Source organism: Cajanus cajan, chromosome 4, assembly GCF_000230855.2.
Source record: "Cajanus cajan strain Asha chromosome 4, NIPB_CcT2T_4, whole genome shotgun sequence".
Classification (NCBI taxonomy): Eukaryota; Viridiplantae; Streptophyta; class Magnoliopsida; order Fabales; family Fabaceae; genus Cajanus; species Cajanus cajan.
The window spans coordinates 75,348,462-75,420,550 of NC_138520.1; the positions used below are offsets into that span (position 1 = coordinate 75,348,462).

At 31.1% G+C, this 72,089-nt stretch overlaps 6 protein-coding genes across 9 annotated transcripts in view; 1 reads left to right on the forward strand and 5 right to left on the reverse strand.

The window, feature by feature from the left end:
- The window catches only part of LOC109802167 (uncharacterized), an 11,226-nt gene extending 2,249 nt beyond the window's left edge, over positions 1 to 8,977 (reverse strand). For 2 of the 3 annotated variants that reach the window (XM_020363402.3, XM_083073082.1), the window contains exons 1-12: positions 8,628 to 8,853; positions 8,404 to 8,523; positions 8,226 to 8,286; positions 5,708 to 7,211; positions 5,560 to 5,591; positions 5,070 to 5,202; positions 4,028 to 4,125; positions 3,331 to 3,375; positions 2,300 to 2,405; positions 1,950 to 2,076; positions 886 to 1,001; positions 81 to 157 (exon numbers count right to left, since the gene is read on the reverse strand). In XM_020363402.3, coding sequence (XP_020218991.1) covers positions 81 to 157; positions 886 to 1,001; positions 1,950 to 2,076; positions 2,300 to 2,405; positions 3,331 to 3,375; positions 4,028 to 4,125; positions 5,070 to 5,202; positions 5,560 to 5,591; positions 5,708 to 7,211; positions 8,226 to 8,286; positions 8,404 to 8,516 — 2,412 coding nt within the window. In that variant the 5' untranslated portion in view covers positions 8,517 to 8,523; positions 8,628 to 8,853. The other variant, XM_020363401.3, reaches the window with a different exon arrangement.
- A 6,597-nt stretch (positions 8,978 to 15,574) lies between these two features.
- On the reverse strand, positions 15,575 to 16,252 carry LOC109802168 (histone H3.2). The gene has a single exon (XM_020363403.3). It carries the CDS (start codon positions 16,170 to 16,172, stop codon positions 15,762 to 15,764), a length of 411 nt encoding a protein of 136 aa, XP_020218992.1. The 5' UTR covers positions 16,173 to 16,252; the 3' UTR covers positions 15,575 to 15,761.
- A 4,524-nt stretch (positions 16,253 to 20,776) lies between these two features.
- On the forward strand, positions 20,777 to 29,110 carry RIK (RS2-interacting KH protein). 2 transcript variants are annotated; one of them, XM_020363593.3, is made up of 12 exons: positions 20,784 to 21,137; positions 21,411 to 21,633; positions 21,972 to 22,073; positions 22,164 to 22,198; positions 22,280 to 22,355; positions 22,846 to 22,977; positions 23,072 to 23,149; positions 23,781 to 23,874; positions 23,953 to 24,070; positions 25,234 to 25,897; positions 28,174 to 28,402; positions 28,581 to 29,110. In XM_020363593.3, exons 1-12 carry the CDS (start codon positions 21,058 to 21,060, stop codon positions 28,700 to 28,702), a joined length of 1,953 nt encoding a protein of 650 aa, XP_020219182.1. In that variant the 5' UTR covers positions 20,784 to 21,057; the 3' UTR covers positions 28,703 to 29,110. The 2 variants fall into 2 exon arrangements, with proteins under 2 accessions (XP_029128065.1, XP_020219182.1); XM_029272232.2 differs by lacking the exons at positions 28,174 to 28,402; positions 28,581 to 29,110 and adding an exon at positions 26,975 to 27,539 and having other exon boundaries at positions 20,777 to 21,137.
- A 1,385-nt stretch (positions 29,111 to 30,495) lies between these two features.
- LOC109802144 (uncharacterized) lies at positions 30,496 to 33,987 on the reverse strand. The gene is made up of 5 exons (XM_020363376.3): positions 33,841 to 33,987; positions 32,817 to 32,961; positions 32,665 to 32,733; positions 31,906 to 32,012; positions 30,496 to 31,192 (listed from the first exon to the last, which is right to left on the reverse strand). The coding sequence occupies exons 2-5, from the start codon at positions 32,950 to 32,952 to the stop codon at positions 30,728 to 30,730; spliced, it is 777 nt and encodes a 258-aa protein (XP_020218965.1). The 5' UTR covers positions 32,953 to 32,961; positions 33,841 to 33,987; the 3' UTR covers positions 30,496 to 30,727.
- Positions 33,988 to 40,898: 6,911 nt separating this feature from the next.
- On the reverse strand, positions 40,899 to 43,745 carry EXO70E1 (exocyst subunit exo70 family protein E1). Its single transcript, XM_020364239.3, has 2 exons — positions 43,431 to 43,745; positions 40,899 to 43,268 (listed from the first exon to the last, which is right to left on the reverse strand). The coding sequence occupies exon 2, from the start codon at positions 43,120 to 43,122 to the stop codon at positions 41,074 to 41,076; it is 2,049 nt and encodes a 682-aa protein (XP_020219828.1). The 5' UTR covers positions 43,123 to 43,268; positions 43,431 to 43,745; the 3' UTR covers positions 40,899 to 41,073.
- A 3,970-nt stretch (positions 43,746 to 47,715) lies between these two features.
- On the reverse strand, positions 47,716 to 54,508 carry SCPL25 (serine carboxypeptidase-like 25). The gene is made up of 8 exons (XM_020363405.3): positions 54,128 to 54,508; positions 52,059 to 52,262; positions 51,202 to 51,377; positions 50,434 to 50,715; positions 49,819 to 49,949; positions 49,597 to 49,692; positions 49,116 to 49,221; positions 47,716 to 48,108 (listed from the first exon to the last, which is right to left on the reverse strand). The coding sequence occupies exons 1-8, from the start codon at positions 54,372 to 54,374 to the stop codon at positions 47,965 to 47,967; spliced, it is 1,386 nt and encodes a 461-aa protein (XP_020218994.2). The 5' UTR covers positions 54,375 to 54,508; the 3' UTR covers positions 47,716 to 47,964.
- Positions 54,509 to 72,089: the final 17,581 nt, after the last annotated feature.

Genomic DNA, 72,089 nt, shown 5'->3' on the forward strand with positions numbered 1-72,089 from the left:
AATTATATTTTTCACAATAGAAAGTTTCTGGATCTGAAACTAACAACAAACTTCATCAACTGTTTAAGAATACAGAGTACCTTTGTTGTGATATCAAACGCAGACGAAGTGCCACCAGTTGCATTAATCCAATTAATTATCCGCTGCCGATGAGCATCTAATTGTTATAACATCATAAATAGCTTGTAAGACAATAATATAAAAATTGGATAGATTGGAAATATTTCATGTTGTTGCAATATGACCAAGAGATAATAAATATGTAGAGAATATCACATGATTGGTGGGAACACATGTGGTACTGTAGGATTTCTTGAAAGTAAAAATAAAATAATGTCCAATCCCTTTAGATGTCACTAACTAGGAGATAAATTGATAACAAATAAATAGCCATTAGTCCAATTCTGCTTCCAAGAACTAGCCATATGCAATGTAGTTTCCCAAGTAATAAGCAATGTAAGAAAATCATGGGTGTATATTTCTAGTATTTGGAAATCTGCATGCACAAAATATAATTTTATCAACAGAGCTGAAATATATGGAAAGATCCAAGCAATATCATACCTTAGATTATCCCTTTTTCCTTATTACCTCTTAAATTAGTTACTATATCTCCTTATCTTATCATGATTGGTTTCACAAATTAGTTAGGATTATGATTAGTATAAATAAGTGTTAGTACTTTAGGTTTTATGAACACATCAACATAGCAATGCATTGTAATACAAAATTAATATCAATTCAGTGTTTCATTCTCTTTTATCTCTCTTCCTCCACTATATTAAACCTCATAATTTCAACAAACACAATTAAAACTCAATTTTCCTCAATATACAATAAGGATAGACTAATATCAAATGAGTCTACAAGCAGTGAACAAATAACCTTGGTTGTAACACAAACTTCCGTGCTCATAGGCCAAGCTGTCCCAATATTCTCCAATGGCAAATGCGGGATTTGATGCTTCAATATATTCTTTTACATATGTACCAGAGAAGCCTCTGCAAGCAGCAAATAAGGAGTTATCAAATTTAACATTAGAATAAGTTAGTTATGAAACAAAAAGAACCAGACTATCTTTCAAGTTACATGTGATAAAAGCTAAAGATGTATAGCATAAAGCAAACACAGACTACTGAAACATTTTAGATGTTAGGCTCTGAACATAGTATCCATAAGTATCTTATTATTCATTCATGAGACCATTGATATGACATAAGAAGGTAGGGCTTTCCTATTAACAATTTTATTATTTAGTTACACTAGTTTCGGTGTGCAACCTAAAATTAAAACAATTTTCTTGTAAGAAAGTTCCGTTAAAGACAAATACATCATAGAAATGAGTTCTTTTTTACTATGAAGAGCATACTGCTGACAATATTACAAACTCTATTTTAGAATTTAGCATTTTCCAATGGCTAGTTGTTGTCAAAGAAACACTTTACCTCAAATCTTAAGCTATTAAGCAAGGACCAAAGAATGGTTTTAACACTAACAAGAAACCTCCACATGATAAAACCATCCATTGGGCTTGAAATGTGATTCACCTATATACTGAAACTATAGGCTAACTTAATCTGTTAATCTGAAAATTTAGTAAGAGCAACAAGGATTGAATTCTAGACCATTTGGTTATTTCTTTGGTCTCCCACTGCAGTGCTGCAGTGACTACAGAGGAATGGACCCTTATAACTGCATTATATTAGCAAAATAAAATTTGTTTTCATCAAGCAATATACACAAAACATGGACTTGTCACATACATCACAAGATGGAGAAGGTTATGCCAATTGTTTAACGGATTGCATTTACATAGGAATTTCTTCTAATTTTTTTGGTCAATAACTCTCCGGAATATATAAAGTGATAAAAGAGAAACTTAGTAAAACTTAATGAGTAAAGAAATTTCCACAAAACCTCAATACACTTGAGCAGACAAAAAAAACTACCTAACAAAGTCAAGACGCCATCCATCATAACCTATATCACTGCGAAGCCAGTTCAACCACCCCTTGATATCTTTCCTTACAAAGTCCTGAGAATGATCAATATTGGGTGCAGCATGGAAGATATCACCTACATATAGCATCAAAAAAAGTCTAGATAAGTAAAAACTCCTGATTATCAATGTAGTAGCTGGTAAAGCATTGTATTTCTGTAGTCTTATATTGTGGAAGTATCTGGTAAAGTATTGTGTAGTCTTATATTGTGGAAAAGGTGCGATATTTTTGTCTTTCATCTCAAGGTAATAAGACAAGATTGAACTTGTGCATCATCTGTGTAGGATATTTAAATATACCACTTGAAGGATTTCCTCGCCCCTCAAAATTTGGATCATCACATACAATTGCTTCAGGTCCCCATGCAAGCTGGCCACCAAAAATGTTCCAAACACCATTTGGACTCTGAAACAGGTAAAAGTTGTTAATCTCTATAACGGACACGCATTATGAACAGTGCCTTTAAAGAGATTGCCCCCCAACTGGAGTTTCACATGCTATTGTTAGATATAAAAATTAAATAATACGACTCAGATCAAAACAATCAATGGGGAACTTGCATGTCCAGACAAAATTCCCATATAATTAACAAGTTTCTGCACATTTCAGAATAAAGTGAATGAAGAGACTAGCGTTTTCAGAAAATTCTCTTGCCATAGATTAGGTGTTAATATTGGTTTATTAGCAATGAAATAGTGAATGAATTTGTAAGTCAATGCATAGAGCTGAGTTAGACAGATAGATGACTAACAAGTAGCATCATATTCCCCAAAGTCAAAAATCAACTTTTCTAAAAGTTTAAGCTATTAAATGGAATACAAGGAATAGTTTTATATTTCTTAACACACCTTACATAAGAGTGGCAACTTAGAGTGTGGAGACTGGACAATTCACAGATAACATTGTGCTGAACTTTAATTTATTTATGAAGAAAGGAGGAAGCAAGGGAAGGTCACTTGATCAGATTATATTGTGGGGCTTATAGTATCTCAAAAATGACAAAAGAAGTACTGAGCTAAAATCATAAGCTGTAAAGCAAGGAATTAAGAATCCCTTTCATGTCTCCAACTCACTCATCATGCATCATGAAATGAAGAAAAAAAAAACTTAAAACTCTCATCCTATAACTAAACAAAACTTCATACCATAACCTTTCATTATAAAAGTAGAGAAAACTAGGGTAATACTTTAGACCTGAAACTCTGGTCTTAAACTCTTCAAACAACCATAATATCCTCGAAATGTAAAAACTTTTAATCAATGGCCCAAAAAATATTTATAACCTTTTAGAGCAAATATAAACAAGATGTCAGGCTAAACAATAAATTACCTGTTTCTGTGCACATCGATGATTAAGTACAACATCTCCCAAGGCCTATTAACAAAGGAAAAGTCTTTAAAAAAATAAGAATATGAAAATTTAGACACATGAGAAGAAATTTTTATTATGTGTGAGAGTCATGCTGGTAGCAGATATGAGATATGTATAACCATTAGTCCGATAGAAACAATTTAACTATATAAATTCATTTGTGCAACAGGGAATCCCTCACAATTTGAAATGAAAGTCGGTGAAATCATCAAAATATTTCCTTACAGAATTCAGCAATAATTGATTTTATGATTGCATTTACCTTGTGTCATTTAATAGGTACTTAACTGTTTCCTTTAAGACTTAAACCAACGCTATGTCATTTAAAAATATACACAATCTTAAGAACTTAACTGAGATCTCAAATGACTTAACATTCTTCCTATCACCTAAAAATTTAAAATAATGAGTTTAGTTAATGCCAGTGACCAATCAGTTTCCTTGTCTGTGATTCAAACAGCATAATTTAATAGAGAAGATATTAGTTGTTCATAAAAGAAATGTAGATTTGATTCAAATTTAAAGGGGGAGGAAACTTGAAGTAATCACTTTTGAACACCGAAAACCCATAAAATAAATGTAAGATTTGAACAGATTAGTTGCCTACAATACATATTCTGGTATTCAACTTTTTAAAATTAGTAGCACAACCTACCAGCAGATCTTGAGAATGCATTTCCTCTATACAGTATTTAAGCTCTTCCACAGAACCATAGGACGAATTCAAGTTGTAAAGATCAGAAGGCATATAACCTGCATATAATTTAAACTGTTCATGACTGCATTATCTGTCACAGTTGATCATACTATCACATAAAATAAATTTGTTTGGAAATAAATTTAAAAAATATTCTGTTAAAGGATAAAAATTGAAAAAGCCATGTTATAAAGCTTGCAGAAAACCATTTATCCTTTAAATTAGATGTGTGTAATTAGATGCTATAATCTTACATTTAGTGTGCATTTATTTATAGAAGTTATCCAAAGTACAAAACTGTCTGTTCCATGGAAAGAATGGAGCCATGAAATATGCTTATCTTAGGCTGAGTATATTATTTTTGTTGTTTTTTTTTAACACTTTCACATAAAAAAAAAGAAAATACAAATTATAAATTCTTTAGACAGCTCATAAGTGCAATGACATTATCAATCAGTTCAATGGTGCTAGTGAATATAAGGTAGCCAAATAATGCTTTACTTGGAAGAAATCAACAAGATATATCATACATGTTGACTACATGAAATAATATAAAGAATTAGATGAGCTTGCAATATATCAAAGCTATCAAACAATTTGAAGCTATGGGTAGAGATAACATTCATTATTTATTATACAAATAAAGTTAAAATGTTGTACATAGTTCAGTTGAAAACAACCATTCAAAGTAGAAGAAGATTTACTGATATGGTTATATAGTTGTAGTTTACTTTGAAGGCAAGCTAACAGCTGATGACAGTAGCACCATCAGCAGCATCTTAAACTAATCTGGACCTGAGATAAATACACTATCTGTATGCATATGATCAGACAATCATATTATGCAGATTGTTCGGTCTAATATAAATAGATCTACAACCCAAAAAAAAAGGAAAAAATTAATTATGGCATTCTATTATGATCACAGGATGCCCCTTCAAGTCCCCTGGAATATGCAGTCAATAACATTGCCAGAGAATACAGAAGAAAGCAAGTGAACCTTGAGGAGAAACAGATTGTGTTGGTGGTGGCAGCCACACTGCTGTCACCCCACAGTGAGATAAATCAGCTGCTTTAGCTGCTAATTCCAGATACCATCGTCTTCTCCAGCTCTCCCAGTTAAAGCCTTGAAACTTGAGTAAAATGAAAATTAATTAAAAACGATTTCTTTTTACTTCTTCCCCTTTTACTAGCCACCGGAAGAGGTAAATGCATGCAACAGAAAATGCACATGAAGAGTTGATAAAGGACAGCAGACAGAATAATCCAAATAAAACAATGCATGTGATATAATGAAATGAAAGGTAATTTAGTCAAACCAATGACAAAATTGGCATATAGTGTACAATTACTAAATGCTTTAGTGTTTCTACACATAGAGTATTGCATAATACTACAAATCTTTTTAGACACAAAAGAAAAATACATGCAAAAATAAGCTAAAAGAGGGATCGCTTAAATTGGAAAAACCACCAGACTAGCATACTAACCACAATCTCACGTCCTGTTCCTGTTCCTGGCTCTGCATTGAAGTTATGTTAAATTTCAAATGATAGAAGTGGACCACGTAAACAAATTAAATTTTCCAGAAGCAATTTTATATTTAATTTCAAGAAATGCTAGAGACAGCACATTGACCTAATTTTGTTTGTTCTGGAGCTCTTTGCCACTGTATAGTCTTCCGTTGAAGACCACGCTCCAATGCCTTCCGCTTTCTCTCAATAGTTTCTCTTTCATAAACATGCTCAATTAAAGCATCCCCTTCCTTTGGCTTTTCTCGAGCAATGGACCATACTTCGTCCGCTGTAGGCAACTCCAAGGATCTGAATTTTGATGTCAATGCTTCAGCTACATCAATCTTTTTTGGTGGAAATTTGGGGGAGACAGCATTAATCCTTCTTGCCATCCACTGAGGTATCTCTCTACGAGGACCATCACTCAGCAGTTTCCATTTTTGAGAATCAACATCTGTCAAAAGGTCTATCCGTCCCCCATTAACGACGTAGATAGAATCTTCACCCCCTTCATCTTGTAGCCTTTCCTTCAATAGCAATGACTCAGCCATTTCAGCTCTCTGTCTCCACATCTTCAAAGAATCTTCCGATGCCTTTAATGATCTCTGTAGTGCTTCACATCTTCTTAGGTAGGCATAATCTTTACAATGGGCCACTTCTTTGGCAGCTTCAACAGTAGCCTTGATGTTCTTCAAATCAGCCTTAAAAGCCTTGGAAATAGTCTTCGTCCTTTCTGCTACATCTTTCTTCACTTTCTCCAACATTGACTTCATCTCCTCCTCCTGCTTGAGAATGTTTTTCCTGCTTGATTCCTGAAAATCAAATAAAGCTTTCTCTGCATCATTAGCTCTTTGTTCAAATGTCTGTATCTGTTGTCTGGTGCTCTCCAATTCTAACTTCAGTTTATCAGCCTCATTTCTCGCAATCATCAACTGAGATTCTATATCACTTATTATTCCCTGTAACTTGATATTCTCCCCCTGGACAGCGGCAATTTCAGTAAATGGAGATGTACCATCTATAAATGTTTCCATGGACTTCTTTGCAAGTTCCCCTGCTTCCTCTGCCACAACTAGAGCCCTCTCTATAGCATAACTTGATTTTTCCACTATGGATGATATTGTACCCTCGGTTGCATCCTTAATTTGCTTTTCAATCAGATGAGCAGCTTCAGCAGCTGTGGTTTCGGCAGATGAAATTCTGAGTTGAGCATCCTCTAGTATATGAGAAGTTGCCTGCTGGAAAGCAACCTCTGCTAATTTTTCAACCTGCACAGCGAGATCAACAGCATCTTGTTTGGCAAGGACCAGCTTAGATTCCAAAGTGAATTTCTCTTCCACTGAGTCCTCCAGCTTTTGCTGGAAAAGAGATTTGGCAGCCTCTAGTTCTGCTATAGCCACTTCCTTGTCATGTAAAATGGTAGTGATATATTCCTGTTTTTTAGCTTCAGAACGAGCAAGTTCCTCAAGCAATTGATCCCTCTCTTTCTCAATAATCTCCTGTCTGTGTTGTGCCTCTGAAAGAGCTTTTTTGGTTATCACTAATTCATGCTCTATTCCTATGACTTCATTTCTTCCATGATCGTCTTGATCAACAACTACATCCGTGAATGTGTCATCTGAATCATTCTGTCACAGAAATAGAATAAATATAGATCATCCCCCACTATCCAAAGGCATAACCCTTCATCATTAATGCCTACTTGATAGAATATCATTAAAAGATATGTGAAACTTGGTCACCTTTCTGCAAAATGAATGACCAGCCTCCAAAACATGTATTTCATAAAGAACTAGATCTAAGTGTAAAAGTGGAGATATATATAACTTATTAGCATTGTCTTAATATTGGTTATTATTTATAACTTGTTAGCATTGTCTTAATTAACACTCTGAATGATTGTTGTTCCTTCATGATAAATGTTAAATTCTTTTCTGGAATTCTACCAAATAATATCCCAAAGGCTTTGTTAAAACTATACAGCAGAAAAGCAAAATGCAATCCTATTTTTTATTTATTTATTGAATTGTAGGAAATTATCTAGTTAATTTCGAATTAACAGAACTATACACAGCATATAATTTTGATTTGAACAATGATAGGTCCTGTCATACGAATTGAATCACTTGGAATCTTGGATTGATGTTTAGTTAATTGATTTGATTTCTTTTCCATTATTGTTCTTTATTCTTAATTGCATTATAAACACAACCTCACGCCACCAATTGCTCCTAAGTCCTAATTATAATTGAAAACATTGAATTTGTGTCCATGGAAGAATGACCTAGTTTTGCACCTTATACTACATTTAAATTAGATAACCTAGCTTTTATTTCAGCTCAAGAGCAACGCTCACATCAAAATTTGGCACCATTGCCGAGCACACAAATAGTTTTTTAACTATATTAGGATAGAATTACTCACTTTTAACATCACTAAAATTTATTTTTTCTACATTCTGTTTCTTGTTTCTACTGTTTTCCGCATACTGCATGAAATTATTAGTTCTACATTCTGTTTATAACTTTATTAGTAAATCTTCTCCACATTTTTAAACACCAACAGAGTTTTCTATCTTAGTTTAAGGAGAAGGTCCATAAATCCTAACTTCCTAAGCAATATACACAAGGAAAACTCCCTACCGTGTGTGAAAAAACTAGCTGTGCAGATTTGGAGATCCTCTTGTCAGCAAAGAAATAGCTTCTGCAAAGGAAAAAAAAAAACAAAAAAAAACAAAAAACATTCACTGCAATATTTGTACATAAAGTGGATAAGTAACTGAAAAAAACCACAGATCACAATTCACTTCTGCAATCACACCTCTTTGTAATTGATCTAGTAGAAGTTATTCTACAGATCAAAGGGTGCCTGGGAAGAACGGAACAGCGTGGAAGTAGCCCAAATGCTGCATCAGGCAACAGAGCAGCTCCCATTTTATTTCTGCACATTATATTATACAAACAATTCATACAAATACAACATTAAGTAACAGAAAGGTGTATCAGTAAATTAACAATAACAGCACAAGTCACAACACAACATACTCTATTCCTTTCCTTCTGTTATCTTCTTATCTCCCTAACCTCACATCTAGAGCCATCACCAACAGTTATCTGAAAATAAAAACCATAGGATAATTAGTTTATGACAATAAAGATTACAAGTGAATCGAGCTGAAAACTTGGAAAATCGAGAAATGCGATTTCAGAATAAAGATAAGTTGAAGAGAGTGAATTAGTCATTAGTATATGTGTAGTTGGGAATGTGACGCATAGGGAAGAGATGGGACCTGTGAAGCAATGGCGCGGACAACGAGAGGGAATAGCGAAAAGTGTGTCAAGGAAAAAGTTAAGACTCACGTTCCCATAGTCAATGTTTAATCGCCTACCGTTATTATTTATTTTCAACAGCAATGATTATAATAATTTATAATAAAGAGATTTAAACCATATCCACCTAATTTTTATTAAATATTATACTACTTAATAACTTTATATTAAATATAAATTTTATAAATTATATATACAAAATTTATATTAATCCAAGATGATTTGATACTTTATTCTTATAAAATAAAATTAATATAACATATATTTCAAAATATAATAAAATATAAACACTTTAAGTATCTTTAAGTTGTTCAATTTTAACAAAACTTGATATAAACATATAAAGTGATATGAAGTTGTAATTCTACGATTAGATTTACAAAAATCGTATTTAATATAAAGTTATTCAGTGATGTAATATTTAGTAAAAGTTACATCATGTCGCTTAAACCCTCCTCATTTATAATTATCTCTCAAATTTAGGATAAAGTTATTTTTAAGTCTTTTAAATTTAAAATAATTAATTTTAGTTTTTATAATTTTTAAAAATTTTATTTTAACCTCTTAAATCATCAATAATATATTTGAAATAATAGATTGAGTCATTATGCAGTATCAACTTGAGATTAATGTAATATTTTCACTAATAGAGATATTAGTACTCAGTATTTAACATATTACCTAACAATATTTGAATATAAGAATCAAAATAATTTTTCTTGAAATAACATAAATTAAAAAGATAAATTTTAAATTTAAGAGATTAAAAACAAATTTAATTAAAATTTTAAAATATATTTAAACTTAACATACATATATATATATAATAAATTATGCTCAACGCAGAATTTTATTTTTAAATAATGTGTCAGATTTGATTATTGTGAATAGAATAATTGTAGTAGAATTACCAATTTTATTAAAGTAGTGAATGAAATTTTTCTATAAAACTAATTGATAATTCATAGAATTTTTATACAAATGACAAATGTTTTTTTTAATATAATTATTTGTTAAAAATTCAGAGTCAAAATTACTTGTTAAAAAATATTTTTAGAGTGGTCTTGCGTGTTCAACTCAGCCGTAGTATAAGAGAGATGATTCGCCTTGGTGGATCCAAGAATGATGAAAAACATCATGAGTTGATATTAGTTTTTATTTCTTTATCCCTCTTTCAATTTACGTGCATTGTTCTCATTTCCATCATAAAGGGTGTTCCTTAAAGCTGGTTCTAGCTGTTAATGCTTTTTTGTTTCCTTGTTTCTCAAATCTTGAAAAAGTCTTTTTTTCTTTATCTTTTTCTTATTTTTTTTTCGTGTTTCTTGCTCAAACTTGACCCCACCACCACCACGAGGCACCCAAATTGTTGCATCAATTGCATTGCCTCATAAAGATGATTGGAACAAAGAGTAGCATTTAGTACAGTTGAGTTATACTTTATTATGAACCAAAAGAAAAATCTCTTACATAAAAAGAGTTTGCAAATAAAGTAACATGAATTTTGTTCATAAATGTTCAAGAATCACATGTCCATAGATCCTACCCATGACTCATGGATTATGCCTGTGGCTTACCTATAAAAGGAGCAACTTTATTAGAAATGTAACTACTAATCCAAAGCAATTCAAAAATCCAATGTTGACACAATGAGAGGTTCAGATAGATTTGCTGCAATGGAGTACCCAATGTCCGTCTCAGTTATCACTCTCTTTTATTTAGTTCATAAAGTAATAAGATGGCTAACTTATTTTCTTTCCTATTTAATTAGCTGAATTTGTTTTTTTTTTATAAGTGTTGAATTTGGTTCTTTTATTATTAAGAATTTAACTTAATTCTTTAATTTTTAAAAACGATGAAATATTGTTCTAATTAAATCTAATCATATTAATTTCTACTAATATACATGACAAAGTAGTGTAGTTTTCTTATTATGATAGGTGTAAAAATATAGTGCTATTAGTCTTGGTTAGACAGAAATAATCATATTTATCATTTTTTAAAATTAAACAAAAAAACTATTTTTTAACAACAAAGAGGCCAAATTAACTAATTTAAATAAATAAAAGAAACAAAATAGTAATTTAGCATAACAAAAATTAAATAAATAATTATTAAATATTAAATATTTATCAACTATATAAGTTATATATAGTCTTAAAAACATATCGATAAAAAATAATGAATCTTATTGTTGTTAACTTGTTAATGTAATTTTTACTAATAAAATAAATACTTATCAGTTTTTATTTGATGAACCAGAAAAATGTTAAAAGACTAATCTATCAAAATAAAAAGATTCACTCAAGCTATTGACTTCTCATACTAACATATTTTTCATTAATTTTTTATCACATAATTAAAATTTAAAAGCCAAATTTAGCTATTAACTATGTGACAATATGTATGTTAATATCAATCAACTTTTTATTTCATTAACATTCACCGACTAATTTGATAAACTTTTAATATCACTTGTTATAATTTTTAATACTTACAAGTTACAATCTAATGATCCGTTATGGCCATCATCTTGAATAGAATCATTATCATTAACAGTGAATATTAAATTACTAAAATATATATAATTAAAGGAAGAAATGCACTATATATATATATAACATGAGTATAAAAATAAAATATATAAAATGGTATAAATAAGTCATATATATATATATATATATATATATATATATATATATATGTGTGTCTATTATTGGTCAAGCATAACTATATAAGCTACATGCAGTAGCACCGTCATTAACAAAAAATTATGTCCATGTTAATAACAGCTCCTTATACCTAGTCCTGATCTACTCACACAATGTATGATCATTGTAATCCAAACCACCATAAAACAGAAAGAGTAAACTAGAGTCCGAAAACATATATGTTTGTATGTGTGTGTGTGTGTGTGTGTATATATATATATATATATATATATATAATATATATATATATATATATATATATATATATATATATATGAGGAGGGTTCAAACGACATCGGTGTAACTTTTACTAAGTGTTACACCGCTTAATAATTTTATATTAAATGTGAATTTTGAAAATCCAACCGTTAGATTGAAAGTTCATATCTCTTAGATCATATATGTCAAATTTTGTTAAAATTGAACAACAACTTGAAGGTAATCAAATGAAGTATCAAATCATCTTAGATTAATATAAAATTTGACATATATGATCTAAGAGATATGAACTTTCAATCTAACGGTTGGATTTTCAAAATTCACATTTAATATAAAGTTATTAAGCGGTGTAACACTTAGTAAATATATATATATATATATATATATATATATATAATAATCATATAATATACAACATCACACCACAATCATATATAAAAATTACAACACTCCAAGCAAACATGTATCTCATTCAAACCATGTCACACAAGACATCAACAATGCATATGAAGACACCTCAACACATATCATATGCAACATATCAATCAATGCGTCGTCATACATTCACCTATGAAGATCTCCTAACAACATAAATAATCTAAGTGATTTCCACCTTATTGAGCTAACCCAATCATTTTCACGCCCAAAACATCGATTCAATCACAACAAAATGGGATATCAATCCCTTATATTGTTTCTCAGATCTTATCACTTACACTAGGAAAGTTTAGTTCCATAGTTAGGAATAGTACAATTGAGCATAGACTTACCATGACCTTAACATGCATTACCGAGTCACATATGGAATTCACATACTAATTATCCTTAAGGAACTACACAATCTTTCTAGATATTTGATTAAGGGTTTTAACCCTCAACCTCCTACCTTAACCACTAACTAAGTAATTAAAGAAGACTCAACATACCTTAAAAACCTACTCCAAGAAACACACCTACTCAAAGGGGGTTTTCCCAACAATGACCTACTCAAGCACCACTTCAAGATACCTTATGTGGGATTTTCAATTTTCAAAATAATCTTATTTCCTTAATTCATAAGTTAACCACCATGTTTTAATGTCACACGACATTCTCAACATCTACACTTCACCATACATCTATTATATACATCACTTTTAGTTAATGCATATAGAGATCAACAACATCAATCATGTATGACATGTCAATGCTTAGCACCTTAACCAAAAATAGCATATCAATGCTTAATAATACATCCAAGTATAGCATATCAAATGTACATAACATATCAATACTCATCACCATTTCAACTAAACAAATATAGCATACTAATGCTTATTATCATCATTCTACATCATAAAACATGCAATAGATACAAGTATTTTGTTCATGTTCACCAAATTCACCTATCATACAATATGTATCAACATATAATTTATCCAAATCACTTATCATACAATGACAACTTTCAGATAAAACATCATATAAGAAGTTATAATACTCCTATCATGCTCATCCCTATCTCATATGAAAGATAAGAAGATTTTCTACAACTTTTATGAAGACCTCAAGTTCTAATTTTATCATATACCATGTTGAAATTGTAAAAATTGCAATAGTTTAGTTAGATGTTAACAGCTTGACCTCTACTCACTAAAAAGGTCATAATTGAAGTTTTATATCTTTTTTTTAAGTGATTCCAAAGTCATTGGAAAGCTAACATTCAAGAAGATCCTAAGACCAAATTCAATCATTTACTCCATCGTTGTAGTGCTCAATTTGGAGTTTCAGTGTTAGATTTTTGTCAGCCTAATTTTTCTTATGGCTGCAACGCTAGATCTCTAGCCTAGTTTTTTCCATAACTACAACGCTCAACTACAACTATAGTGTTGAGCGTAGAATTTTTCTGTATTTTCATGGTTTTCCTTTGTTTCTCACCTGCACTTCACAAATTTTCTTCCTAAACATCATTCATAACTCATTTTCACTATTAGATTCATACATGCAACTCAGGAATTTCATAAAACACCACATACAACTGTCAAAGTATCAAGATCCCCCATTTATGCCCAACTCATTCAAGAACATCCACAACCCTAACTAATACATATTATCTATTTAACTCAACCAACTCAACCACGAATCACATATTTAATAATGATCCAACCACATGTAACTCAAATGTAGCAACATTTTGAATTCTAACTTCCCTTACCTAGATTTTAGTCGCAGAAAGAAGAGAAGAGAAACAAAAAAGAGGATAAAAGAATTATGCAACCTCCAAGCTTTCGAGGTAACACTCCACCACCCTCACAACTTATTTTCCTTTTTCATGAGTCAACCACAAAGAAGGAAGGAACTTCAACTACAACACCCTCAAACACTCTCAAGGCTTATGAAGAGAAAAAGAAAGAAAAGGGACTCAACGATATATACAAAATTTTATTTTTTTTTTATTTTGATTATGAAGAAAGAATAAAATCAAATTGGGACTTATTAGATAGAAAATAGCAAACAGTGATGGAGTAGGAAAATAAATGCACAAACTCTTTGAAGTTCATATGACTTCTAAATTTCCAATAAGTTAACATACGTTTATATATACAATAATATAATTAATTTTGAATAAATATAAATTAAAAAAAATTGATTTAGAACAAATATGACTTAAAAATAGTGTAATTTTCACTTAAATGTGACTCAAGTAATATAATTTTCATTTGAATGTCAAAGGATGTAAACTCGATATTCATATTGAATGTTATTTAAAAATTTATTACTCCTAAGAAAATGTAAAATTAGACATTTTTAAATCAACTTTACTAATAACCAAATACTCAAACATTTTGTAATGTGATTTAATCATCTTAGATGCAATAAAATTAATTTCAATACATGTTAAAAGTAAAACCAAACATGATCTCGTCCATGAAATGAGCATTCGAACAATCGTTGGGGTGGGTTCATTGATTAGTACACCTCCGGTGCTGATAAGGTCGGGACCGTGGTCGTCCGTCTCCGGTTTGCCGGCCGATAGGATCTCTGAGATTGACCAGCCAGCTGGGTTGGTTTGGCTATTCATTTCTATTGAAAAGGAGTCAGCTGTCTGCGCGAGTCACCGTCTTCTAGGCTCCGCTGGAAGACACGGCATTCTCGTTTAAATATAGGCCGGCCGCACTTGTGATGATTCCCAAAGATCCAACTCTTTCGAAGTTTGGGAATCCCTTTGTCTTGATCATACCCTTTTAATTTTTCACGGACAGGATTCCAATTTCATATGAAAAATAGATATTAACAGATCTTCAAAATGCAGATCAAATTCACGTGCAATTATGCTACCACCATTTTCTCCGGTCACTGTTTTAGGTCCATACTTTATTCTTTTGGTGTCGTGTTTTAGGTCTGTATCAAAAATAGGGAATAGCAGTGGTAAAACTCAAACATTCTCTCTGGCCACTACCCCAATACACCATGTTTCCAAAGCTAACTACAAATTTAAACAGTGTATATTCAAGACCACATGAATATTCATGCGTTTAATACATGCCCGAAAACACAAATCCGATAAAAACAAAAACACAAACTTCAACAAAAGTCACAAACCGATACCACCATTATCACTCTTAACATTGAGGACAAAGAACACTGAATTATCAAAACAAACAATATTAACATCCTTATGCTATTATAAGAAACTATATTTGTTACGTTCAGATTAAGACCTTCATAGCAGTTAGCATCTCAATAGACCAAGAGTAATCTTCCATAACACTTGGATCTAAATTAACTTGAAAAAATAAAACAAAATAGTTACATAAAGGCAAGCAGATTCACATTTCAAATACCACATTTGCTACAACCAATCAGAAGTCAAACCCCAAACATGTCCTTCAAAATCATAAACCCTAACCCTAACCCTAAAGCACAAATCAGGTAGAAACTATTAAGCCCTCTCGCCCCTAATCCTACGAGCGAGTTGAATGTCCTTAGGCATAATGGTGACCCTCTTAGCGTGAATGGCGCACAAGTTAGTGTCCTCAAACAGTCCAACGAGATAAGCCTCAGCAGCTTCCTGAAGAGCGGAAACAGCGCTACTCTGAAACCTCAAATCAGTCTTGAAGTCCTGCGCGATTTCCCTCACCAACCGCTGAAATGGAAGCTTCCGAATCAGAAGCTCGGTGCTCTTCTGGTACTTCCTGATCTCCCTCAGCGCCACCGTCCCCGGCCTGAAGCGGTGGGGCTTCTTCACTCCTCCGGTCGCCGGAGCGGACTTCCGAGCCGCCTTCGTCGCCAGCTGCTTACGTGGCGCCTTGCCGCCGGTGGACTTGCGAGCGGTTTGCTTGGTACGTGCCATGGTGGACTCAACTGAAAGGAAAGTTTGAAGCTTTGGTTTCTGAATTGAGGGAAAATTGAGAGGGATGAGTAAAATTGGGGAATATAGTGGAATATATATAAGAGGGGATTTTGAGAAGGAGATGGCGCGGGAATTGTGAAAAATTTTCAGAACATCAAAAGAGAAAAGCATGACCGTTGATGGGAGCCAATATCAACGGTTGCCCTTGTGTTAAAGTAAGGGCACACGGATCGCGATCCGTGGCACTACAAGGTAACCAATAGAATTAGTATCGTATTATTCAACAAATATTTTATCTTTTTTTCATGCAGAGTTCATCCGATCTTATTATTTTTTTTTTTTTTTATAGTAAGAATCATAATAGTGATAATATGAATATGATCTGTATATATTATTTTGTACATGTTATTTAATCTTTTCACCGTTAAACCAATTTTAAGATTTAGTGATAGTGTTTATTTGAAATAAATTGTTTTTAAAAAATTACAAAGATAAAAATAAGTGAATTTTTAAATAAAGTGAATTAAATGTATACTAAGTTTATTTAATTAAATAATTGTTGTGGGAATTCTATACGTATTTTAATTGATGGAAATTTTCATAATTCTTTATTATAAGAAAAATAAACTCATTTTATGAATATTAAAGAATTCAGTTACATATTAAATATTATTAATTTTATAATATTTTTCTTACATTGTGTTTGATGAATTTTTTACTCAAATAATATTATTTAAAAAAAATTATCCAAATAGCAATTATGTAAATTTATTTTCCCAACTAGCACCATTTACTGTTCACGTTGGGAACGGACCGTTCTGAAATCAGAACGGGCCGTTCCGGATTAAAAAATAACACATAAAAAACGGATCAGAACGGGTCGTTCCAAAATCAAAATTAGCACATAAAAAGTGGAACTAGAACGGATCGTTCTGACCTACAAATAATTTTTTTTTTCGATTTTCACTTATCAAATACCAAAATTCAGAAACTAACATCAAATAATTAAATTTATTGAATATTAACATTATAAATATATCTAAATAAATTTATTAAAATTTAATACAACAATAAAGATCAATGGTGACAGAAACTGATTATGTTGTTCTCTAATGTCCATCTCTGTTTTAATCCTGCTAGACTTTGGCCGACCCTTGAAAGTTCGATTGAGTTCTGGATTTGGGCACAAAGTTTGACCAATGTAAGTAGGTCAATAATCTTCATGTCAGAGCTCTCCAAACTGTCTTTTATATACCTTTCTGGAACTTGTCGCAATCTTACCACATTTCATTTAGCCTTACTGTAAATCTCCCAGCGGGTCAAACTTTTCTCGGATGTTGCGTTTCTTTCAACTTTGTGGCCAAATTCAAAACTCAAGAGAACTTTCAAGGGTCGGCCAAAGTCTAGAAGGATTAGAATAGAGATGGACATTAGAGAAATACATAATTGTGTAAAAAATTGTTCCAATTGTCACACCCCTGGTCATACTAGGAAGACATATCTAAATATTGGTCATGAATTTAGTTTCCACCACCATTGATTTTTATTGTTGTAATGAATTTTAATAAATTTATTTAGTTATATTTATAATAATATTCAGTAAATTTTATCGCTTGATGGTAGTCTCTAAGTTTTGGTATTTGATAAGTGAAAGTCAAACTAAAAAAAAATTATTTATAGGCCATAACGGCTCATTCTGGATGCAAAATGACCTATTCTGGTTCTATTTTTTATGTGCTAATTTTGATTTTAAAATAGTCCGTTCTGAACCGTTTTCCATGTGTTATTTTTTAATCCGGAACGGTCCGTTCTGATTTCATAACAGCTCATTCCGAACGTGAACAATAAATGGTGCTAGTTGGAAAAATAAATTTACACAATTGTTATTTAGGTTTTTTTTTAAATAGTATTATTTGTGTAAAAATTTATGTGTTTGATAGAAAGGAAAAAAATGAAGAGAAGAAAATAATTATCAATAAATAAAAATTTCATTAATCATATATAATTCTTGTATTAAATTAAAATTAACTTCTATATATTAAACATTAATTTCTATTTTATTATAGTATTTTTAGGAAAAAAAATTTAACTTCTTATCTAATTTTATTTTTATTTATCAAAATTATTTATTAATTAAATTTTAATATCTTATAATAAATTATTAATAAAAAAATAATATTAAGTTATAATATAAATTATTCATTATAATTCTAAAATATAATTTATATATTATTGTAAAAAAATATTATTTACATATTTAAAATGCCAATTTATATAAATTTTAAATATAATTTATATATTCAAACATAGTATGTATTGTATAATTTATTATAAATATTAATTGTATATAATAAACATTTAGCTTGTGCATTACACAAGATAAAATATTAATAATTATATTAAAGGAGGATGATGTTAAGGTTTTTTTATGTTTCTCATTTTTATAATAAAGACATTATTTTCAAATTTTATTTTTTTAATGTTTTAAAATTAAATAATAAATAACTAAAAAAACTTCTATCACAATATATATTATTTAGCATAAATTTAAAATATGATTTAAAAATTAAAAAATAATATTGTTTTAAATTTTAATTAAGATATAACTAGAATTTTAACTTGTGCAATGTATATTACCAACTTGAGTTGGCACGAGTGGTGAGAGAGACTTATGTCGTTTAATCAAGTGATCAAGATTTGAATCTGAATACAAAAAACTCAAGTTGGGAATGGATGAATGAGAGAGTAAAATGCCTATAGCAATTTTCAAATGGTTGAGCAATTTGAAAGATTCTTCATGGTGAAGCAACTTCAAGGGTTGGACTCTTTTGAATCCGTTAAACCCTTGAGAAATAAAAAATCTACACCCCTCTAAAGCCAATTTGCTTAGCTCTTTCAAAACAGTTGAATGATTTAATCTTTACTTTAAATCTTGCTCTCTACTCTAAAAGGCTCATCCTTTTGAAAAATGAGTCATTTTTCAAACACCTAATTGGAATTGGAGTTTTTTTTGAATTTTGGATCTTCATTGAATCCGATAAAATATAAAGTAAGAGTTTAAGTAAAATTTTTACCAACTCTTTATAAACTAATTAATTTACACAACTCTTTTGAATATTGTAATAGTTTAAAGGTAAAATACAAATTCCTTTAAAAAATTAATTAAATAAGTATAAAAAAAGAAAGTTATTATTTAGATAAAATCGTTACTTATCAATGTGGTGCAAAATAGATTAGATAAATGTCTTGGAATAAACTTGCTTTGAGTAAAAAAGATGGTGGTATGGATATTTGCAGCCTTCATTTATTTATTTAGTGATGTTTTGGAAACAATGGCAGAAATTTATTTCTAAACCTGATGCTTTGATGCCTAGACTCTTCAAAGCTAAATATTCCTCTCAAGGAGATTTTACGGATTCCATAATCATAATCCTAGTTTTATTTGGTGTAGCATTTGGAGTTCTTAGGTTGTGCTTAGACAAGATTTGAGATGAAGAATCGATGAAAATTCAAAAATTAATTTGTGGAAGGAACCATATGGGTGAAAGGTTTATCAACAAATGTTATAGGGTCACCTCATCCAAGCGTGTCACATATGTTGTTATAAAGGATCTCATGTATTATGATTCTAATGAATGGGATTTGCATTTGATTCACTTGTTGTTTCCACCTTCAGTGGCTGATTTGATCCGACAAATGTCCACCTGTCTTATGTTTTTGAATGACACGCTTATATGGGGCTTGTCACCAAATGATGTGTGTATTTTGTTAAAACTGGTTTACAAGGTTCAAATGCTAAAATTTGGTTACCAGGAGGAGATAAAGGTTAAGGGAGATTGGATTAAAATTTGGAAACTTATTATACCCCTTGAGTGAAGATTTTTATGTGGAAAGCTTGTCGAGATGTTCTCGCAGCACATATGAAGTTGCAAAGTAGAGGTATACATTGTCCAACATCTTGCATTTTTTTGTCCAAAATGACTTGGAGAATACGTGGTATTGAATGTTGTGGAATTCTAACAATGAACAAGTGTAGTATTACAATAAGAAGATACATCTATGCGGGGGACTGATTCTTTACCAAATTAGAGAGATTGTGAGATTTTTTCCTTCTATCATTATCTAGTATGTTATGAGACAAGAAATTTGGTTACTCATTCTTTCCATATTATATGATTCTAAGTATAGCTCTCAATGTATTCAAAATATCGTTTTAATGGAAAGAATATGATTCACTTGCTTAAAAAATATAAATTATTTTTTATAATTATTTTTCAAAGTTTAAACAAATCAATTTCTTTACCTGTTCTTAATTTTTTTTAAAATTACCTTGTTTATAAATACTATTTTTTAATATTAAACAAACTAACCCTGTATCAAAATTCTAAAGCACTTATTTTTTAAACCATTTCCAATAGTTTGATTTTCGTTATTTTATGTTATTAGATTTTTAGTTTTGTATATATTTTTCAAATAAAAAAAAAAACTTCAACAACCCTCACAAATAATATAAAGACAAGTATTTGACGATTAATTTGATAAAAAAAAATGTTACCTACAAAATTCATTAAAAAAGAATAATTGCACGACTCATCTGTAGGACGAATTTGTGTATGTCAAACTCCGTCATCGTTTAATCTTTGTAGTGTGTCGTTTAATCTCATCTAGCGTCTTGCAACCGTACGCGCTAGTATTTCCTGCGCCAAAAGAAGAAAATTAAGAAATCACAAAACCCCGTTTCCGACCAATCGCGTTCGTTCTAACCCAACACCGACGCTTGCGTGATTTTTATTTTTTTATTTTTTTCCGTTTTCGACCCTTACCCAAAACGAAGAAGAAGCAAATAGAAACAAAACGCGATTCGCAACCCATAATCGCTTAAACAATGACCGAGGATAGCACCGTTAGGGTCTCTTCTTCCGACGAAACCTCCTTGGCCAACGATGCTTCGCAAACGAGGCAGAGGTAAACCCTCCTTCATTGAAACGCCTTCGTTTTCGTGTGCTGCAAATTATGTTAAATTGCTTTGGCCTTTGTGCGCTGTTGATTCTGTCGATTCATTCGTCGTTCAGCTTTGTTTTTATCCGGTTTTTGGAATTGTGATTCTTTGTACGGCGCAGTGCCTGAGATTTTAGGGTTACATTGATATTTGATGGAAATGCTAAACAAATTAGACTCTGTTGGATTTGGTGCATGCTTTTTGGGATTTTTTTTTGAGTGTTTTGTTTTTTTGTGTAGAAAGAAGAGAAAGTGGGATCAACCTGCGGAGTCGTTGATGGCAGTTGGTATGGCGGTACCTGGAGTTCTTCCTTTGAGCAATGGTGTGCCCCTTGGAGGGGTTGCATTTCAGGGCTTAGCTCCGGTGATATCCGGCGCTCTTTTGACAAATCCTCTCGCAGCTTCTGCTCAGCTTCAGCAACACACTACTGCCGCCACTGTTTCCGCACAAAAATTGAATCAAGTGAGTGTGACATTTCTAATCTCTAACGGTGTTTATCATTAAACTTCAACATTTAAGTGCGTGTTTGGTTTCATGTTGGATTCTCGATAATCACATTGAAAAATTAATTATCGTCATTTTTAGATAAATTTTCACACGTTTGGTTCCACGCTGAGAAGTTGATCGAGTCTATAATTAATTCCGAGTTAAAACAGCTTGTAGATAAAATTTTCAGCATGCTTCTGATTCCTCTTTTCCTGACTTTTTTACATTATTATTTTTTATATGGATTTTTTTTTTGTATATTTTAAAATTTTTTGAAGTTCCATATCTTAATTGTTGGATGAATTTTCTTGTAGCAAAAGATCCAAGATGAATTAATAATAGCTCGAGAAATTGTCATAAATGATGCAGAGTCGTCTGTTCGCTACAAATTGACAAAACGCCAGACACAAGAGGAGGTGACTTATATATAATCAATTCTACATAATTAAGTTTTAACTCCAAACTCCTTTTAATTTTTATCTTTAATTTTAATCTTCTTCATGCAGATCCAGAGGTGCACTGGTGCCATAGTTATAACTAGGTTTGTAGGCCAAAGGCATTTCTAAAATCCTTTGTTTTCAATCCTCCTGTATGTAATGTACATGCTGAATTTTTTCCATAGGGGGAAGTATCGGCCGCCTAATGCACCACTTGATGGAGAGAAGCCATTGTATCTTCACATATCTGCAGGAGCTCATGTAAAAACTGCTGCTTGATTTCATATAGCTTGACGATTGTGTTAAATAATCATATTTCATTAGATATTTTGTGTTATTCTTTGTTTTGACTCAAAAGTAAAAGCTGCTACCTTATTTTATATAGCATGATGATTGGGTTAAATAATCAAATTTGGTTTGATAATATATGTAATTCTTTGCTCTGGTATGAAAGTAAACATTTATTACTTTATGAAGTTGTTCAGTCAGATGTATAGATTGGAAAGCTTTGAGAAGTCAAGAAAAATAATGTCCAATCAAAGCAATAAATGAAATGTCATATGAAAGGGATTGATTAATGTTTGTAACTTAAAATGATTTTTTAGTCTTCAAAAAAGACTGCATGGGTTGTTTGTATCATCACTCATGACACAGTACTACACATTAATAGTAATGTTTGTCTGTTTTGATGTTTATGCGGAATGGAGTACATAATTTAGTTTGCTTTTGGTGATATCAAATTTTATCACAGATAAAAGAGACAGCAGAACGGATATTAGCTGTTGATCGAGCTGCTGCAATGATTGAAGAAATGCTGAAACAGGGACAAAATTCACAGTCAATCTCTACCGCCTCACCTTCAACATTGGTTAATGGACTGAAGGTAGATATTCATTCAAATATTCAATCATTACTAGCTTATGTGTATCATTGTGATGATGTGATGTGTTAACAATGGCAATGTCTTGCTGAACCAGATGCTGAGTACATGTGTGTTTTTGGGCTTTGATGCTGATCCTTCATTGAACATTGTTGCACGTATACGAGGACCAAATGTATGCCCTCCTACCCAATTAATTTATCTAGTTCATCTTAGAGGTGGTGTTCATGTATATGTGAATAAGTCTGCCACAAGTTTTATTAGAGGATTGCTAGAGCCTATAAGTTTTTTTTTTTTTTGGGTCTCTTGATTTGTGACATGATTAGTCATCTGCTGTTTTGATGACTTTAAAAGCACCTTTTTGTATGGAGCAAAATTTTATGACTAGTTTTTATTCCTAGAGACTGAGGTAAAGTTTGTCCACACACTAACAAGAACAAAGGTTGCTTGTCAAATATCTACTAGTTATAATTTTATTTACCAGTATAAAAAATAGAGGCTGATCATTCTGCAAATTCACACTTCACCCATCAATAAGTAAAACTATACTACTTACCAAACAAAAAAAAAAGATTTGTGCTAAATAGTAACATCGTCCTACTGCCTATGCTATTATTTTTTCTTCAATGCCATGGATCCCTATATTTCCATTTGCTGGATTTAATTCTTTACTTTAATATTTTTGTAATTTTACATTGTGAATAATGAAGTTGAGATAATCTAATGTTTCAAGCTTTCTCTGACATCTCCATACGATTGGGAGAAATTGTTTTGGTGTTGGTGGTGGTTTGGATTTGAACGTGCAGGACCAGTATATAAATCACATTATGAATGAAACAGGAGCAACAGTTGTGCTGAGAGGACGTGGTTCAGGGAACAATGAATGCTTGAATGGTGAAGGTACCTTTTCATTTCTGTGATCTGCACTTGAAGGCATGGTATTTCAGCCATTCAATTTGATTTCTTTTCTGGTTGCAGATGGACAGCAGCCTCTGCATCTGTTTTTGTCAAGTAACAATGCAAAAAGTCTTGAAGATGCCAGGTTTTTGGCTGAAAATCTTTTGGATACAATCAGTACGGAGTGTGGTGCCTTGAGGTATTTAATTTAATATTGTTATAGGGTATGGGATATGTGGGGCAAAGTCCATATTGGAAAATTTCTGAAATTTTTTGCCCTCCTTAGATTTTAGCTCTTTCCATGAAGAAACAGATTTTTTTTTAAAAGCTTAATTTCTTGCTTTTGATAATTCATGTTTGATGTTAGATGCCAACCTACCTTTTGATAATTCATATTTATGCATACTATTTTCAACATGGCAGCATACCTTTTTCATTCATGGATTATTTTTATTACTTGCGCATTTGCAGTGAAGTTTTGGTTTATTACTTTGGCACCTATCATTGAGGAAAAGAGGGCCTAAATAGTAATTTTTTCTCCATCCATCCTGGAAAAACGTGGATCCTCTTTTTAATATAAGGGATTTGATCTCATTATAAGCTAGACAAGAAAGAAATGTAGCAGAGGCTCAGGTGCCTAGCTGTGCACCTGGTGCCTGATGAGAGGTCCTCATCTCTGTAAACAATTGCTGCTTTAAGTTGCTATCAGTAATTTGGAAAATAAACGATGTACAATAGGATGAGACATAATTAGAAGATAAACACTTTAGGTTTTGCATAAGTCCTTACTATGAAGGCTAGCCTTGTATGCCCTAGAATCTAGGGTTTCAGGTTGACGCCTAAGAGCTTTTTCCCTCCACTCACTTCCATGATAGAATCTCATTTATGGATGCATAAATTATTTTCATGAATATATGTTCCCTTTCTGTTGCTGTTTGCTTTATTGACACTTAATAATTATCCTACTGTTAGCCTGTTACCATTTAGTATTCATGTTTTCAATTTGGATACTTCTGGATTGCAGGTGCAGTTCTTTAATATGGACTGTGTTCTTTGATTTTGACAATTTTAACTCTGGACTTTTTATGGATGATTCAAATATTAAATTTAGAACTTTTGGTTTGAAGTTAAATTTAATTTTAGTTTTCTGTGGAACTGAGATCGAGTTTGAGAGGGCAGTTTGTGGGTAGAAAGTCACGGTTTGGTAAATCTGATTGGTAGTAGAGAAAACTTCCCGTCCTCTGCCATTTCAATGCTTTAAACCGTGATATTTGATTATATTTATTATTGGTACCATGATAAACTACTTTATGTTGGATTTATATAAGTTTTAGGGAATAACTTACGATTTAACTGTCATAGGGTTTCATCATGTAAGGTTTATAGTGCTGTTCCACCTCCACAGCAGGTATACACTGCTGTTCCACCTCCCCAGCAGGTATATAGTGCTGTTCCACCACCCCAGCAGGTTTATAGTGGCCCTTCATTGTTAAAGCAGATTCCCACAGCCATTTCACCCCCACAAGTGTATAGTGCTGTTCCACCTCCACAACAGTTGTTGACTGGAGTTCAGAGTTCTGGAATTGAGCCAGAGGCAGGTACTGGCCTAACCACTAGTTCAATGTCAGCAGCTGTGGCCTTGACTCCGGTTCCTCCAGCTTCCTTAGTTGGAGCAGCTGGTGTCACTGCTTCCCTCACTTTGGGCACTACACTACAATCTACAGGACATTTAAGCTCTGGGCCTCAAGCAAACATGATTGGTTATACTCCCCCTTTAGTATCAGGTGGCACTAGCTATATTGGATATGGTGGAATATATCCTCAAGCTACCCCTTTGCAACAAGTTGCCCTTGCCTTGAGACACTCACCTCCTGTCGCATCAACAGTTGCTCCCACAACATCAGCACCAAGCAGAGAATCCAAGTCAACTTCAAGTTCTGATCTTGAAAAGGAGAAACGGCCACCTCAGAAACGGAAGTTTCAAGAATTACCAGTTGGTTCAAAAGGCACAACAAAATTCAATCAGGTCATTGTCATTGATAGAATCTTTAAATAAATCATCGCATGCATCAAGGGAACTACCATTCAATTCTCTTCATTTAACCGTAGTTTCTAGTAAGCTTGCAAATGAATGAAGGGTTTTGTTTACTGGAATTTTTATTTATTTCTATGAATGCGCGTTGGATTATGATATACTATTTGGAAATTTGATATTTCGTAATGTGTCAAAGCTAGAGTTACCTGCCATATGGCTGCAAATTGAGGAGAACCGTGATGAAGCAAGGAAAAAAATCGTTTTGTCATTCTAAGTGGGCAGAATAATTTTTAAGAATCTTGAATCGCGCTTAAAACAATAACACATTCTGTAAACAAGACAACACCAGCTCAGGAACTCCACTGTTAAAACCCCAGTTGAGTTGATACCAACTGACATTTTTATGCAGAGTTGTAGACTGCCTTTTCCTTAAGGGATTCACATAAATGCTTTTTCTTTTGATAAAGATTTTATGCCCACATTGCTATTGAAAATTCTTGAGAATTGAGATTATTCATTGACATTTTTTAAGGCATAATTATCTTTATTATATATGATTTTCATAATGAATGGAAGTCAAGTTATAGGATTGTCAATAAATGAAATGATTTTGAATTTCAAATGCTTTGGAAGGGGGTCAGTTATTTGTTTTGTAGACATATTTGTGGTAAGGTTAATGTCTCCAAGTTGACTGATTTGATGAAAAACTATCCCTTCCCTTCCCTCTTTTCTGACTGCAGTAGGGAATGATACTTTTACTTGTTGCATACATTTTCATGTTCACCTCCAGTTGTAACATTTGGCATTTGACAAAAAAAAATGAAATAAATTAAATCGCTTGTGGATACATATCAGGATCAGGGAGCCTTGTTATCTTATGGTTTTCTTTTTAACTACATCTATAGTTTTCTGTTGATACCTTGCCCTTCAGAACTGAATTCTTTATAACTTTCTTTCTTTATCAAAGAAAAATAAAACTGCAAAACTGTCTCAAATACTCTTCATCTCTAGCTCTGTTCTGAATTAAGCATGGTATTTTGTGCTGACTGTTAATGCTTAATATTCCAGGTATTTTCTCTGACCTTCTAAGAAGCTAAAAGCCTGACACTGGACCTGTCTGTTGGGCCATTGGTTTGTATGTTTGACAGGGTTTTCAGTTTCGGAAGAGTAGGAGGGTGCTTGTGGCTTTACAGCATATGCCCTTGCCAATCCAAGATGTTATTCTGATTTTTTCCTTTGGTAAAATTGCTGCAAAAGAAGTTGTGGCATGCTTTTTTGCCATCCCTCCTCTAGTCCTACATATATGCACTGTCAATGTCCTGAAGAAAAGGGCTTACCAGCACCAAATCAATGCAATCTTTTATAGGGAGAAAGAAGACAATTAGAGATAGGAGAAAATATAAAAACTAGAGAATGAAATATCATACCAAGGTATAATAAGAAATGGAATAAAATAAATAATGTGTGGACGAAGTAAATTAAAATAATGAAGCTCTTCTCCTTAGATGGTGACTTTGAACAGACGCTTAAAAATCGAATATTTGAAAACCATAGTGTTATCAACTTTATCCCAGGGGAGGTGATAAAGATAAAAACCGTGTAAAAAATTGTTGCATTTTTTTTTAGCCAATTACAACTCGGAGTTGTGAACCTTATACACCACCACGGGATCTTGGTAGACATGATCCCAAGTCATTTGAAATTATTCATAAAGAAAAAGGAGAGACAAGAAAAAATGCATCTTGTGTGATACCGATCAACCCATTGCTCACCAAAAAATTGAGTTTCAAGTGTCACCTGTAAACCCAGCGCTCACTAAAAGACCCAGTCTTGTGTGAGATTTATTTATGTTGATATTTGACATCAATGCTACATTTAGTATTGGGTATCAAACCTCTTTATCAGCAAAAATTGAGCCGCACGGCAATAAATTCCGATGCACCTATCCTGATAAATTATTTATCCTTTTACACAATCTGCTAATTTCTGTACTTTCATGTTTGTGTTATCGGGTATGTGACAGTAGATCATGTTAGAATGGTACACTACTAACAAGTCATTGCCTGTTTATCGGGTATGTGACAGTAGATCATGTGAGAATGGTACACTACTAACAAGTCATTGCCTGTTTATCCTACCTTGTATTGTTTTACCTTTTTTTTGTGTTTTCAGTTACTTTTAGTTTGGCTGCTGGAACAATTAGTAAAATATCTGATTCAAAAGTTGTGTTTGGGTTTTTGTTTTCTCCCACTCTAACTCAATTGCAGGGATTGCAACCTCTAAACCCTAATGAACAATCTGACGGTTTGGTTGTGAGGAATATATCAACTATGCCTGCGCCTAAGAAATTGGTCCAGCCATCACCCAATGGAATGCCCCAACCTCTACCAAGAACCATGCCCCCACCACCTCCACCAAAATTTTGCGATACATCTGAAGTTGAAGTACAAGACAAATACAAGAATTTGCTTAAGACAAAATCTGATGCAGTTCCTGGTTAGAATGAAACCCGCTTTTACTATATTTGGGTCAATGTTGCTCTAATGCTTCATTGTTTTCTTTCTAGCATGGAACATTTATTTTTTGTTTGTTGGCCCCTGTAATTTTATTTTGCAATGCCTTTTTTTTTTTATTAGCCATCTTTAGACTGTTTATGTAGCTTTATTTATTTCAGATACTTTGGTCAAGCTAATGGAATATGGAGAGGAGGATGATGATCTAGACGATTCTAGTGAGGAATCACTTCCTCATGCCACCCAAGCAGTTGGGGTTCAAAAGCCTTTCTGGGCTTTATGAGCTACAAAGTGCACATTGGACATAAGAGATGTAAATATTGGGTTGGGACTAGTTCTTGCTGGTTATGTGTTCTCCCCCCGGTGGAATGGGAAACCCTTAGCTTGATTTTTGGAGCGAAATAGTTGGTTGTTAAGTAGCTTTGTTAAGGTTGTAATTTGCCCATTCTCGTATGCTTCGTGATAGCAGATCGCATGTTGTAATTTTGTCCCTATTAAAGTATACATGCACACTGGTAGTCTCTTTTAGTTGGATTAGTTGGCCACTGAGTGAAGTAACTGTGATAAGGGACAGTTTAATGTCCCCTATTTTGTTAGCTGGCATCCTGTTAATGATTCATCCTGACTGATGATTGAAACTGTGCTTACCAGTTTATATTGAACAAGCAATTGAAAAAGCTATTTTCCTTCATGGTTTACTTTTTTTTTTTAAATACAAATCAGCACCTTTTTCTTGTTGCTGTTTTTTAGTTATGCTCTAATCCAATATTGCCACGTTTTATTTAATTTTTTTAGGTCAATGATTAAAAATAAGCTTAGATGTTGATATGAATTGCCCGATATCCCGTGTTATCTAAATATACTTCATTATTGGATTCTCGTTGAAGTTTTTTGGTTCTCATTCTACCTTGTGGCAGCGACATGAATTTTTTAAAATTTGACTTTAATAAAATGGTGCGGCTACCTAGCAGCTACAGTTCAATGTGCCAGCTGAAGCACCTAGAGTAACACAAGCCATTTTCCGTTTGGCAAAAAAATCAAGTCGCATCTTTAGAGGTGATCACAGCTGGGTTATTGAGAATCATTGTGAAACAACGTGATGCGGGCAAAGCTGAGGCAAGAAGTACCAAAGAGCAAGTCATTGGGGGAACCTCACGTATTAGTGGCAGAGTGGTTAGGAAACCTGCCAAGTTACTTGATTAGACAGTTTTGAGAATTTCCCTCACTTATATGCGTGAGGTTATTTGTGTGCCATGTGGGCCCTTTACCCATTTTCTGTTATTGCAATATTCCATTCTATATAGTTGTAATGATTGAGCAATGAAAGATAAGAAGAATATTACTCAGCACTCTCTCTCTCTTATTCTCTCTGCTTCCCTCATCCTCTCTCTTCCTGATTCCTCCCTCATTTTCACCTTAACACTGCATCACAACGTAAAGAAATCTCACTCTTTGGGCTACCAGGTGTTATCTTATTGCCAATTTTCAGAATGAGGCCTTACTAAGGCTTTTTCAGTTTTGGTTACGACATTTTAAATGCCAATGTATTACCTTCAGGAATATTGACGCCTTCAAATTCTTTTTCGAGTTTACAATTATTGTTAAAAGAATTAATACTTCGAGCAAGTCACATGATTTCTTGATGCATCTTATTAAGGTATTCAAAGGGTTTTGGCGTGAAGAGTACGAAGTGTAACCCAAATAATTTCAACTCTAATAAGCTATTGCCATCACTTGACCTTGATGGCTTTGAAAATATTTTAGGTTCCTTACTGATACGTGAGTTCCTGCTGCTACCAACAATGTAACTAGCTAGCATTGCTATTGCTGCCGCCTGCCACTAGTTCCATTCGTATAATTATCAACATTTCCATATCCACCGTCATCAAAACTTGAATGTAGCAATTGTGAACCCTATTTCTACTATCGGCCTAACTGAAATGATTATCAACTTGTTGGGATTCTTCATTACTCAAATGGTTTTCCAAAGGCAATTGCCATGAGATCCTTACTCAAGGAATTTCAATTCCTACTTTTCATTCTTAAAACATGTCACTTAAGATTATTGTCTGCATATAAGTTTTGTATATTTGTTCTCATCATTCCTGGTGTCAAATGGTTGAAAAATAAAATCATTCTAAATGAAGTTCGACTCCTAGAAAATCTTATTTTACATCAGTCCATGAGCTGACAAACTATCAAGTTCAAACCAAACAATGAACTTCTGAAATAATTGTTAACACATTTATCATCAACCCCACAGGTTAAATGCTCTAGGCAAGGAATTTCTTTCATGGTGAAAATTCTTTCACCCCCGGGTCTGAGCATAGTCATCATTGTTCTCCTTCACATTTTCTTCAAGTGGCTCAATGAATTCATCATTGTCAGCGCCTGTTCCGTCATTTTGGTTGCTACCAAATTGACCATCATATCCCAAACCAGACTTGCCGCTACCTGAGTCAAGATCCCCACCAGAATTTTCATTGAATTGGTAATTACTAGCATCAGCACCACCGGTGTAACTAGTTTCAGCATTGCCACTGCCATAGCTGCTCGTAACACCATAACCACCACTTCCATAACTTCCACCCCTACTGTCATTACCTCCATAGCCACCTCTTCCATAGCTGCCACCACCACCGCCATAGCCGCCGCCACCATATCCGCCACTGCCACCAGAGCCACCTCCACCATAGCCGCCGCCACCACCACCAAACCCTGGTCGTGACCTTTCTGTAGCATAATTCACCCGTATCCTCCGCCCATGAAGATCCTGTAACACTATTATTTGAGATGCCAAAGAAAAATCATCTACCTTTTAAAAATTGCAGACATTAGGCAAGATTAATCTACTGAAACTAACAGTAACGATTGACTCCAAATTCTAATACAATTATAGTATGACTAATTGTATCCTGATTTCTCATTTCTTTATTAAAATAGGCAAGATTAAATTCTAATTGGTAAAATATTTTACTGAATGTTATTTTTTCAAATTCTCAGCGTTGGTTCTGAAATCTAATTCCGTATGTTGCAAGAATTTGCTTGGTTTCCAAAATAGTATTATTTGTAAACTGAATCTTGGAATAAAAAAAAAGTGTAATAAAGATTACTTAGTGTAAAGCATTATTGATGACAAGAATATATTATGCAGTTATCACAAGTTATTTACACTCAAGTTCAAGAAGCCTCAACCATTACAGAATAAAAGCTTTTGAGTTTGAAGCTTAATGTCTGAACCTGAACTCAATCAAACTTGCATATACAACAAAAGTTATCATCTTAGAGATTAACATGTCTACCTTAACTTGGCCAAATAACAGCACTCGCTTACTCCAGGCACGCAATACAAGATTTTTCACTACTTAATATATAATATGTAGACAACCTTATAATTTCTTCATATATAAGGATATAACATGCTTACCATGTGAAGAAGTGGCATGCATGTCAAATTAAAAAGTTGGCACGGAAAACTGATAATACCTGGCCATCCATGCCCTGAATGGCAGAAGATGCATCCTCACTGGTTGCATAAGTTATGAAGGCAAAACCTCTTGACCTGCCTGTTTCGCGATCCGTAATAACTTTGGCTGGAAGAATATCCAAAACAAACAATTTAAGTGCTGAATTCAATAAGCATCATATTATGAAACATGTATGCTTAATGCAGACAATTTTTTTAATGATTGTTATAAGAACATTTGGTTGCTGCTTGCCAGTTTGTCACACTACAGATGATGGCAATCAAACCTCTCTATTATCAGTTTATCACTAGCAACTACAATGGTGAAATTAATTCTAAGAAAACAGAGGAACAAAAAAAAGTACACCTACAAAAGAAACAATGACATAAACACAACTATAATTCAGTAGCCTCTATTTTTATCAAAACAAAAGAAATATCCACTCTATCAAACTATACGCATAATGAGTATCACATTGGAATTTTTTTTCTCTCTGAAATTTAGATAATAAAAGGTTTGCAATCAATTTTTTCTCTGAGGAGTGCTAGCAACACACTTTTATTTTTTTGAAAACTATAAAATTAGGAGAAAGAGTCATTGAATAAGAGGTGAGAGCCACTAAAATTTGTGATTTTCAATAAATTTCAACCAATAATAGGGTCTGTTCAAAAGAGTATTGGAGAGTGTGTTATACTAGCACTTTTTATTCTTTTTAGCATGATATTACCTCTACCTGAAATAATGAAAAACTAGTAGACAGTGTAAGTCTGAAAAGTACCGTCAATTACTTCTCCATAGCGGCCAAAAGCCTCTCGCAGACTCATATCATCAGTGCTGTAAGAAATACCTGTAAAGAAAATCGAAATAATTATTGCTAAGTTCCATTCTGAAAATAAAAAATAAAAAAATCAGTATGATAAACTAAAGTACCTCCAACAAAAAGCTTTGCAGATGACATGGATCTAATTGCTTGGAAAATTGAAGGAGTAGACACAGAAAAATCTTGATTGATATGCTTGACAGCAGAATTCTTGAGCAGACTTCCAATTTTATTTAAGAAAGCCATTGCTAAACCCTACAAAAGCATCACATGGCAAAAAGTTTATACAGCATACTAATTGTGCAACGTAACTTATGTTCTGCAGCATTAAATAGTTCCACCCCCAGATCACTTTCTTACACATCAAAAGGAATCATTCATCCAATTGCAGGCTAATTTCTCATTAGCCACAACATAAAATTAAAAGTGACAACCAAGGATTGTGGAGTTGCGGTTCAACTCCACACTCCACAGCATCAAGTCTGTGGGGTGTCTGGTTCAATCCACCTGGCAGACAGACTACAGATTGGGTCCTACATGGGGGGAAAAATGTGTCCCACGTTTAATGGCATGGATGATCTCATAGTCATGAACTCATGAATAAATACCTCCAGAACCACCATCAGAAGCAATTCATTTCCCAATTAAAATTATAAACTTATAACAGCCATTTTGCTACCGAAATTTTGGCTTCCCAGGACCCTTGCTATTCACCACACTAGAATGACACTGCAACAGGGAAACTCTACTTATGCTAAATACACACATATATGCAGTAGATATGCCACAAACTTCTAATCCAAACGCCCCATAAACCAAGAAAGCATAAACATAATAAGAACCATAATCGAGAAAACCCACTTGTATTTTACACACACAAATTTTTTTTGTTGCAGATAGTAAAAAATATAATCTTTCATACCATAAAGCATAACAAAAATCATGGAAGTATATCTCAATTTGTTGTAAAAATAAAAAAATAACAAAAGGAGAGAAACAAACAAGCGCTACAGACCGAATAAACAAGGGGATGCGGAGAAAAAAGAAGCAAACAAGCTTTCAGAGAAGAAGAGTGAAATAATGAGGGGAGTAGGAAAAATGGGTCGAGAGAAAGTTTGGAACTTGAGATCTTACCACCCTTGAAAAGCACAGTGGGGGTTCAGGTTCTGTTCTCTTCTCAGGTGTGTGAAGCTGCTAAATACTAAAACCCTTCACACTCCACGCTGACCTAATTTAGGGCTTTGCCTCTGCAGCTTGACACGTGGCCACTCGGGTGATGCTTCTGAGATTTTGGTTTTTGGTGTTCAATGTGTTTGGACTGTGATTTTAAAAATTAATTATGCTTCAACTTAATTTTGTGAATTTAAGTTCAGCTAAAAATAGATTTAGTGTAATTTGATTTATGTTTAGATATTTTTATTTTAAAAGTATAAAAGTTGTTTGAATGATATTAATTAAAAATAGTTTTAAATATGTGATTATTAAAACAAATATAAATTTTATACTGTAATATTAATATTATTTATTTTACTATTTTTTAAATATATTTGAATTGATAACATGTTACTGCATTATTATTACATTTCAAAAAAATTGATGCTAATATTATAAAATTAAAATAATAAATACCTGCAAATATTGTATTTTAAAAAATTAATATTAATATAATATTGATGATGGTTTGTTTCTTAATATTAATTTGAAAAATATGAAACTAGAATAATAAATTTAATGAAATTATTGAAGTTTGTAGTTATTTTTTCATTTACTACATAATTGTACTAATAATTGAATATATATTATTATATTTTTATTATACTAACTAGAAGGATAAAGGCACGAAGTGTCTCTAATAATTATTTACTAATAAAATATTAAAAAATTGTGTATAATTATTTAAAAAAAATTTAAGATTTTTTTTTAAATCTGGGAGTATAATGGTCCATTAAAAAATGAAGACCAAAAAGCGGTTACATCTCCTATATTCCCTTTATAATAGTTATAGATACATGAATGTATTCATATTTCTTTTTGTGTCATTTATCACAAAAATAAGGAATCCAACCTTTAAATTTTAACGACATTTTGAGAGAAATGATGTTTAACTCAACGAAAAATAAAAATTGTCAAATATTTCAATAACTCGTTTAATGAAATTCAAACATTTGATCTAAGATTCAAATGCAAAAGTAAACACACTTTAAATATATGTTTGAATTATAGTTCAAAAAATTGAGTTTAATTGTTCAATTAAAATGGGTATAAGATTATTTGATTCATATTTGGATACCTTTATTCTAAAAATACTTTTATCAAAATAAACATTTGTTTGAGTGACAATAATTAAAATTAGTTTTAAATATGTAATTACTAAACTAGACATACATTTTATAATAAAATATGAATGTTATTTTTTAATTATTTTTTTAGGGATCTTTGAATTGATAAAGTATTATTAAATAATAATATTAATAATAATAACGATAATGAGATGATATTATAAATTAAATAATAAATAATATTAAAATATTTCCATAAAAATAATGTTAAAATATTCTCTTGTCATTACGTATGACAATGCTTGCATTGGGTTTTATTTATTTATTTTATTTTTTCTCAATTCATATAGGTGCATATGTGCATGGCAAGTATGTTCAGGAGATCACTACCAACATGAGATAGTACGAGGTATTTTATACTTGGGAGCCATTCCAAATTAATAATTTCAATTGAAAAGTAAAATGTCGTTAATGTCAAAACAAAAGTAACAAAAATGTTGCTTTGATTGAAACCAACGTTGAAGTAAAAAATATATTCAAACGCAACACAAAGGAAAACAACCAAACAAACGAGTGTATCATTTTGTGACTTATTAACGTTCATTCAAGTATGCAAATGTTAAACCAAACATATCTTAATTGTATTTGAATTGTAGTTAGAAAATTTAGTGTAGGGTTTTTCCAAACCGTTTTTTTTAAAAAAAACTATTTTTATAGTTTTTGATTCAATTGAGATTTAATTGTAGTTTACATTTAACATAATCGGAATTGTATTTAAGTTTTTCAATCAACAAACAAAAAAATAATAATACTTAATTAAATGTCATATAAACACTAGGTATAAATTATGTAGTATAATTTCACCTAATATTTTTTCACAAGTTTTCCTCAACATTCTCTCTCTCATATCCCTCTCAAAGTATCTACACCAAAGAAGTTTCTAAAATTCCTTTCCCAAGTATTTGTTCATTATGTAAGTATTTTTCAATTAAATAAAAATTACAAATATAGAATTAAAAGTAAAATCATAAAATATATAATAAATCAAACAAATAAATTTATGTATTTTGATTTTGATCATTTATAAGAAATTTAACTATCAATATTTATTCCTCTTATCTTCGCGTTAAAAAAAAAACCCCTCAAACTCATGTTTATAATTTAAATAAATAATTTAGTATGGGCTAGAGTATTCACAAAAAAAAAGGGGCCCACTATAGGTTTGTCACTTGGCAGATGATAAACACACTTCCACTCTTGTATAAACACGTCTTTTTTTTAGAAAAATATATATAAAATGTCTAAATTATCCTTAAAAAAAATAAAATTCCAAAATTTATACCCCCTTCCCCACACCCCTGTACCCCGCACCCCCCTTCCCCGCATCCCAAACCCCCTTTCCCCACACCCCCTTCTTCCTAAAGGGTATCATAATTATTTTGTGTGATGCTCATTTCTATGTTCCTTTTGGTCCTGTCTTCAATTTTCCTACTCGAGTTTAGCAGTCATTCTTTGATACCTAGATCAGTGTTAGAACTTATTCTTGTCAATAACACATGACTTAACTTCATGCCCAATTTGAAGAGAGAACAAGTCATGACCCCTCCCTATCCTCCTGGGGACTCAAATTTTCAAGCACAAAAATCCAGAGAATCGGATTGTCAAGCTTCTGATTCAATCCGGAAAACAACTTCTGCAGGAGGTCTTAACTTGCAGCACAACATGGAATACTGGCTCACCCTTGATCTTCTGTCATCATCAAACATGGCAAAAGTTGGCCAGCCTTGCACTGCAATTAGAGTGAAGGATTCAAGTCAAGTAGATGTAATTTTTGTGCCGTTTTTCTCGTCTCTGAGTTGGGGTATGGGGTGTGGGGGTGTGGGAGTGTGGGGAAGGGGGGTGCGAGGTACAGGAATGCAGGGAAGGGAGGTGTAAATTTTGGAATTTCATTTTTTTAAGGGTAATTTAGACATTTTATATATATTTTTTAAAAAATGAGGTGTGTTTATACGAGAGTGGAGGTGTGTTTATGCCTTGTCACTTAGCATTCCAATCCCAAAATGGCCCAGGTTTGAAATCCATTAAAGACTGGCCATAGCAGTTTTTTTGTTTTTATTAATCTCTCTAGAAAGGAAATCTCTTGTTAGAGACATAAATGACTCCTCCAAGCCCAATTTGATCGGATAGTTATGTACATTTTCTAACGAATAAAAATGACTTAAATTATTATTTATGAAGTAGTCTTTACTCTTTAACATAATAAAATTATACAAATAGTTTTTGAAATATTATAAATTATGTTATATATCCCATTATATATTCTACAACTTTTCAAATTATTCATTCAAAGTTAATAAAATATATAATATTTTTTAAAAACTACTCATATAATTGTATTACTTAAAAGATTATAAGGAAAAGAAAACAATGCTCGAAGGACCGGTTTATTCTTTTTCTAATTCACTGCAATAGTATATAATTTGTTTTAAAATGTGGCAGGATCTCAACCTCTAAAGTACACATTTTTATACATTATACAAAAAAAAAGAAGTTAAATACGTTGTCAAATTAAATGAGTTAGCTCAATTATTTCATCAGCTTAAGTTATTATAATCTTTTAATATTTTGAATCATTAGGATTGTTTTAGTAATAATATGCATAAAATTTTATGTTTGAACTTTGGTGTAATCAACTAATTCTAGTACCATCAATGTAATTTCAATGAATAAAAATAAATCCTTTAATATTCTACTTATAACAAAGATGCAGTTTTCTAACGTTGGTAAACATAACTGCACCCATGCTTGTCCATTAAATTTTGTTTTAAAAGCGACTTGACTCAATTTCAATTCCTATTTTCCCATTGCTATTCAAAAGTAAATGCCTAGAAATTCATTGAAGCATCATGTTGATTCTTGATATGGAACGATGGACAAGTGAAATTCAATAAATGAGAAGAAAAGATTGTAACATTGTAGATGTTGAAGTTTCTTTTGACTCATTCCAAGTCTGCAACATTAGTATTTATTTCCCCCTAAAGTATGCAAATACTACTAAATTCGCTTCTTCAGTAGTTGGAAAACTTAGCTATTCTTACGAAATTGAGGTTGATTGAGACTAAAATCCGTAGAGTTAGGACAAGTTCTGACCTAATCAGTGACACACGAATGAAAATGTCCTCTACCCGTTATTACTGCTACTTAGTGGCAGCAGAATTAACCAAGTTTGGTTTTCAACATCCTGGGGAATTGAGGATGTGACCAATGAAGATCTACCATGTGACATGATTTTGTTGACTTCTTCCAAGCCTTAAAAATTGTTGAATGTACAAGTATCTCTACACCCCAACACACTCCAGACAACCATAATTCTCAATTGCACCATGTGATTTGTTTCTTAGTCATTTAATCCAGGTCATTGTCTGTAAAGTTTTTGTTAGTTTGGTTGAATTAATCACATCCTTACTGTGTTGTGGCCCCAATTCAGGTTTTTTTTCTTTTTTGATGATCAAATGCATTGTGTAAAATCTTTGGTTTATGGTGATTTAGTATTAACCCTTTTTACCCTATTTATGTTAGTGGAAATCTATAAGAGTAAGATTCTTTCATTTTCCTCAACTATTGTCTTTTCAGAAATATTCGCCCTATTGGTATAATCATATTTAGAATCTCCTTCTTTAATATATTTTTTAATTAAGCTCATGAATGGATATCTATTCAAGCATACCATAAAGCAAAATAAGAGATTTGTGCAAAATAGCACCTGTCATTTATTATAGATATTACTATAATTTAAGCATGTACTTTTATCCTTGATATTCTCTGTTCTTCATTATTTTTATTTTTGATAGTTCAGATTTTGAATTCAAATCACCTATTTCTTTTACCTATTCTTTTCTCTGAAAAAGTCTTACTACAGAAAAAAAAAATCTTCCTTTTAAATGATAACTTTATATTTCTCCCTTATTTTTTTTAATTAGAAGGAAAAGAAACAAGAAGAAAATGAAATTTTCATGTGCCAATATTTTTTGAGGGGGTTTAAGTACGATTTCATAACTAATATTTATTGAGTCTGTTTGTTTAAAAAAAATTTCTTATAAAAGTGTTTTTTTTTAATAAAATAAGCACTTTTAATTTTTGTTGTGTTTGTCTAAATTTTTTTTATATATAAATAGTTTTTTTTTTTCAAGAAGCAACTCTTGTATACTTTTTAAATAATTATTTTTTTTTGAAAATACTTGTGTAATATTTTTAAATCCGCTTAGAATTTCAAAATTATAGCTAAACAAAAATTCCAAGAAACATATTTTTTACCTTAATTGCTGGCCTTAAATCTGTTGTGTGAGACCGCTCAAAATCTCAGCCACAAATACAAATTCCTTGGTGAAGAAGCATGGTTGGTACCGTTAACCATGCATAAACTTTTTCATAAGAGTAAAATGAAACTCATAAGTGAAAATTAGTTTATATATAAATTAATTTATAATTTTTTATATTAGTTTTGTTTAAAAACATATTTTTAAAATATACATAAATTAGTTCTAACTTATAAAAAAAATTATTTTATTTAATTTTTTTCCTTCTATTTTCTCTCTCTTAAAAGTGTTTAATTTATCTAAATATCTCCTAAAAATTTCTTAAATCTTTTAAAAAATATTTTTAATTACAACTCACCTTATCAAATATCCAAATTTATATAATACATATTAAAAAAAAAAAAACGGATTTCAGGGCATAGTTTTTGGACAAAGGGTAAGGATACTTCATTATTCAAAACAAAAGGTGCATCTCTAGTCCTCAAGTAGGACTATTGCCACATGGCAATTGGCATTAACTTGGCATATACAGAAACAATAACGTGTCAATATGCTCCAGTCATACTAATATTACAATTAAAATAAAGCCAACCAATGATGACCTTAAGCATTTTCATTTGTTCAATCTCATTCAAAACCCCATTTTCTTTAAACCTTTTCCACGAAATATTAGTTTTTTGTTTGGGGTAATCCCTTGGTGGGTACCCCGTATCGGTCCATTAATACGTTTTGGGGGGACTGATAGTGGGGAAGGGGTCTTATATCTTCATAAATCACATGGCATGACAAAAAGAGTTAGGTCCAAATTCAATTTCCCATTAAAAATATTGACCAATGATGCTGACTATTGGACATTTGCACTCATAACTCTCCAAAGATTTCAAGTTGCTCAAGGAAGTGTCTCTTTCGGTTAATAGAGTTGCACTTCCAGGAGGAAAAGACCAAGTGCTCTTCACCAATTTGATAATAATCACTGTTTGACTCTTCAAACTCTCCTGCTTATAAGTTAATGTAAAAATTTCCCATTTTAGTTTAAAAGTACTAATTTTATTTTTAAGATTTTTTTTCTATAACTATGCTTGTCTCATCTCCTTTCAACAAAAAAAAAAAATCCAAATATCTTTCACCTGAAAATGATGGCACTGCAATTGGTAACTAATTAATATTTTGCAGGCCGATTGGTGAATGCATCTACCATGAAAATTTCAAGGTTGACTTCAAATGTCTACATTCCAGACAATTTCATCAGCTACAGGTCAAATTCACAATATCTTTTTTTGCCTTATCAAGAGCCATTTTTGAAACACCATTCCTTGATGACCATTCACTGGAGTCAAAATATATGCTTACCGGTTATTTGACTTGGTTTTTGGTCTTTCTCTTGTGCCTCCAACATAACTTGAAGTTCTAAGCAAGTTAAAACTGTGCTGTGGTGCAGGAATTACAAGAGAAATTGAATATAGAACCATGTTTTTCATTAAGGCCAGTATTACTATTTAATTATCTCCATCCTTTTAGATTTATTGCATGTCTTCAACACAAAAACTTTAAAGAGAAAGAAAACAGAATATCGTGTTAGGCCTATTATGGAATCAAATTTAAGTAAATCAAAAGAATACATTGCAAAAGGGCAGCATAACTCTGAATCTCTTACAATCATTACATATAATACACACTACGTGGGACAATAAGGCTTTGACACGGATCCTAGCCTGTTTATGAACACATAGAAGCCTGTGTTAGATAACAGGGTTATTCTTGCCTATCAGCTATCACCTCCTATGGGGATTTTGCAAACACTTTTGAGACCCTTCAAAGAAATCCATAAGGTAGTTTTGTAAATCATCAGCACTGTACTTAATGTTTTTGTCACTTATGTGACTATTATGCCTTCCAACAAATGTCCTATAAGCTTGGATCACTTTGAGGGATAGAGAAATCCGCAAATCGTCACGAAGCTGAATATCTGGGATAACCCAAGCTGTCTGGATTCTGTAAACATCCTCGAAGCCGAAGTAGAAGCTTCGAAGCTTCTCTTTAAGAAGACTTTTTGAGACAGAATTTGTACCCGGAACATGAATTCCCTCATCCTTAAGCAAGTTGAGAATAGAACTCCAACTAGCTCTCTCATATTTCATTGCATGCTGCTGAAACTTCCAGTTGCGCTTTCGAATCCATTCATCTCCATATACGAGCCTGAGTTCAGACCCCTTAACCTTTTCAGCCATATAATGTAGGTTGTTCATTAAGAACAAATGCTGCAAGGATAACTCTTTGTATAACTTGGACTTCTCCTCAAGGTTGCTCTCCAAGATTGAAGCGATTGATCGGAAGTGGAGGGCCATTGAGGAAACTCTACTCGGAGATCCCTGACTTCTGCTATCTTCTTCTGTACCAGGGCTCATGTCAGGCGACAATGAAATGCCATCCTCTTCTTCTTGGTCCTTCAGAAGCAGATTGAGTATGTCACTGTAGTCAGTAAGGGTTCTAAGATAATTCATAACATATTTTGTCAAAGGATGAATGCCACCACCAACAAAAGCGGTTGATGATACATTTGTTGCAATGGCATTTTCAAATTCAAGAAATGTTGCCCTCACACAATCGCCTAATCTCTTCAGAACCTCGTGACATTCAATCTTAACCGACGAACCAACCTCATCTGAATACAAAACATCAATGTCGGGCATAAGGTCAGCTAGAACCTCATACATGTCAAGAACGCGGAACAGTTTCTCAGGTTGGTGAGGGCCAATAGACATGGCTTCACCGAAATTCAGAAGCTGCAATATCGAAGCCTTTGATGCATCAACAAAACAAGCTAGACCAACAGGCTCACCCTCCCCAAAAATCTGGTCACTAAGCCACCTCTCACTTGCAAGATACACCCTAACAAAGATTTTCACAGCCCAAATCCATCTTTTGATTTTTGAATTCAAATTACCCCACTCCATTTTAAGGACATCCTCGATGCTGAGCCTTTCCATTTCAAGAATGAAGAGGCACTCATCTAAGGCATCCCTCCGGACAATGACATAAGCATTGGAACATTCCTGGACATAGTTAGATGCAAAAAGTAAGTTTGCAATACACCTGAGATCCGGGATCACAGCTGGATGAACCAAGTGAATGATATGCTCCTCGGAGGCTCTGCTGACACTATCTCTTTGAAGTGACTCCTCCACCGATTCATCGCCTATAGAGACTATGGAGTTCTCATCAACAGCATCTTCTTCACTGGATCGAAAAGAGACGTATTCAGGCTCAAAAGGTTGCCTGTTCTGGATAAGCAAGTTCCTGAATTCTTCTTCAAGCCGCGCCATAGCTGTTTGAAGCACACTATAAGCCCTATGCATAAACTTGTACTCTTGATCCTCTTTCTTCAAATGCAAACTTTCCAACTTCTCGATCAAACGGCGTGCTTCATTAGCAGCATTGAGATACTCAGATGCTTCCTCAGGTCCCAAATCCCAAATCATTGACTGATCTTCCTCCCATCTCATTATTTTCTCCTGAATCACACTAAGCCTTTCTTCAATAGCACTAACACCCTCCTCTTGATCATCATCATCAACATCATGGTCACCACCACCAACATGATCATCACCATCATCCCCCCCATGCCCTAGTTTCCCCTCCTCCTTCTCACTAGGTAAGGACATGGAGGACAATCTAGTGCCAAGATCTGCTAGTACTTTCTTGGCATCACTAGTTAAGGTCTTATTTGGCCCTAATGCCTTCACAATATTCCTTACTGCAGCAATCAAGTTCTCCTCCCTTTCTAGCTCCCCAATCACAGACTCAGACTCCTCTACAGCCATTTAAAAACCAGACTTCAACAAAGCGCAATCACCCAAAAAGTTCAAACCTTTTCAACTCCAAACTCAACCTTAATACACCTCTTCAACTCACCAACCAATTTCAACAGCAAAAGTGCATATGGGTAAGAAGAGAAACCACCTTATGCCTGCAGAAACCCCCAAAACAAAATTAATTGTTACCGTAGAAAGCGAAACAAAACCCATTACAACAACCACCAAAATACACATATTGCAACCTCAGATGAATAAGAAACAATAATAAGAGGATAATTATAATAACAACAAAAGGGAACACTTAAAAAGTTTACCTTCACTTCCTGGATAGCAGGAGCACCCCCACAAAATTCTGAGTGAAGAAGAAGCAGAAGAATTAAATGGTGTGCAAGATCTGGAAAAGGACAGAATAAGCATCAAAAGCACTGAATTGTATTTTGACTTTTATGAACGCAGAGACAGTTGTGTGAAAATGTAGAAAGTGAAGGAGAAGAAGAGAAAGCTCCTTCTGAAGCTTTAAAAGAGACAAGTTTAGTTAAAAATATATGTAATATAATAATGAGAAGAAAAAAAAAATGATGGCGTGGCTGCGATTTCTATGACCAATCTCAAACTCGTTTTCTGGCTACAACTTGCTGCCAACAATTACAATCTATATATTTTTCTCTTCAAAATCGTACTGGTCCTCGTTCTGTTTTCTTCGTACCACTTTCACCTTTTCCTTTTTAACACTTTTTCGTTACATTATTGGACATCTTGTTTTTATTATATATAGTTTAGTCCTACATGTAATTTAGTTATTATACATTAAAAAATAGTTATTAATTCGATCATATAAAGAAGTTTATTATAATAGTGAATTTTGTGCTTAACTCAATTTATAAAATAAAAATTATCTTATATATATATATATTTAAATTATTGTGAGATTTAAATTTTTTATATATATCAAATTGAGAATTAGTAATACGAGTAACTTTTTCTTTATATTTATATATAGAGATATACATATATTTGATTTAGACATGTTTTTTTGTGTATTAAATTATTGATTATAGATTAAAAATTAATTTTTAAAGTGAATTTATTTTTAGATGTGAAAATTAGAGTAATATGCACATGATTTTAAACCGTAAATAAGTTGACCAATTTTTGAAATGTTTCTAAGTAAAAATTTAAGAAATTTTGATTTTATTATGTTTTTCTTTGCTTTGAATGCAAACAATAGTTTTTAATGTAACTTCTATTTTGTATTCTTGTAATTTTATTTGATCTTTGTATGAGTTTGATTCACCCAAAAAAATGTGTAGATATTTTAATTTTGAATCCTGTTGTTAGTATTATTTCTATGAATAAAATAATAAAAAAAATTGGTGTAAAAAAATTTTCTTTTATCTTTAAATATTAATATATTAAAATTTAGATATATTTTTAAATTAAGTCAACGGTAAGATATCGTTAGTTATTATAAGAAATCAGCAGTTTAGAACAACATTTACAAATTTTTTTAAGACCCGAATATATATAATTTGAATTGCATGCACTCAATTAATAAAATATTAAATTATTATTATTTTATTGAATAAATATTATTTTCTATCAACAAATACATGCATGGATCAATTGATATTTTAATTTAATTGGTGTATAATAATCTTACTCTACTTTAATACAATTATTTTTCGTGGAAGATGATACATGTAATTTATGCTATAAAAAAAGATACATTATTATCTTCATTTGATATTGTTTGTCCTTTAAATAATAGATAGAGTAGATATTTTTTTAGAAATTATTAATTACTCAAATTAATTACTACGATTTCTTTTATTAAAAACCATAAAATGTAATCCTAAATTTATTTAAAAATTTGGTTAAAATAACGAATATATTATTTAAAAAATAATTGTGTGTGTGTGTTTTTAAACTTTTTAAAGCAATAAATATTTTGAAATAAATAAAAATATCAAAGAAACATATAATATTTGTTTTTGGTCACAAAAGAAACATGTAGTATATTAATATGATTTGGAGGAACTATTTTCACAAGTATATCAATCAATACATTTTTAGGGGTAGCAATGTTTTAAACTTTGTTCACGTGATGTATCAACAAGTTCATGCACGAATTTCTTCTATCACTGTTGTACTTTTGACTTCTAAGACTCCAGTACGTCTTTTTCTTAGAGGAGTTTTTCTTCCTTCATATTGACAAATATATTTTGGTTAGGTCAGTCCACAATAATACTTTTACCACGTTTGGATAACTTTCTAAATAAGAAGAAAAAATGATAAGTATTTCTTTCGCAGGGATTTATTAATTCATGCAAGAGTGTGTCAGTCCTTTACACGCACACGTACACATATATATCTCCAAGCATGATGTTACAGAGTATTTTGTTAGAAAAAGAAAAGTTATTAATACATAATTTTGATACCTTTAGAAAGGGATCGAGTTTGGTATAGTTGGTAGTATTGTGATTTGTGATAGTGAATAATTTGGACGGCACAAATTTAATGATGATAATAATAAATACACAATGAAGAAGGTGACATTAAAGTATAATTTCATGTCTGGGCTCCATTGTTTTGTTGCTTTATGGACTTCTTTTTCTTAATTATTTCTTTCTTCTCTTTTTCTCTAAACGACACTGCCTTTCCATTATCACCTCATTCATTATTGTCGCACAAAATGACCTTTCTTTCACACCAAAGTACTGTAAAACACAACACACCTTTGGTCACACTGCGTGATTTAATGTTCTACAATTACAACATCCACATTTCTTGTGCTGTGTTGCTGGATACCACTAAAGGAGACACCAAAATAAAATCTACTACCAATTTAACAAGGCATTCATCATTAACTGAACATCGATAATAAATGAGATTAATTTCTCATTCAGTAAATTAAAATATTTGTTATAGGAATCTATTTAGAAAATAGTGATGATTATTAAGTTTGATATAGAGTTTATTTGAATATAAGTTAAAAATATTTTTATAACAATATTGAACTTTCAATTATGGTATTGTGGAGGTGAAACTTAACTAATGTGTACCTGTTGAGCACAGTAAAAAAAAAATCCAATAACAACAATATAGTTTTAAGTCTTTCAAATTGAGGTAGCCAATTAGAAAATTTTCATCACAAGTCTCTACTTCATACCTTAGTTGATGCATTCTTTTCCTCAATTGACTCATTCTCTTAGCTGAAACTCAAAACAAGTATAACTCTGATCATCTCTCCTTGGCAAAAAAAAACAAACAAACAAACTTTATTTCACCTATTTCATAGATCTTCTGAATATTGGAGGCAAATTTGACCACATATCTCATTCTTTTTTTTAGAAAATAAGGAACGCAACTTAATTATAACGTTTTGATGGAAAGAATAATGGCAAAGATCAAAACGAAGAGCTGAACTTCAGGCTCTATATATCCTATGTTAGCTAGTAAACTTTAATTGGTATCTTTTCTCTTCTAAGAGTATTAATCTCATTTCTTTGTTTTGTCTACGAGTGTTGTTAGACTAGAGCAATCAATGTGAGTATCCTTTTTCAAACTAATAATGAATATCGTGAACATTAATAATAATCATGACTTTTATCTTTTTATTCTAGTTAAGAAATAAATATGATAAAATATTTTCTTGATCCCTCTAAATATATAAAAGTTGGATTATGATTCTTTTCTAAATGTGATTTTTTTCTTCTTTCAATTTTGTGGTAGTTAATGTTGAGTTCTCGAGTTCTTCAAACCTCCCATCATTATATGTACAAACTAGAGCAATCATTATTGAAAATAAATAAATTAACAATATACTTGGACAAGAACTTTAGAAGCACCTCAAATACCCTGACCTTCTAGAGCCTCGAAATATTTTCTATACAATGCATTGAAGCAAAAGAATTCGAAAGTTGACCCGACAATCATGGTATATATACGCTTTAGATTATAGTCAAACTGATCGTACGAAATGAAATTAAAAATGATGTAGCTGCCAAAGATTGAAACTTCTTACGAATAGCATAAAACATAAGTCACCAATATTAGGTAAACCGTACCTCACTTTTGCAAATATAATAAATGATGCAAGGAATTTAGAAAGTCTCCTGTGTGTCAAACATGGTAAACTTGTGAAAGTAGATTCTACCTCGTGGGCTAGTGGCTTCCCTTCAAAATGGGTTAGGTTGAGTAAAAAATTTAATTAATCAAAAAAATTAATTTAGATTAATTTTGACTCGATCCATTTAAGTTAAATTCGTGGTGGGTCAGATTGTTCACTTAACTTATTTATATTTTCATCAACTTAACTCATCAATGATTCACTTAAATTTAAAAACATTTATAATATGCAAAATATTCTCTGATTTGATCTAAATGGAAACAGCCAGCAAATACAATTGTCATAACTATTTTATATGGAACATCCGCATAGAACCTACCCATAAGTTGTGCGAAATTAAACTCTAATCTTTAGTTAAAAATACAAACATTAAATTATTTATACAAACAACTTTCAATACTCGCGTCATATTTGATTCCTTAAAAATATTAATTAACATATGGATGAGTAAATAAAATTAAAAATGCACATTTTAGATTTTAGAATCGACCCTTGCTCTTTAATTCCACCAACCCCTCTTGTTAATTAGTTGACAACGAAAAATGTCATAAACTTTGTTCAGAACGATAAAAAAAGCAATAGAAATTAGAACCTCTAGGCTTTTACACTTGTTTCTCTCTCTCTCTTTTTTTTTTCTTTCTCTTTTTTTTCCCCCTTTTGTGTTTCCTTTCTTCCCCTCCATTTTCCTTTTTCTTAGCACCATCTTATTTTTCCCTTATTTAGGACTTGGGAAGAGGCTTTCCTGCAAGGAATGATGTGAATAACTGAAGGGCTGCTCTTGGCTTGAATAGTGGCACTTCATGCCCTGCTCCTCTCACTGTCGCAAATGTTACCCCTTCGTACACCTCTGTCCACCCTCCAACCTTCACATAAATAACCAAAATTTAATTAATTTATATGATTTTTTGATAACTAAGATAAATTATAATCATAATAATAAAGATTCAATCTAAATTTTCATATATCTATCTTTAACTCCTCGACCACTAGCTAGAGTGCTTCTAATTTATATAATTTTAGCTGTGAATTGATTTTCTATTTCGATATAAATGTACCCTTATATTATATATATATATTCACATGTAGAACCATTCAAGGACACTAGGACCCCTGCACTAGCAAGTTCAACATTTGGCATTTATTAGGACAATATTTATTTTGAATCAACATAGACCAAAAAATTTAATCAAGAGCATTAACTTTTTTTTTTTTTTTTTTTATACGTAATGCGGTAAACATGGGATGACATCCCATGATTAGTGGCCAGAAAGTCAATGGCATCACAATGATTTTCAAATCAAGTACTATTATTTATTTAGTAATTAGTTAAAATATAGGAGTGTCTAATTAATTTAATTAAATCTTATTTTTCAAACTAAAAATTAATAGAGACAAATCAAAAGAATTTTACTTCAGACACTTAAAAAATCTTTTTGAATAAATATATTCACTAAAATAAGATTTATAGTCGTCCAAAAATTCAAATTCACAAACTTAGACCAAATCTTGTATTTTGTGCCAACTTATCATAACTCAATAGCATTAATTAAAGAGTAAAGGGTTGAATAGGCTGAATTTAAAAACACAATAGTTTTTTTAAATTCTATAGTTTTGGCAAGAGTACTGTCCTATCAACGTTGGGGGCAACCCTCGTATAGAATTTGACTATATCTATGATGATATCATAATTAAGCTGCATGATCCATTTTAACAATTTCTTATTTATGTGCCAAAATGTCCGATTGGTGACTTAGAATAGCTCTATATTGTAAACCATCGCTAATAGCAATCAAACTATACAAGACACTTAACAATTAATTAACTACTAAATGCATGCGTAAAAGGAAGAACAGTTTTAAAATGCACTCACCTGATTTTTGACATACCAAGGATACCATGGTATTTTAGTTGATAGCTTAAGCTGTGCAAGGGCATATCTTGTTGCTGTGACAGGCACCACCGAATCCACGTCCCCACTGTATTAGCACAATTGTCAAACATAATTAATATGCATCTACCCATTAATCATTGACTTGGATCCTCTCTAACCATGTCTAGCATATGAGAAAAAAAAACATGGGACCTATTAGTGTGACTTATCCCATGTTTCTTTCCCTCCTTACTGGATGGTGTAGCTGAAAGAGTCTTAAACGTGCACACACAGACACAAATTGTTATATATTTATGGTTCTGACGAATCTGTATGTAACACATAATTGGAATTTTTAATTTATGAAAAAAAGTTGATAAAATTCGGTTATATATCACATAAAAATTAGTTGAGAACATAATAGTCTAAAATCATGAGATAAAAACATATATAGGAGAGCTATATGCATTTCAAAACCAACCTGAATACCCAAACTCTTACTCCGTGAGCAATCAACTCTCTATAAATTGGAAGAACAGATACATCTGTATCATTCCAGTTACGATTCAAAACCTCACTGCATCAAATGAAAACCAATATAATCATCAATCAACCTTTTGTACATGATAACTCTGATAACTTAATTTTCAATTAAAACTTGGGATTCAACCCTTCATAGTCTAAACGGCACACACAATCTCACCTGCAAGCAGTCCACTTATAAGGAATGCCAGTTTTGTTAGCATGAAGTGCTTTCTGCACATCAGGCCTGTTGTAGTAAATCTCTGCATACTTTTCCGTACATGGATCATAGCCAGACCATTGCCTAAAAGCCTGATAATAAACAAATTTTCCACAAGCTGATCATACTAATAAGATTATTTTTTCATATTTGTACAATAGGAACAATATCACATGATAAATCTAATACAAAACTGCTATAATATGATTATAATTATTATTTTTTTTTTGAAAGATACAACATTTTACTTATTAATATTTAAATTAGTCTTAATTATAAAATAGTTTTACACTATTAATTAATCAAAAAATAACGGAAAACTATTTTATATTGTGTTACAATTAAAACTTTTATCAAATATGATAATTTATGATTGAATTACAATATAAAACTATTTTACATGTTGGGCATCCATATTTTTTCATTTAAATTTGTAATTTGCTAATATACCATGATCAACAATTTTTGAATGCTAATATGTTCCTTCTTGAAAGAAGATGTGACAACATATGATGACTTATAAAAAAATTACCGTGACTGATAGCAGTAGATGAAAATTGAATATATTAGTAGTACCAGACGGGGAAGGTGAGGTAAGCGCATGGTGCGGCGTGTGGCAGAGCTACCATCGGAGTTATTGCATGGAGGAGCATAGATGTTGTACTGATCAATGTTACCAAACTCTTGATCCATGGCATAGCTATATACAGACTCACACTCATCAGATTCCTTCTGCCGGTGAAAATCACATGTACTCATCAGTTGCCGATAAGTCTGATCCGAGATCATAGCATGGCTCCACCAGTACGTAACTGTTCCCAAGTTATCATAGTAGTTGTCTGTCACTGCATTTCCTACCTGCATTATTTACTATAATTAACAAAACAAAACTTCACCATTCATTAATATTCTCCCCCTCCTTCGTAAAACCACCTATAATCCTCTTTTACTACATTTTATCCTAAAATGTCAAGACATTAGATCTTAAGTTGTTAAAAGTGCCAAGTTACTTTTAATTTGAAATGCATCCAAAATGTCAAAATATTTTACACCATCATAACCGGCGTCCAATGTCCACTAATTAAGGAATCAATACATAGAATGTTTATTGAAAATTATATTAAATCAGCGACCTAAAGATGCTTGTTGAGTTTTACTATGGTTACTTAAAAGTCTCATATCTATCATGACATCTAATTATTTACGAGGATAATGTAATATATAAAGATGTTTTCCTTCATAAGAACTTGCCACTTTTGTATGGTTAAGTGAATCTTATTTACTAAAGTAAATAAAACTGTTTATACATGATTATAAATGCAAAAGAGAAAGTTGAGTATTTACCATTATTCCTTTGAGATTGATGGGGTGCTTGGCTTTTTCGTTATAGGTCATGATTTCTTTGGCTAATTGAGGAACATAATGGCCTGCATAGCTCTCTCCAGTGATATAAAGTTCCCGATTTTTGTAACGCGGGAATCGTTCTAGCCATTGGATAACAAATTCCAGAGAGTCTTGAGCTGATGAACAGTGAATTCAACAAGTAAGCACACGAGTATAGGATATGATACATTAGTCATTAATTAGAAAAAAATAATTACTTATGTATTTTTTCGGTATACGGAGAGAAATACGTAGATGTATCTATGCCAAAACAAAACAAAGCAAGAGTTCCAACCATATTTTAATTAATAGTTACGTTTAAAAAAAGCAAAGTAAATGAAAGGTAAAATATCTATGTCTGGTCCAACAAGTTAAAAGTAAAACTGTGATCTAGGCTCTAGGTGTTATTTTCATCTGAATCGCGTTTTGGAAGTTTCAATTACGATGAATATCATGAGAAATTTTCGTACTGAAGCGAGTGCTACAAGTACAATGTGGTTTGTCTATGAGGTACGTGGTTGGTCAATACAAAAATTATTATGTGACGAACGTGGACCACCAAATATGGTCCATCGTTATCGATTGGCAATTATGTATCGGGACACATATATCAACTCATAATAATAATAATGTTAGAAGTAGTAATTAATTTGGTGAACCTCGTCCATTCAGCTGCTCATTTTATCACCAATTATAACTTATGCTAATCTTTATTATTTTCCATGGCCTACCAAAATAAAAATCATCACTAGGAAAGATATATGTGAACCGTGAACTGTGGTGGCAATTAATGTGGATGGGAGGGTTGTGGGCCCTACCGGTGCGGCGGTCGCCGGTGTTGAGGAGGTCGGAGGAGCGGTTGGTGTAGGAGAATCCCACGCCGGCCGGAGCTTCCAAGAACAAGAGGTTGGCCACTGTGTTCCATGAGAACTTGTTAATGTATAGCCCAGAAGCTGTTTTGTTTATTCTAAATGGGCCAATCTCTTCCGATGCTCCATATGCCACTGATGAACAACCTGGACCTGAATTACCACAAAATTGCACATCCTGTGTAAGATAATTTAAGAGTATGAAACTAAATCATAAAAGTAATAAACAAAGCTTAGCCTATATAGATCAAAAAATAATATTAGTAAACTAGTTATCACAATTATTTTCAATACAATTTTATTTATCAATTGATTATTTGCCCTTTATGTTTTAAAAAACTGTTTTCCAATTATCATGTTTTTAAATGCTACCCAGTATATATCTTCAGTTAAGAGATTAAAAATGAAGAAAAATATTAAACCAATTCCTCAAGCCACTGGTTAAGAAATAAAAAATGATTATTTATTTATTTTTTAGAAAGTATAACAGCACACTTTTTATAATTTCCATCCCAATAATATTTGTTTCCAAGTTTAATTTCTTAAGGCATTAATTAACCGGATCCAAAAATATTTTTTTAAAAAATATTATTAATGCAATTTTGATGTGATTTCTAATAGGGACTAAACTTACATGCACTGCCATACATATATATATATATATATATATATATAATAAATGATTTTATTAAATGTCCTTGTGTATTACTCGGTAAAATTATAATTCGAATTAAAAAAACAACAACACTTATTGTTTTCTCCTTCTAATTAAAGATTTTTATTTATGAGTTGATTAATCACACCTTAACTACTAACAAGGCCCATGCTCTTATTAAAAGTATTTCTTATTTTCTTTGAGAAAAATCTTTTGAAAAAGGATCTAAAATGAGTTTAATTAAAGATGAATTAAATGCTTAGACATACATACATAGATGTTGATTAATTTTAGGGAGAGAAAGGCATAGGTATTGTGCTAAATATAGGGTTGCATTGATGGTGCGCCAATGGCAGCTGACAAGTTGCCAAACAGAACCTTAAATAATGGCTGTGAAGCTATTTAATCATCAATGAGTCTGGTTTTTAGTTGCTTTCAAGCATTAAGTGCCATGCGTGTGTATGCGTGCGCGTTTGAGATAGCCATGGCCAAAAAAAACAAGAGAGAGAAATGGAGAGAGCAGAAGTTCACTGTGCCCTTGTGTATGTTGCTTTGTACCATTCATCGTTAGTTAGGTCATCATTCCAAGCTATCCATTGCCATTTGCCAACCCACTCATGTGGGCTCTACGTACACTTTCCTTTGTTTCTTTCACGGTACAAATATTCAATGCATTTCTATCTACACCCCCCTCCCCCCTAATTAAATGTAATGCACACCAGTACCTTAAGAAACATTTTTAAATTATAATAAAAAAGTAAGTAACACGTAAAAGAATAAATGTGTTGGTTCAGTTTCAAGTCAAACTAAGCCTTATCAATTCAACAAGGCGGTATTTGAGGAAATGAAAGTGAAAAACGCCCCATTGATTAAATTTAGGGTGCACAGAACAATATTCAAAAGGGTCAAAAAAGACAGTGTTTGTACATTGTGTCGACTGGTATGTCGGTAGCAAAATAGTATTAGCTGTATTTTCACCGTTCCTTAGCGTTACAAAGAGAAGAAGGATTAAAATACCAAATGAGGAAAAAATCACACCACTAATCAATGGCATAGGCGATATAACAGTGACCGAAAAGTTTGTGAATTTGCATGCAATTGTTCTAACTTGACATAACCAACATGCTAAAGTAACTTTGGTGCGTAAGAAGAAATTATTACATGGTTTGAAATCATGTGGTCCAGACTAATTTCTATGTCATTATGTATCATTGGTCGAATCACATGGTTTCAAACTATATCATGAGAGTCTAGTTCAGATGAGTTATTGTAATAAGTTGGATAAAAATTATGAAATAATTTCTGATGTGAGAAAAGAGTGAAGAGGGTTGAGTGTTGTAAGTTGTAAGTTGTAAGTTCTAACCTCCATTGAGCCAAATGACCAAAGGCTTGGTGAGAGGATTTTTGGCAGCTTCAGTGAGCCAGTAAAAGAGAGCTCTACCAGCAACCTTGTTGACAGTAACATAGCCAGAAAATTGCTGAAATGAGACCTTTGGCTGACCAGGGAGTTCCAAAATCCTATCAGCACCTTCTCCTCCTTCTAGTTTGGCCCCAACTAGGACCATAAGCAACAAAATCACCACATGAGCAAGGATCTGTTTTTGCCCCATGACTAAGTGAAAATGAAGAAGGGAATAAGACCAAAGGGGTAGAATATGGTTTAAGAGAAGAGAAAAAATGTCTCACTTGGTGGTTGTCTTTGAGAGTGAAAGGAGTTAGGAGAGGGTGTCCTTTGGGGTGGATTAAATAGGAGAGAGAGCATGGGGGATAGGGGAGTTATGAGTGTCATAAACAATTTTGGCACTTTAGTCAGAAACCAATTTTTCGTTCAAAATACTATTTTGACCCTATTTGTGTAGCAGCTATGCTAATTTTGGTTTATCTCATATCCAAAGAATGTTGATATAGAAACTGTAGAGGAGGAAAAATAGTGTTTTGTAAAAGGTGTCAGTTGGTTACGCCTAGTTCAAGTTAGGTACGACTTAGGAGTTTCAATTAAAATAATTCTAAATGCGGCAAAAAAAAAATAAATTGATATTTAATTATACTTTTCCCTCCTATTATTTTCATTTTGTGAATATGATCTCTCTTTTCTTTCGCAAATTTGATCATCACTATTTTAATCGTGTAATTTTAGAATTTTTACTAATTTGATATCCAATATTTAGTATAAATATTAATGAGAAAATATAGGAGAATGTCACGTTAACATAATATGATAATACAATAAAGATTTAAATATATTTCTTTTGTATATATAGTTTCATATGAACTTTTTCATATAGTTTTTATAATTAAAAATATTTTATTTTAGTCTATATATTATTTTATTTCTTTTTATTCTAATAAATTTATAAATTTTATATTTTAGTTTTTATAACATGCAACAACAATAAAGATTAAAAGGGAAAAAAACTATATATATATATATATATTAATTAATTAAAATAGAACATTTTAACTATAAAAATTAAAATATTTTTTTTTGAAACTATAAGAATTAAATGAATATTTAAGCCATACAATAAAATGTTTCATCACATCATCGGTGCAATAGAGTAAGTCATAAGGACTAAAATTGCACAGTGGAATAAGAGCAAATTATATTGAGACTCCTAAAATTTTCGCAATATTGTATTAAACTCCTTTGAAAAAGATGACACCAATCTCACTTAAATATTACATTATTCTCTTTGATTATTTTGAAAAATAAAAAGTTGTGCGTAATCTTACACAATATGAATGGATGTCAGTACAATTTACTTGTAAAATAATAAGAGATCAAAATTGTAAAAATAAAAAAATAAGAGGGCGAATTCATGAAATGACAATATTAAGTTAAGATGATAAATGGGTCTAATTAGATCATAATTTGAATACTGTTTTTGTAATAAATCTAAAAAAGGGGAGGAATTTTGTTTATCATTTATAAAAAAAGTTGCATTATATGTGCAATGACGTTGATGATTAGGAAAAGATTTAAAGGAGGGGGTTCGTATGGCCAGAAATTATAGGTGGGATGATTTTGATGGGTTTCTTAAAATCTGTATGTCACTGCCTCATCACATCACATGGTCTTTGCATTGCATGACCGCGAAACTGTGGCTTTGATCCTCCATTAATTAAGCACAAGAACTTTGACTACTTTTTTTTTCTTCTTCTTGGCTCTATCTACTATCTTCTCCTATTAAATCTAGTTTGCTTCAATCTGAGCTTTGTTTATAAAATATCTAATTTGTCTTGTACAATACCTATAATTGAACAAATTATGATTCTTCTTTTGTCATATTGTGTTCTAGACTTGTAGTACGTACTTCATAATTAGAGTTTTTTGGGCTCATGATTTCGGAACCCTCCAATTATTGTAGGTGTATATGAACAATTGGTATCCCAAACACATGAATGAAGCAATATTTGTAACGTTTGAAAATAAAAATCATCAAAGGCTCAGTCATGAGTTTTAAATGCTCTTGCACTGTTTCTGCCAGAGCTGATGTAAAAGAACGTGATGTCATTTACATTTTCTGAATCGAAAAGTGACTTCTCATATTACCACTTTCATCAAACATCCACTTTAATAGAATAGGGTGGGAAAACAAGAAATAAAAATAAAATGCACAATGGTAAAAGATGAGGAAAACAAAAGTTGAAAAGAAATAAAAATTACCATCGCACTTCTATTTATGACTTCATTATGAGGGCACTCCAACCCAAAAATTAGTTATGATAAATGAAAGAATTTTATGATTTAAGTATGCATATCAAAATATTGTCACCTTCTTTCAGAAAGGCGACTTGATGATAGCGATTTTTATTTTATATTTATGGTTTTACTTGGCTATTGTTATGATACATTTCACTTTATTTATCTTATAATATATATATATATATATAATACATTTTTTTAGTCTTTATAATTTTACTTAAATTATTTTCTAATTTTATAACACGTAACCTGGTTGTGATTGTCCTTTTTAGTTCAAAAGTATTAATGAATAATAATTATTATTAGAAACTCGTCATACACTCATCATGGGCTATATGCGGGATTCGGTGATAAAGCTTTTTTAAAGGTGTAACTAGTGTGTTTATAATTTTGCTTTGTTCTTGTTCCTGCAAAAAATTAACTATTATTAATCAACAAAGATTTTTTTTCTTCCACCCATGTATATATATTTATCTTAAATGATTCATTCCTCATCTTAGAATAGTTTGATCAAGGATAGAATCTTACAATAAAATCCTGTGATATGATAGTTTAGTCGAGTAATTAGCAAGACACTTACATGTTACAAGAGCAATTTATATATTAAAAATTTCATATATAAAAACTCGTCGAATCAACAAGCATCACGAATGAAATTAATCTTTACATGATAGATTAATTATAAGATATTTGTGATAAAAAAATAAAAAATAAAATAAAATATGTTAATATCAAATTACTTGATATATTATTTGACATTGATATGATTCATTAAATAGGAAAATAAGACTCGTTTTTTTAAATAAAATTCAAGTGAAATTCATTTAATATAAAGTATATAGAAAAAACAAATATATATATATATATATATATATATATATATATATATATATATATATATATATGTTGAAGAGTATATATATATATATGCACACATGTTCAGACATTTAAATTTGAGCACTATATATGATATTCTTTAACATGAATTAATGTATTTAATTTTGTGTGTACAATGTACTATTATACAGCGATCCCTACTTCTAATCTTCAAGTTTGCACATTAAATTTCATAGAAGAAAAGTTGGCACACTTACATTAAAATAGCCAACTGAAGGTATAAACAAAATGTGTATGATATTAATGTAGCACACTTGCATTAAACATCTCAAATACTTCAGGTAAATACGTACTTTTGCATGCGAATTGCCTTTTTGTTAGAAGTTCTAGAAAAAGAAAAACAACTTCGTATATTACATAGTCGAGATATTCGATCTTTTCAGATAAATTAACCAGCGAATACTTCAGCTAAATATGTATTTGCACCACATGAGAGTTCATATTGTAAGTTCATCACAAATTAAAGAAAATAGAAATTAAAAAAAAAATATTTATAAAAAAAAAAATTGGGCTTTTCTTTTGTACTATAGGAGATATAAAATGACATTACAGAATGAAAATGATCATAAATCTTGAAAATCTTAACACTCACGTGTTCCTTATTCTAGTAGCAGTTGGTTAAACTAAGAGATATGATGAAATAATAGTAATAGGATATTATCCATTTTGATGAAAATGAAGAATTATGGCTAAGAAACGGATATTGTCCTTTATTCTAATTATAGGGAGGAAAGGAAAGATAGGAAAAAGAGAAAAGGACATCATCTTCTACAGTTCTCTTGACGTGCACGCGAGATGTGGGGATGAGAGGTGCCATTGACATTGAATTCTGTAGTGGCCACTAACATGATCATGGCTCTTTTGGACCTCTGTTTCCAAGCTGCCCTACAAGCAGGTTGCAAATGTGATTATGATTTTAAAACAACTGCCTTGTGTTAATCTTTACTAGGCCCAATTTTATTCTATTTTTGCATTTACGATTTGAGAGATTCTATTAAACTATAACTCTTATTCTATCACAAGGATTCTATAAATATACATATATTTTCATATTTGTATTATGATATTGTTTATTTTTTTTATTTTTTTATTTTTTTATTATCATTCAAAAAAAATTATACTATCGAAGATATTCATGTTATTATAAATCTTATATTTTTTATCTCTCTTTCTAAAGATGTGGAGCTTTTATTTGTATTTAAACAAGTGGGATTTGTAAATATTGAGAGAAAAAAGGACACTCATTACTTCTATTTAATTTTTTTTTTAAGGAAACATGAGATAAGAGAAGGAAAGTCAAAGGAATATAAAAATGTATGCATTTGAGTGGTAAAACTTCAATCGTAACAAAGAGAATCATAATATGAAATTAATGCAGTTTTTAGGAGTAAAGTTGTCTAAAGAAAAGTGGAATTGCAACAAATTTATAGTCATTATATATTATTATAAATTATAAATAAAATCAATAAAAAGTTGGTTTGGATATTAGACTATTTGATTGTTTTGAAAATATTGGAAACCATTTTTATCTTTTTTTTCAATTTTTTGAATTTTAAAAAAAGTTTTATGTATATAAAAAGATTATAAATCTCTTTTTAAAACAAAAAATATTTTATCTTTATATTTCTTTTTTTCCCTCTCTCTTACTCTCATTCTCCTTCTCTTTTTCTCTCTCCCTCTCCCTCTCCATTTCTCTTTTTCCATCTCTTTCTCACCTTTTGTCTCTCTCACTCTCACTCTCACTCCCCCTTTCTTCCTCTCTCCCCCCCCTCTCTCTCTCACTCTTTCTCTCTCCCTTTCTCCTTCCCATATCTCTTTCTCTCTTTTTCTTTTTTGTATCTCATTATTTCTTGATCTTATCAATTTTAATAATAGTATTAAAATTTATTTTGTTTCTACATTTTAATGTTATTTGTTAACACTTTTTTATTATTTATTATTTTTTATTTGAATGAAATAAAATAATATATTTTTATTCTTCTTAATTATAATGTAGCATTTTTCTCTCTTTTTTTTCTTTTTTGTTGAATTCTATATTTAAATGATTTTAATAAGTTTTCAACTTTTTAAAATAGTTTAATATCATATTTATAATAAGATTTATATATATATATATACACATATAATGAGTTTATTTTAATAAAAAGATACTTTTGTAAAAAAATATTTATAAACTTAGGAACATCCTATTATAATCAAATATGAAAATCTTTAATTCTCGGGAATCATGTATGAATATTCCTAGAAACTTTTATGAGTAACCAAACATATTTTAGCTATTCTCATGAATCATGATTCCTATAATTTGTAATTCACAGGATCACGATTTCTTGGTATGAAAAAATTTCTCCCCTACGAAACGCCTCCTAATGGTATAATTTACATTGAATTTGTTAATATATTACTTTTTCTCTCTCTCTTTTTTTATTACATACATACATGCATATATATATATATATATATATATATATATATATATATATATATATATATATATATATATAGGAGGGTTCAAACGACACCGGTGTAACTTTATATTAAATGTAAATTTTGAAAATCCAACCGTTAGATTGAAAGTTCATGTCTCTTAGATCATATATAAAATTTGACATATATGATCTAAGAAATATGAACTTTCAATCTAACGGTTGGATTTTCAAAATTTACATTTAATATAAAGTTATTGAGCGGTGTAACACTTAGTAAAAGTTACACCAGTGTCGTTTGAACCCTCCTCATATATATATATATAAATCATCACTTTAAATTTTGAAAAGGTGATGAAAAATAATAAAAATCAAAAGTTAACATGTAATGACCTATCAGACAACTACATTTCACAACTCAACAATTAGCAACGGAAAGATACATAGTATTACTTAATGTTAACATGCAATTGGTACTTGGATATTCATGTAATAATATATACAAGTGCGTGAAAATCTCATCAATAATCCTAATAATAAAATGATCGCTCTAGGAAATTACAACTATAACTATATAGTATATACACACACACACACCACACAGAGAAAGTAATTCATACTAAAAATATGAACTTAGGGTGAACCTAGGTTTCCGATCATGCAACAACTACAAAAGAACTACTGCACGAGAGTAGTACAAAACAACATTTCGATCCAACATGGCTTCTATCTCAAACCCTTCCTTCAGCCTAACCTTACCTTACTCTCACACCAAGTATGATCATTTTAGTTCAACCATAAAGAAATATGCAAGGGTAAGTTTAAGATCAAATGAAACAACATAACATTGCAACAAATACACTACTATAAAACAACTTCAACAACACAACAAAACAACAACCTAAGCTCAGTTAAGCAACACATAACAATATATCAACATATTATACAACTTAACAACATAGAATTTATCAACTTAGCAACACAACTTCATAACTTATCAACAATTTTACAACTTAACACCAATTTTAATAACACCTCAACACAATGACATACCAACATAATGTTTTCAACTGAATTAGATGAAAGGATAGAATTGAAAATCTTTCAATGAGTGAGTTGGCTCTTCTAGGATTATGTGGAACAATATGAAGGTTTGGTCAATCCATATTAAAGCAAAAGTGTCCATTGAGTAAGGGAAGTTTGTGAATTGAATGTTTTTAATAAATGCTTGTTGTTTATTGCTTGAATTCTTATTACATGATTGAATTGATGAAAATTATGAATTGAACATATATGTGGTAGTTGTATCTATTACATGATGTATGTTGATATATGTTGTTAGTTCTTTATACGTACATTGATTTGAGAAAATGTAAATTGATGATTAAATTGTTGATAATTCAGTGTTGTTGTGGATTTTTATCCACATTGGCTATTGATCTAGTTGTATTGGAAAGATCCTTGGTTGTTGATCTAGCTATGTTGAAAAGGTCATTGGATGTTGACCCAACTATATTGAAAAGATCACGTAGTTGTTGGTTCAGTAGAGTTAAGTCACTTAGACTACTCATCGTTGTTGTAAGAAATCTTCACAGTTGATATGTGTGATGGCACATTTTTTATTGAATATTGTTAAGTTGCGATTAAAGTTATGTATGTTCATTATGTTGTTGAGAATGAGGTACATGATGTATGTTGTACTAGCAATTGTAACTTGTGAATGATGAATGAAGTTGATGTTATGTTTTAAGCTAACTTTGTATCCCAATAGAGTCATGTATCACAACACCACATGTCTAAATAACCTAACTACTCTAGCCAAAATCAATTTTAAAACAACTTAGACCACCATTAAACATCATCATAAATCAATATATAACGCATTAGTTTCAATCATCATCATACACCATGTAAAAAAAAACAACACAATGAGATATGTGAAGAAATTTACAAGTTAAAAGGGAAAATATGCACTTTAAATGCCTTGGAACTTGTCGAAGCAACTAGAATTCGCTCGAGGCGACCAATAACTATCTTGAAGCGACCATTAGCTAGTTCAAAGCTATCAACAACTAGCTTGAACCTACCAATAACTAGCTTAGAGTTACCAACAAGGCACTTGGAATGACCAAAATTTGCTCTAAGTGACCCAAGTCAAAGAGCATCTTTGAACATTCTCACTTACTTTCTTTGAGCGACCCCCATGAGCGCTCTAAGCAAGCAAGCTCAAAAAACATGCATGAACTTCAAGAAAAATTCATTAACTCAAGGAAAATACTTAACGATTCAAAATCCTTCATCCATAACTCAAATCCTGCATGTAACTCATCATATATCACCTACTAACAACATAAAACTCATAATTGAAGAAAATTGCAACATGCAACAAGAGTTCTTAACAAGATCATCAATTCTCCACCTTCACCAAGATAATCTCGAGAAATGAAGAAAACTAAATTCTATTTTCAAATTAAACTTGAATGTTTTTCAAAGCATGAATCAATAGATTAAAAACAACAATTGCAACTTAGAAAATCAAACAACAAGCTTTTCTTACCTCGAATCAACTAGTAGTAAGATAACTCTTTGACTTGGTCACGTTGGACGTGGATTGAACGACGTCGAACGTGATGCCCTTAGAGCTCTTTGACATGGTAGTGTGGGACCCTAGTTGAGTGATGTTAGACGTGATCAAGACAAAGACTCTCTACTTGAATGACGCCAAGTGCCAATAGATTGATGATAAACATGAGTCAAGTAGAGGTTCTCTACCTGAACAAGGTTAGGCATGAATTTGGCCACGTTAGGCATGATTTTCATAGGGGTTCTTTGCCTCATTCATGTTAAACGCGAGTAGGTTGGCATCAGGCTCGAGTAAATTAGAGGTTTTCTGCCTTGATCACATCGAGCGCGAGAAGAATGATATCGAGTGTGAGTTGCCTAATGAAATTTTTTTTTTTGCTATGTGGTGAACATTGTATGAATAAGTAAGAGTGCTTATATGTTGTAGGGTGTGTTATGGTGTTAGTATTATATACATTGGTCTAGGATTATATATATATATATATATATATATATATATATATATATATATATATATATATATGGTTAATTTATTGAAAGTTGTAAGTTGGTTTCATGTTGTAATGTTAAGGTGGTTGTGTTTGAGAATGCTTAAGTCATTATGTTGAAGTTGTGTTGATTGACTTACGACTAGAAAAGAGGTTATTTTAAAAGTTGAATATCCTATTGCTAGGATATTGTGTTAGGGTATTCTACAAGTTTAATTGTTGAAAATATTTCTTGAGAAGTTAACTCTTAAAGTGGATCACTATGTCTCTTCTAGGACCTTAATTGATGTGATATGGGGCAAAGTCGAGTCATACTACCTATAAGTGACCATAGTATTAGGGCCTAATCAAGCTACACTGATTATAAAGCGACTAAATGTTGATCTGTATGGGACCATGTCGAGCCATACGTGTACTAAGGTACAAGGCTGGGGACCAAATCTCTAACTAAGTACCGGAAGGAATGTAGTATTTGATGGGTAATTAGCAGGGTAATCTCATAGGATGCTTAGTTATGCATGTTAAGATCGTGGTAAGCTCACACCCAAGTTGTTTTACCTTGACAAAAATACTAAACTTTTCTAGTTTAAGTGATGAAATTCGAGAAACCATGTTGTGTTGTAAATTTTTATCCAATTTAGCTATTGATCTAGCTATCCAAAAAAGATCGTGTTGTTAGTTGGTTTGGTAGGATTAAGTCACTTAGACTGCTTACCTGTATTTAAAAAATTTATTAGTTGAAATGAGTGATGATGTATTTACATGTCATGTTGTGCATATGTTGTTGAGTTGATGAATGGTGTCATGCATATGCTATGTTGTTGTGTGGATAAGTTGCAATGTTGTTGTGTTGTTCAAATTGAATCATATGTTATGCTATTCATTTACCACATTGATATGTTGAGAGTTGTATGATAGTGTTGTAAGTCAAGATATGTTGTGTTGTGTAGTTAGGCTATAAGGGGTTAAATGTTGGTGCAAGTAAAGTTGTTTATATTGTGGTATAGTTAGTTATTTCCTCTATACTTGATTTTTTTTAAATCCTAGCTTACCGTCGCATGTTTTAATGTATTTGAATTGCAATGATCATATTTATATGAGAGCATGACAAGGATAAGTTGGATGAGGAGTTTTGGTGTGAGCCATGGCAGTGGATGGCAGTGCTATTTTGGACTACTCTTATGTATCTAGTTTGTAGTCGTTGCTTGACTAGCAACTTGAGCTTACACTTTCAGTATTAGATTACTATGTGTGTATATGTATTTGTATAATTATTGTTGCAATCCCATTGAAGGGTTTATTATATTATTTTAGTTGTTGATAAAATCTTTACACACAACTATAATAACAACCTAAACATATCGAAATGAGATGAATTTAGATAATTGTACAAGTATGAGACTGTATTTAAGAATGACTTAAAAGAACTTATTTGTACTACTTATACCAATAAGATGCATATATTTTTCGATAGCTCATCATATAAAAACTATATAATTATGCAAGTTGGCTTGGAGCAATTTAGGAATGGATGATCTTTTGAAAAGTTTCTCAAAAGTTTGAGTGAGAACTAAACATGTTAAAAAAATCTTTGTTAATTTGTAGAGAGAGTCGTTGATCCTAGAAGTAGGTAGACATCTCAAAAAGGATTATTTACAAAAAGTTTTGACCGATAAAAGCTTCTCACCAATGAAGAATTTTAATTAAATTTTTTAATTATAAACTATCTTATATAATAAATTATAATTTTTATAATAATTATTTTAAAATTTTATTTGAGATAATTTTTAATTGATTGATAGTAATTTATAAAAATTAAACTTTAAAATAATAAAAATGTATATACAGTATTTGTAATAAAAGCAGTTATAAATATTTGAAAGGAGGAGATAGAAAGAAAGTGGAGGGATTGGAAGTTGAGCTTTGTACAGGGACATACTAGTTAGGCTCCATAATTAACCTAACTTTGCTCCTACCTAAATTCAAAGCCATTCATTGAAGACTCACGACTGTCACATCTTTTGGTCAATGCTCATCTTCTTCCACCCCACGGACATTTCACTTCAAACTTTTAATTCTCATGGCCCTTCCCAATTCTCATGCTGCCCTTTCCACCACTCAAATTTTAGATTACATAATCTTTTCAATTACAATATTTATTATTTAAGTAAATATCTGAATTCACGTTTTATAATTCACCTTCATTTTTATATAAATTAATTAATATTATTAGTGTAAAAAAATTTACATTAACAATTAATTATATCTAGAAAATAAAATAAAATAATTTAAAAGATTAATTAATTATCAATGTAAAAAATATAAATTATACTAACAATATATAAGTGATTAACTCTTTTTATATTATGTCAATTATATATATATATATATATATATATATATATATATATATATATTTAATTATCTGAATTCATATTTGGATGCACATCTAGTTAACTAAAACTCCTGCATGAGATTTGAATATTTAAGAATGTTTTTAGAGCTATGCCATGTAAATTTTAATTCATGTGTCCTTTTCTTCTCTTTTTATGTGAAATTAAGGAGTGACGTGAATTTAGAACATCATAACAAACATACTAAAACTATATGTAATTATTCAGTGTGTTTAAAAACACGTTTTTAAGCGAAAAATCGCATCAATAGTCTAGTTATCGTGTGTAGTTTCCACTATTTTTTTTTTCTCGAAATGATGTGAAAATATGTTCTATAGTGCGTTATCAATTAGATTCCAAACACGGATATTAATAAACTTCTATGTCAAAACAAACTTGATGTGATTTTTGAAAGAAAAAAAAGTGCAAATAAAAAAGTTATTAATTGCTGTTATAAATAAATTACTTGTCATACATCTTATCACAACTAATTTGAAATCTTCTGAAATTTATACATGCCAAATGTCATACGTGGAACTGAAGTCAATCATACTCATTGGCTAATTATCAGACATCTTATCATAAAACTTAATTTAATCACAAAATTTGTTAGAAAATGTAGAAATGGCAGGGTATGTAGTAAGATTTTTATTAATTTATGTTAGAATAAATTTTTTAAACTAAATAGAATTTTTTTATTAATTAATATTAAGAATCGTTATCTCATATTACAGAGTTAAAGTTAGTAACACATAGTTGTATTCATTGACGTTGATTAAAAATTGCAGAGGAATAGTTTTTTGGTACGATGACACTAGATTCTTTAACGGGACTTGATGTTACTCTTCTGACGGGAGAGAAGAGAGACATGTATTTCTGATTTGACATATTGGGAATCATGACTATTTTTACGATTTTAAACCTATTAGGGTTTCTATTAATCCCTAATGGCCCAAATCTGATTTCCACTTATTTGGGCCCATATCAGTTTTTTCTGTTGGCAGTCTAAAAGCTCATTAAAATTAAATCACTTTTATTTAACCCAACTAAATGTAAATAACTAATATAAATATTACAAATAGAATAATCACTTATACACTGCTAATGTAAAGTTTTTTTACACTGGCAACCAATCAGATCTTTTAATAGTGTTATCAGTTACTTATTTAATGAAATAAAAATAAAATAAAATAATTTAAAAGATCTTATTGGTTGTCAGTGTAAATTTTTTTTACATTAACAGTGTATTGGTGACTAACTCTTACTAATATATGTAGCACGTAATAATTATTAGAAATAAAATTTCTAACAATTTACACATTGATAATATATTATTATTTAGTTATAAATAACGTATTATATACTATAAGTCTATTAATTTTTATAGTTATAAATTTTTTAGTAAATAATAATATAAAATTTTAATCTTTTTACATTCACATTTCATAAAAATTAAAATAAAAAAAACTGTAAACCGATAATATAAAACAGTCTTATACTAGCATGCAAACATAAATTAAACATTAATTATTAGATATTCACATGTATTAAGTTAATACTACATATTTACAAATGTGTAGTAATTTTTTTTTAAATAAGTCATGAGTTTGAGTATGTTTAGTTCTGCATTAAACATGTTTGAAATCAAACAAAAAATAGTTTTGTGATTTTATCTACTTTTAATAACAAATTTTTAAATAATTTTTAATATGAGAATTAAGTTTATATTCTTTATTTTTAAAACAAAAATCATGTTATTTTGTTCTTATCTACTCAAAATTAATTCTATAAATTTACATTAATCTAAAACCAATTATATCAACATACGATTGAATCTTAAACAATTAACTTGTAAAATAGAATTAGCTATGCTTATATTTTCATTGTTTTTGTTCATGTTATATGGAAGATGCGGGGCTTGAATAGTTGTCGATAATAATAATAATAATTATTATTATTATGCATGATAGTTTAATTTCTGAGTGAATTTATGGTGTTTGTAATAAATAAAATTGCTTGCTTCATACGTTTGGATGTTAGTTTACCGAAAAGTTTTGATGATACGTTCTGAAAGTAGTACTCCGATCAGATTGTCAGATATCAACAAATGCAGTAATTATGCAGCACACGTGTCCTTTCAACTGGGTCTCCTCAGCTCAATGTGATGTAGCTTCAACTCATTCCACCAAAAATATTCACACAAATTAAGTGAAAAAATATCTTCACTAGAATTTCTTTGCCATGTAAAAAAGAGATAGTTCAAAAATTAAGTGAAAAAATAATAAATGAGAAAATAAGTAAAAAAGAAGAAGAATGAAATTCTATTTCTTTAATTTAATATTCTATTGGTATCATTGAAATGCAAAAGAAATAAGAGAAAGACTAGCTAGCGAAATGGACAAGAAATTAAATAAGGTCATACATTTGGTATCAAACAATAACAGTTGACTGGAACAATAAAAAAATGTATTTTCTTTAAAAAAAAATTAGTTCTTAACAGTGTATACTTGAAAAGTGTTAATAAACTATATATTAATTGGTAATGAATTATATCAAACTTGTTTACAAACAAAAATATTTGAATTTTAGATTTAATCAATTAAATATTCGATTTAATCGATTAAATCATGACTCTGTGTGTGTGTTTTTTTTTAAGTATAACTAAGAAATAGTATCAAATATTTTTATTTGACTCCCAACTAATACATATTCCTCTTAGTAGACCTATTTAAAATTAAAGTAGAACTTTATTATTTTTTAGTCAGAAATTAAACATCGATCTTTGGTTTAGGGACATAAATTTTCTTTTGAAAACATTAGGATTTTTAATTAAAAATATGCTTTTAAAAAATATTTATTATTTTAAAACTAAGAAGAAAACTTGATGTTAGATTACTGATTTTTAAGTAAAAAAAACCTTAATTAGAAAATTTTAAAAATGAAATCATTAGATTATATATAAAACTGAAACAAAATCATTATTCACTTTTATTATGAATATAATAAGAGAGAAAAAATTATGTTTGTTAATTTCAAATATAAACAAATCATAACTAATTTTACGTTATTTAATATTATTATCTCTAAAATACTCCTTTTAATTAAGGTTGCATTTTTTTTCATTAAAGAGGAGTATCTCTCATTGAATACAAGAATTAATCTCTTTCAGAGATTTGACAAACACTAGATAAATGAGTATCTCTTCTTAGCGTGAGTTTTCTCCAACCCTAAAACTAAGAATTTAAATTCTAATCACTTAGTTGACATTAATCCTTCTCTAGTTATGTCAACCCAAGTTTGTTAATTAATGTTGTATTTTCAATAATATCCTTTCTAATCTTAATATAAGTTAAAAAAAATGATGGTTTAAGAAACTAAAAAATAGAATTCGTAAAATTAAATAAAACTTATTGATTTTCTTAATTAACATAAATTATTACTTTTTTATCAAATTACATCAATACCCCCTAAAGTTTGTTAATATTACACATGCACCACTTCCTTTTTATATATATATTTTTTATGTTGCACATACACTCTCCCTAACCTCTGTTACCCTGTTACAGATGCACCTCCTCCCTTGCAAACAGTATTCAGTCCGATTATTTTTCCAGTCACGTGTTTATCACGTGATTTTTAATGAAAAATTATAGCATAAAATTTTTCTTATCCCCTTCATTTAAACCCTTGGCACCAACAAAACAATACCATGAGGAAGCTATATACACATTATTTGTAGCCAACGTTCATACAAATTTCGTTTTTTGCGAGTTTCATTAATTGTTTTGATTGAGTTTCACTAAAGATTTTTGCATAGGTGTTATGTTTGAAAAACATAGAGAGTACATGTGTAAGCCTTGCAAAGTAAGAGGATGCATGTGTAATAACTTTAATATCTCATGGAGTACATGTGTAATTGTTTTAACAAAAAAATAAACCACGGGGACGGACGTGTAATGTTTTTAAATGGAAGGGTGCATGTGTGATTATAATAAATCTCGGGGGTTTTACTATAATTATTTCTTGATTTTGTTTTTTATTTATACTCATAATCGGATAAAAAAATACGGTAATTAATAGTATAGATGCCGAGTAATAATGAGTTTGTGAGTTTCAAGTGTTGCTTGAAATTTGAATTTCCTTTTGTTGAGTACTACAGTATATCATATCTTTCTATGTTGAAATCAATGTAGAAATACAAGAAGGGAAAAAAGGAAAAGCAAATATAAGTGCGTTTGTTTCAACCTTTGTCTGAACGTAACACGGTACATGCATGGTCTTGGAAAGTTTTTGCAGCAGTGATTAAACTTAACATGCATGAATCCCAAGCACGACAGACAGCAGACAAATTTTTTCACCTTCTCATCGTCCATTCGCGATATCAAAGGTGATTATATGGTTAGACAAAAACAATGACGAATAACATAAGATGTCTCAGTCACGTGATCAAAAACACATAACGTTAGAGGAAGGAAATGGCTACCTGGTTCTCACGTCAGAAAGTAATTTGAGTAGATCTTACAAAATATTTGATTTTTCCCCATCCCATTACCATTTCATTTTCTTCCTTGCTAAAAATTATTAAAAAAAATACTAAAGTTGGGGAGAATAGGTAGTGGAAATCAATTTAATGGCAGGGAAGGCTTTATTTATTTGACATGTGAATATGTGATCATGGGGTATGAGGCATGAGACATGAGGTGTTGTAATAGAAGAGTGGAAAGTGTGCAGTGTGCAGTGCAGTATGTGGTGAGTGGTGTGGGCTGCTGTTGGTGCAGTGTAGTGGAAGTCAAACAGTGTTGTCTCTGCTGGGACCTCAGGCCTGCAGAATTAGTGTTGTGTGCAACAGTTAGGTCAACAAAAACATTTATTTTCTTCAGAATTTTCTTCTCTACACACTTTATTTTATCATAAACAAATTTCACCTTTTTACTTCGTGTTTACCAAATCACAACTAGTTTAAGCGAATTTATAATTTCTCAAGGTAATAACTATTCGTATATTATTTTAAAAATTAAAATTTAATTCAAAAAATTAAAGATGAAATGGATATGGATATATCCAAAGAGATATAAAATTAAGAAAAATTCACAAAAACATTTTTAAAAGGAAGTTCCCTAAAAATATTTCCGTTCTTAGATAACAATTATAATTTATATATAGAGAATTTAATAAGTTAATTAATTACATAACTTTCAACTATTTTTTTACGGTTTTAATCCAACTTATCAACTTATATATTTTTACTAAATATAAGTTTTTGAGTGTGTTTCCTTTGAATTAGTTTATTCCTTAAGTTATTTCTTTAGTAAAAAATTTTGATTATGACAAGGCTTCACTTCATGTAAAAAAAAAAAAAGCCAATTACCAACTTCTTTCAAGATTTCTAGTAAGATTAACAATTGTTTATTTTATTCTTTTCTCAAATTTACATGAAAAGATATGAAATACAAACAAATTCAGATTCAATCTTAAGTCCCACTTAAGATAAAGAAATTTAACCAATTTAACACCTTCAGGAAATTAGCTTAAGTTAATTTAAAAATCATTTGAATTAGTTTACCCCTCAAGTTGATTTAAACATATATTTGTCTCGTGCTTTTTTCTTTATGTTGTTTTCGAACTCTTGTTTCTCCTCTCTTTTGTCAACGATCCAAAATAAAATGTGAGTTCTTTTGGACTCAAAATATCTGTCCACAATCATGCCAATTTTCTTTTTATTGTTTAAATTTCTTTTTAAGATATATAATTTTTTGAATGTGTGCTTAATAGTTGCTTGTGAAGTCTATACTTTATAATATATTTTTTTTCCTTTGAATCACAGTTTTGGTATTGCATTAAGAGGCATATTAGCTGTGTAGTGCGATTGAATGTGTCAAGCTTTTTTACCGAAGTTAGTGGCTCAGCCAAATTCCAAATAAATCACAATTCACAACGTGTCTCTGACTTTTCCCTCGGTTATTTGCTTTAGCATTTTCCTTTGAAATTAAATTGGGATTAATTGTGATTCTTCTGTCTTATATTATATTCCTCTTAAAGTATTTATTATTTTAGAAAATTAAGAGAGTAAATTACTTTTTTAAAACTATATTCATCTTATTCAACTATTTTAATAAATTCACAATTATATTATTACTCTTTTAATAAGTTTTTTTTTCAAAGAAAAATATTTTATTATAACACTTTGTGAAATTAATATTTTTTAATAAATATACATTATCTTAAAAGATAAATAATAATATATGACGGAAGGAATATAAATTAGTAAATAGAGTTTGTTTATGAGTGTGGTAAGAACATTGATCAATAGATTTATAAATATAAATTTTGTTAAAAGTCAAAGACAGTTGAAAATCTTGATGAAAATAAATTATACTACTTTTTCACGAGATCTTTCCACTTTAATACCTGGTTAGCATTTTCCAATTAAATATTCTGTTTCATGGTCATTTTCAGTAGCTCAATACCGATTCAAGGAATCTAGAGAATACACGAGTAGGTGCAGTTTCTTTGTTCTATGAATTTTTATAATTGGACGTTCCCTTTTGAGAATACAGCCAATTTCAGTGACATATATCATTATTAGTAGAGTTTCAGATCCTTTTTTAGGAATCAAAATATTTTATTTTTTCTGTCCATGTCAAAATGTTAAATCAGTTTGGACTTTTTTGAATTTGGGTCTTTCGGTCCAGAGACTAAAGTTGGGTTGATGTGCCTTTAAAATATTGGGCACCTCTGGTTTTAAAGAACACTCTAGCAAAAGGATCCATCGGACCTAAAACTAAAGGTTCTATAGGTCATACAGATTTTTTCCAGAGGTCCAAATGAGGTG

What these genes read in the sequence shown, in the direction of transcription:
- LOC109802168 (XM_020363403.3), bottom strand. Translation starts at nt 16,172, where the DNA reads ATGGCACGTACCAAGCAAACCGCTCGCAAGTCCACCGGCGGCAAGGCG.
- RIK (XM_020363593.3), top strand. Translation starts at nt 21,058, where the DNA reads ATGACCGAGGATAGCACCGTTAGGGTCTCTTCTTCCGACGAAACCTCC. An exon ending in AACGCCAGACACAAGAGGAG is followed by an intron (nt 22,074 to 22,163) that starts GTGACTTATATA and finishes TTCTTCATGCAG; the next exon opens with ATCCAGAGGTGCACTGGTGC. An exon ending in ACGGAGTGTGGTGCCTTGAG is followed by an intron (nt 24,071 to 25,233) that starts GTATTTAATTTA and finishes TAACTGTCATAG; the next exon opens with GGTTTCATCATGTAAGGTTT.
- LOC109802144 (XM_020363376.3), bottom strand. Translation starts at nt 32,952, where the DNA reads ATGGCTTTCTTAAATAAAATTGGAAGTCTGCTCAAGAATTCTGCTGTC. An exon ending in TGCAAAGCTTTTTGTTGGAG is followed by an intron (nt 32,734 to 32,816) that starts GTACTTTAGTTT and finishes TTTTCTTTACAG; the next exon opens with GTATTTCTTACAGCACTGAT. An exon ending in TTCAGGGCATGGATGGCCAG is followed by an intron (nt 31,193 to 31,905) that starts GTATTATCAGTT and finishes ATAGTGTTACAG; the next exon opens with GATCTTCATGGGCGGAGGAT.
- EXO70E1 (XM_020364239.3), bottom strand. Translation starts at nt 43,122, where the DNA reads ATGGCTGTAGAGGAGTCTGAGTCTGTGATTGGGGAGCTAGAAAGGGAG.
- SCPL25 (XM_020363405.3), bottom strand. Translation starts at nt 54,374, where the DNA reads ATGGGGCAAAAACAGATCCTTGCTCATGTGGTGATTTTGTTGCTTATG. An exon ending in TCAATCTCAAAGGAATAATG is followed by an intron (nt 50,716 to 51,201) that starts GTAAATACTCAA and finishes TAAATAATGCAG; the next exon opens with GTAGGAAATGCAGTGACAGA. An exon ending in GTAAGAGTTTGGGTATTCAG is followed by an intron (nt 49,222 to 49,596) that starts GTTGGTTTTGAA and finishes GTGCTAATACAG; the next exon opens with TGGGGACGTGGATTCGGTGG.